This window comes from Papio anubis, chromosome 1 (assembly GCF_008728515.1).
Source record: "Papio anubis isolate 15944 chromosome 1, Panubis1.0, whole genome shotgun sequence".
Lineage (NCBI taxonomy): Eukaryota > Metazoa > Chordata > Mammalia > Primates > Cercopithecidae > Papio > Papio anubis.
Genome location: NC_044976.1, coordinates 195,565,458 through 195,637,546, shown reverse-complemented (window position 1 = coordinate 195,637,546; position 72,089 = coordinate 195,565,458). Strand labels below are relative to the sequence as shown.

Here is a 72,089-nt window from a genome sequence, read left to right as displayed (position 1 = left end):
TTCACTGTGCATGATAGATGACTGGCCTGGAATCCTTCCACACCACAAATTTGTTCCTCTGCACACCCAGGCAACCAAAAAGCCAAAAGAAATGGGGGATTGGGGAGGGGGCTCTCTAACTTCAGTTTCTCCCGGCTGCTGGCGCCCGCAGCCCCAGAAGCTCTTAGCCCCGCCCCCCATTGTCTTTGACTCTGCTCCGTCTTTGGCCTCCTTTGGCCCCCGCCTGGTCCTGGAAGCAGAGCTGCGAGTTTCCCTTTTCTCTCAATGTGCGCACTCGCAGCCCCGGTCCAAGCCCATCCTCTCCAGGCAGGGATTAGTGCAAGCGTCCGTTGGCTGGAACGAGCGAGGACAGCCTCTCTACCTCCCTGCCTCCCTACTTCCCTGCCTTCAGCACCGTCCCCCTGCGGCTCCCCTGACGCAGCCATCCACAGCACAGCTGCCAGAATCGCCTTTCCGTTCCACGGTTTTGATCATGTAACATCCCCACTTGGAAGACCAGAGTGAGTCCCAGGGGTCTCATATGTCAGATCTCAGTTTCTAACCATAAGCATCAAGGCCCTCCCCGATGGCCCCCCATCTTGCCCGCCCTGTCTCACCCGCCTTCTATCCAAAATCTTCCAGTGCAAAACTTCTGGTCAGATTATGCAGAACGTTACAGCCTCTCCCTCCCCTACCCCACCACTTCGTCATTCCACAAGTATTTATTGAGCATCTACAAGGTTCCAGGCACCAAACTACGGGCTGCAAATACAAAAACGAACAAAAGAAATCATCCTGCCCTTAAAGACTTTACAGTCAAGTGAGAACAGAAACAAGGGAATTTTCTGGTTCCAGTTTGTCACTGAAACAACATAGTTCACATCTAAATCTGAGCACAGTTATGTAAAATAAACTAATAAGCAGATCGTGCACAGACAAAAGACTGAAATGAAATGTACCAAAATAGTTATAGGATAACTGTTTCCTTCCTTCCTTTTTTTTGGGGGGGGGGATTGGGGAGGGGAATGGAATCTGGCTCTATCACCCAGGCTGGAGTACAATGGGTGATCTTGACTCACTGCAACCTCCGCCTCCCGGGCTCAAGTGATTCTCCTGCCTCAGCCTCCGAGTAGCTGGGATTACAGGCGCCCACCACCACGCCTGGCTAATTTTTGTATTTTCAGTACAGACGGGATTTTGCCATGTTGGCCAGGCTGGTCTCGAATTCCTGACCTTGGGTGATCCACCAGCCTCGGCCTCCCAAAGTGCTGAGATTACAGGCACTAACCACCATGTCTGGCCTGCTTCTTTACTTCTACTTTTAGGTAATTTCTAAAAATTTTGACCAGGCATTAATTTTTATGATTAAAAACAAACTGTTCTGTGTCATTTCTTATTTTTTCTGATTAAAAAAAAATGTCATTTTGTAAAGAAAAATTTGAAACTACAAAATATATTAATAAGAAAATAAATTCACAATCCCAATATAGTGCATAAAATATCAGCATTTTATTTGATTAGTACCTAAGCATTATCGTAACTTTTTATAAAATTGGGCTCATGTTATATACAATATGTCATAACATTTCTACTTAACGTATTACAAATGATTTTCCATGGCATTGAAGTGTTCTACAGCATCATTTTTCATATTTTCATAATATTAAACATGAAGGAGCTATAATTGGTTTAATCAATTCTTGTACATACATCATTGTGCATATCCCTAAAGTGGAAGAAAATTGTGGAGATTGAAGATAGGCTTTTGACTCATTCGGACCTGGATGCAAATCCTGTCTGTACCACTTGCTGGATGTAACTTTAACCACATTTACTAAATAAGGTGATAGTATTATCTTCCTTATGGAGTTATTGTGAGAGCAAAATTATATACATAAATTGTTTTGGTCATGCCTGGCACATAGCAATTGATAGCCTTGATTATTTTCTTAGAATACATTTCTAGAAGGAGAACTTTCGGGCGAAAGTGTTTAACCATTTTGAAATTTCTTGAGGTATACTGCACTATAGAAAGAGTGTATAAATTTTACTGAAAAGAGGGAGTCAGGAAGAAATTTTTTAAAAAATTAAACTTGTTTTGAGCCTTGTGTACCCAATGCAATAATGGGCTCATTCAGTAAAACAGACGTGAAACAGTACCCTCTCTAATCTACAATTGTTATAACCTGGCTGTTCACCAGCCTTCTCTCTACCGGCTGTAGTGCCCCCTGCTTCTAAAAGTGTCTTAGTCAGTTGAGTCTTCCCAGATTCTCTACAGCATACTCCAGGAAGACTCTCCTTAAGACCCTTCTCTACTGAAGACTTTGGGTGCTTCTTCACTTTGCACTGCTCGAGGCTTCCGCAATCTCTGTAACATGCTCATGCTAACTCCTTCATCAGACTGCAAACTCCTGAAGTCCAAGAACCAAGGCTATGTTATAAAAATGAAATTGCTTTTGAATCTTTGGCTAACCAATTGCTGTTTGGGTGGAATGAATTGTCCCCATATCAGAACTGTTCAGGATGATCTAAGACCTGGAAAAGTCGCACATACAGAATCTACTTTATAAGTGAGAAAATCCGGACTCTGGGAGCGGACATGCCCTTTCCAAGAGCACACATCAAACAATGGAGCCTTGTTCCTGCCTCTCCACCTTCCTGCTATCACCTCCAGCTGCCTCCCACCAGTTTTCATGTTTTATTGCTCAATCTAAGCCCTGTGTTATCCGCTACACTATCTCAATTTGAAAAATCTTGCCCTTGACTCTTGCTTTCGTGCAGCCTACTGCCCTACTGTCAGTCCAGATCATTTCTGCATTTGGACATCACACTCCCACCCACCACTCTTCCTTGAACTGGGGGAGGTAACAGAATCTGCGCCTACCCCGGCATTCCTGCACATCCTGAACATGAAAGCAGTTGTGAAACAGCGGAATCCTCCCCGATTTATTTCTTTTTACCTTACATCCCTTCCACTTTGATGTCAGTAGAATATTTGAAAGAAAAGAATCTAACATGACCTACTACCCTGGAATGCCAAGAAAAACAATTACCAGGGTGATGGAGCTCAGGGAGCAGCTGGTGGACATGAATGAATGGGGCAAAAATGGTTTGTTTTCTGAACTCGTTCCACCTCAGGGTTGACCAGCATGTCTTTTGCTGGAGGCCGCCCAGAGCTCCCCACTTACTGAACCTCAGTGACCCACAATCCATTCCTAAAAGGGAGAGCCTCCTTTCTTTCTCTCAGTTCCCTCAGGCTCTTAGCAGGACTCAGTGAGAGCCCCAGAAATTTCCCAGAAGTAAAGTGGATTTAAGAACACTTAAAATTATAAGGATGGGTGGTGGAGTCAGGTAGGAAGAAATGAGTAGAGTTGGAAGGAGGATCTGCCCTCTTCCTATGCCAGCTACAGAGTGATGCCAAATTGCCTTAGGAGGGTAGTGAAGGTCACATGGAGCTCAGTTCTATCCTGCCCAGACCCCCAGAGCCTGTGATGACCAACATCTCCCCAGTTGTAGTGATTATCACAACTGGGTCCTTTTGTACAGCAGGATGGTACATCAATGTGGGGGGTGAAGATCAATGTGGGCTTTGGAAAGGACTATATGGTGGTGCATCAGAATTTGACCCTTATTATGGCCAAGAAGGCCAATCTTAACGTGGCCCTTCCTCCCCTCCCTCTCTTCCTCTTGCAGCAGGCAGTGGTCACTGATACTTTCTGGTCTACAAGCTACTTTCTGCCACAGGGCATTTACACTTGCTGTTACCCCTGTCTATATGGCATACTGAACTTAGCACCACAAGTATGTACCAACCAACCTGCATAAAATATGATGGACCTGTTACTGGTATTACCTGTCCTGCCTGTGGGCATTACTACACACACACACACACACACACACACACACACACACACCCCTCACATCTCTGAGTGGATTTGCTATATCTTAGCATTACTAGCCCCTTATCTTCATTCAAGTCTCTGATTGGCTGACTCCTCCTCAGAAAAATCTTTCCTGGCTACTCTCTGAAATGGCAATCTCCCTCCCCCAGTCTATGCATCCTCTCTCTCCTTACCTCAAATCGTTTTCTTTATCATGTAATCTGCCTAAAGTAGAATTACTTACTTATGAGTTTGTTTTCTCTTCTATTCCTTCCCCAGATTCTAAACTCCATGAGAGCAGAAAATTATTTTACTCATTGACGAATCCTAAAGCCCAGAACAAAACCTGACTTACAGTAGGCACTGAACATGATATACATTTATAATCAGTCACTAAAAGAACTTCCAGGAGTGCTTTTGACTCATAAGGAAGAATTTTATGTAAACTGGGAGTGGTTTAATAGCTGAATCTGTCTCCCCTCTTCCCACTGAGTTCTTTGATTTTATTTTAATGGGTGAGAGTTTCAGTGCACTTGGTGCCTGAGTGGTTTCTACAGAGCTGGGGCACCCCCAAAAGCCAGGGCTCCTCCAGTATAAATGATGGAGGTGTTTCCAGAGGAAGTCGTCTGAGAGAGGAGCTCTTTGCAAATGACTGCTCAGGGACCCAGGATGTACACTGACACTGTGCCCCACCTCTGCACCCAAGTCAAAAGCATGTATTGAAGAGTGATATATCTTTTGTAAGTCAAACCCCAAATTCCGTTGTTTACAGAGGAAGTACTATTGCTGACAAGCATAAGCCATTTAGAAATATGACAGGAGTTATGAGCCCTGAAAGAAAGGACAGTCCTTGAACTGGAAGGTTTGACCATGAAATTTCATTCTCTTCGCTCATTTATGTATGCTGAAATGTTTCTTTTCAGCATTTGACTATAAAAAAGGCAAATGACTCAGAAGGGAGAGGAATGTATACAACAGCTAACTGTCCTTTGGTAGCCGCTGTGTGCTGTGAAAGATGAGGTTCTAGTCTTGGTGTGGTAATATCTCTTTGTGCCGCCAGGACGGTAATAAGTCCTTTCATACAATGTGGACATGCCTAGTGTTCACCAAGATTTCTGATTCTCTTCTCCTTCTGAGCACATATCCCTCAATGTAAGATGTATCCTTGTGAGTTGCTTTGGCCAGTGAAATGTGAGTGGAATGACGTTCGTCGATTCTGGTGGAGAATATTTTAGAGCCGGCACGAGTCTCCATGCTGTCTTTTCCTGTCACTATGAACCTGAAGCCTGATATTGAGGTGACAGTGGAGATACTGCAGTTTGGGCCTCAGAGTGTCTACCACCAACAGAGTCCTCCCTTCGAACTCCCCCTTCAACCTGAAGTGAGCCTTGTTTTATGCACTGGGATTTTGGGGTTGTTTGTTATAGCAGAAGCTCAGCCTGTCCTGACTATAGCATCCCTATAATAAATAAGGTTTTTTTCCCATACATTAAGTCTTGTGATGACCACTGCAACCCTGTGAATTTCATTGCACAGATGACGAAACTAAAGCTCAGATTCAAAACCTGATTCCAAAGCTGATTTAATGGATTCCAAAGTCGATTCCCTTCCCGCTATACTATGTTGTCTTCTACTCTGAAGAAGATTCAACTTTTATGTTTCTCTGGATCATTTGGGGCCCACAGTCCTTGTTCGGCAACTGTGGCTTATTAGGGTTTGAGTTGTTGTGGTCTACAGCCTCACTGGCCTTATGATTCAATGAAGTAATTGGAGAAATAAGCAAACACTTATTTTCACCCTAAAAAGCAAGTAAGAGAACAGGCACACCATGAACACGTGGAAGGGCAGAGCATGTGCATCTGCATGAGGTTGGGAGGGCATGAGAGAGCCTGGGGCTGGGCAGTGCAGTCCATGTCCAGGGAAGCCTGACAGTCAGCAAGGGGAATGTGAGGTTGGACTGGGTCCTGGAAGACTTGGGTTCCAGGCCTGGCTCGGCCAGCCTTGGTTGACTCACCTTTCTGGGCCCACCTCCCAGCTGTGGAATAAGCATTTTGGATTCCAATCCTGCCTGCACATTAGCATCACCTGGGGAGCTTTAAAAAGATAAATCTCCACCCAGCCTCAGAGATTCTGATTCAGCAGATCAAGGGTAGCACACAGGCCTCTGTAGTTTTAAACAACTTTTAAAAGGACACTGATGCACAGGCAGATTTGGGCGTCACCACACTAGACCATTCTAGACGCCCTTTCTGTTGTTTTGGTGCCTGACATGCACCCTTATGACATGTCTGTTTTTGCCAAAGGTGTTTTAGCTATCCCTGGAGTCCACCCAGACGTCTGGGGAAACTTGTCTAAGGCCTGTGCCAGAACTCCAGCAGCCACTCAAAGTCAGAGATTCCAGAGGGACCGTGGGATTCCATGGGGCTTCAAATCCACTTCCCAAGCTATGCCATTGTGAGGAAAGTGAGACAAAGTGTTAAGGGGCTGGGAAAATCAGTAAGCAAAAGGCTTCCCTGAGACAGCATCTAAACTTGCACAGAAGACAGCCCTTCTAGACCAGAGCAGTTTCATCACAAAGCAGGTCCTTGGACATTGCTCCCTCTCAAATCCCATCCATCAGGAAATGCTTTCCTGGCCTACACAGAACTAGCCAGCCTGCTGCAAAGCTTCTTCAGATTTTCCTCTCGATAGACCCCTGCCCCAGGACTTCTCTCCCCTTTAAATCTGGCATCCTGACACTGGCAGCATTAGCTGTGGGCTTGGTTGAAGAAGAAATTGCAGCAATGCCAGGGAATCAGCAGGAAGACCTCCAGCTTCCCCACAGCCTCTTGGCAGAACTCAGGGTGGCCTCTCAGCTGGTGTGCTGCAGCCAGGCTGCTGGGTACTTGCCTGGACCTAGTGCCAGGCCCCATAGCAGAGGGCAAGGTGTGTGGCTTCCTTGGTTCACAAGTACATTCCAGTTCCTAGGAATCTCATGGAATCATGCTGCAAATTAGCTGCCTCACAGCCTCTATCCAGCTAACTCCCCTCCTCTGCCAGTTCTAGCTCTAATTTTTTTGTCCATTCTCTCCCTCTGCCATCGTTCTACTTCAGGTCCTTTCTTCCTCTTGCTTGACTCTGATGTGACGGCATCCCAGATAATCTTCCCACCTCTACTCTCTCATCCTCCAACTTACAATATGCAGTTCTGCCAAGATGATCTCCCTAAGCCACAGCTCTCATTCTGCCACTACTAAATTAAAAAACAAACAAACAAAAAAACAAATTCCCAGTTGTCTCCATCATAATTCAGGTTTTCTGGAAATAGAGTTTGAGCAGGAGAATTGCATGCAGAAAGTTTCCTGGGGAATGCTCTTGGGAGGCAGACCTGTAAGGAAGTAAGGAAGACAGGAAGAAACTGGAAGAAGCTGGCCCACCGGTGGTGGTACCTGAGGCCTCTGCTGATTCTGTGGGAAGTTCTGGATTTGGGATGGCCCTGCAGAGTAGTCCCAAATTGAGCCAAGTTTCCAGACATCAGCCACTCACTGGTCACCGTCTACCCCACCCCACAAAGGGGGCATATTCTCAGGCAAGACTGCACCCTACAGCCGAAGGCAGTGCCTAGGGAGGAACACAGCTTAGAGATAGCAGCAGATGTTGCTCCCAGCAGCCAGGGCATGGCTCTGTGGACCCTGAGCAGGGCTCTAAGAAGGGGACCCCATTACCCACTTCTGTTTCCTCAGCTTGGCACACATGCCCACCTCCCACTCTGCTATAAAACCCACCCCTCCCTTTTTTTCTCTTTTGTCTTTCTTTTTTATTATGGTACAAATATATACAAGTTTGCCATCATAACCATTTCTACATGGACAGTTCTGTGGCATTAATTTACAATGTTGTGCATCTGTCATCGCTATCCATTTCCAAAACTTTTTCATCACCCCCCACAGAAACTCTGCAATCATTAAGCAGTGACTCCCACTCCCCACTTTCCCCAGCCCTGGTAACCTCTAATCTATTTTCTGCCTCTATGAATTTTCCTATTCTAGATATTTCATATATGTGGGATCATACAACATTTGTCCCTTTGTGACTGACTTCTTTCAGTGTGACTTTCAAGGTTCACCCATGTTGTGGCATGTGTCAGAACTTCACTCCTTTTGATAGCTGAACAATATTCCATTGTATGGATAAACCCTATTTTGTTTATCCATTTATTTGTTAATGGACATGTGGGCTGTTTTCACCTTTGTATCATAGTCGGTAATGGTGCAATAAACATTAGCATTCAAAATATCTGAGTTCCTGCTTTCAATTCTTTGGAATATACACCTAGAAGTAGAATTATCCACTCCTCTCTTGTAAACACCCAGGTTTCTGTTGAGCAAACCATTCACCAGCCCTGGACCAAGACTCATGATTCCCTGCCTCCAGAGACCAGTATATTCTGATCTTTCCACCCAGAACCCCCTTCTTCCCTTCTCTGCATCTCAAAATCTGCTCATTATAAAAAAAGAAATAGAAAAGATGAAGTAAAAAATGAAAATATACTTCAGCACTACCTCTAATTCCACACTGCTCCCAGAAGTAACCGCTGTTAGCAGTATGCATCCTTTATAGCTTCTTTCTATAAAGTTATATAAACCTTACAAATCACCTACGTGGGTATTTTTTGCATGAACAGAATCATACTTTATGCGTTGCCCTGAATCTTAGCATAGAATTACACATAGAATAAATGTTTGCTCTGTATAGGTTGATGAGTATCGAGTTTGTTAAACTTCTCAAAAGGCCCACCCACCTAATGCTGAGCATCAGGGCCAGGTCCGAGGTCAGCAGCTGGTTCGCCCGCTTCTTCTGTGACTGGGTGTGCGCTTTGGTGAGCTCCTTGGGTGCAGAGAAGAGGTGTGAACAAAGCGCTATTTGCCAGCCATGTGGAGGAGGTGGAGGTGGCACCTCCCCAGGGCACCAGAGTCCAATATGTATGTAGACACTCTTTCTGTCTCCAGCACCAGTGTTACACCATTTAGTTCTTTTTGGAGATGGAGAAAGGCCTCTTTGCATTCAGAATCTGTATTGAAGATTTGGGACAGCCCCAGGCCAGATCCCTAACCCTGGTCTGAGAGGTATCTTTCATCCCTCAACAGACATTTTCAGAATAGACTTAAGCACCAGACAGGGTACCAGGCCCTGGCCATGACCACTTCCAGAATAATCCCAGGAATGCAGCGGAGTGGCAAATGCAGGTACAGGAGTCCGCATCCCACTTGCCTCCTGGCTCCACCTGCCTCAGACAGACCCAGGAAAGAAAATGGTGGCTAAGATACCTGTGGCTGCTGCGATGGAGGCGCTCAAGGTGAGTGGAAAACTTTTCTACTCTTAAGTCCGGCCCTGTTCTATGCTGTAGGAAAATTTTCTATTTCCACCTCTGCCTTTTGTTCTCTCTTCTACCATTTGCCACAGCAGTGTTAGTGCCTGAACGATTACAGCCTCTTTCCCTCTCTCTGTGTGTGTGTGTGTGTGTGTGTGTGTATCCTCTCCATATGTTCTGTGTTATCACACCCATTGAAAGATGGAAAGACAAAGGCCCTGAACAATCATTGAGTAGAAAAGGACACTCCAAAAAATGTTTCTTTGTCTCCAGGAAGCCTGTGTCTAAGTCATGGACAATAGCTGGGTATTTTCCAGCTTTTAAAGCTCTTCGAGGAAATTGGAACATGACTGATCCCATCCTGGACCAAATTTCAAAAGAGAATTTTGCAGACAAATCAGCTTCCTAGTTGTGTCACCTGAATTACTACTAAACCACACTGTCTCCTTCCATTGACCGCATGGCCGCAAATAAGAGATTTTGCCCTCTCGTCATTACTGAAAAATTTTCAACTTTTCTTCCAATTCATTCCTCATATAGGACTTATTTATATTAGACATTTGACAATGGAATTTTTAAAGGAGAAGTACAAACCACTGTTAAAATGTATATGACATATTTATTGATTTTTGTTCAGTTGTTACTTTAACAAGTTTGCAACTTTTTTTTTTTCCTTTTTTCTTCTGTGAAGTGGCACTCTGAAAGCCAGCTGATAGGCTTCTGAGTCAGCGTTGCTGTTTCTAATTATTGAATATCTAGAAGCAGCTCCAGACAACTGCTCAGCATTACATTCCCACCAGCAAAACCTGAGAGACAGAATTCTTGGTTACAAAATGCTGGAGTTAAGGGTTGAAAGACAACTTCCATTATAACCTCCTGTTTTCACTCACTTAAAATTGCCCAAAAATTGTCCTCTTGCTCCAAATCATTTCATGCTCTGTTTCCACCCCAGGGATGAAATTGCTTGGAAAGTTTGAACAAAAGCGATTTAGCCAGTTTGGATTCAGGCAACTTGGAGAGAATATCCTTTTTCAACTGAAAAACAAAGAATATGTATCTCTGGCTATGGACAACCCCAAAGCAGCTGTCACCTTATAGCATCGGTTCTCTTGTGTGGGTGGTCAGCTTTATCCAAGAAAGGAAGTGTCTGTGGACGCAGTAGAAATCCAGAATCTCAAGGAAGAAACCAGAAGCAATGACGGTAAGGATTTGTACTTTCTGTTCTACGATTTGGTTGCCGATGGGGAAGGGGGGCAGGAAGAGAGGGACTTACATTACATTATCTGCAGAATAAAGACCATCCTCTTTTCCTGGTATTAACTGTTTTGTTTGCAATAGAATGCAGTGGTTAAAAGTATGGGATTTAAGTTAAGGCATTCCTGAGTTCGAGTTTGGATTCTGCCCATGACTAGCTATGTGACGCTGAATTAGTAATAAAACATCCCTAGGCGTTGATATCCTCTCCACTAAAATGGGGATCATGATAGTAGCCACTTCATAGAAGTGCACTGAGGATAAAATAAAGTAATGCATATGAAATGCTTGGCCCAGTGTGTGGAGTACCATGTGCAGGCAATGTAGGTTGCCTGGTAGTAGAGCAATGGTAGTAATAGAGAAATACACAGACATGGCTGCATGTTGAATCTGTCAGTTGTGTTGACATCTATGTTTTTGCCTTTCTGGATCCATTCCCAATTCTGGTGAGCACACCTCAATTTTCATTTTAGGAGACCACTCCTTCCCAGGTTCAGCCCATGTGATTCAGATGTTGCTGTCCCTCCCACCACTGTCATGGGTGTTTCTGGGACCTAATTCCAACCAAGTAGAGCTTGTGAATATCTGCTCCAGGATTTCTGCTGGAACGTGGGCAAAGAGAAGATCCCTCCTCCTTTGGCTAGGGTCACTGGCCCGCAAGGATGCCAACTTAGAGTTCCTGGAAGTCGCTTTTGGTCAAGCTTACCAAGAATGATTCTAACAGAGAGAAATACAGATCCCAGTGATAGCAAGAGTTCTGAAGGTATCATCCAAGTGCCTGGGCCCTCTGTACCTGGAGCTGGTCCTGTCCTAAGACTTTCAGTTTTGTGAGACATTTTACTTAAATCAGATTGAGTTGAATCTGTATTATTTCCATTAGTCCTCTTCAAAAAAGAAGCTCAAGGCTAAAAGCATCCAGCAGTGAGGCAGAACTCTTCATGATATGTTTGGAAAACATGTATTTTTTCTGCCTCTACTTTGCTGGCAGCTTTGGACAAGTCTCTTTGCCCTCTGGGTCTCTAGGACCTCTATAGTTAGATCAGGCAGAAGTAAGAAGTGGCCGCTGAAGTTGCAACATCCTGAGTATCTATGATTTGGAGGAAATAGAGTATAAGGGAATCACAGTCTATACTTAGGTTTTTGGCGACAGAGGAGAAATTAAGAGTTTGTGGCTAACGATCAGAGTCTGTCTCACTTTAGAGACTAGTTGTGACTTTCAGCTTTACTACTTGCTGTGTGACCATGGGCAAGTGACTCAGCCTCTCTGAGACTCCTCTTCAATTGTAATATAAAGATATTAATATTAGCTAGAGAAAGGAACTTTCTACTCTTCCTAATCTCACATACTCATTTTAGCCGAAGGATGAAGGGCTCCTGCTTTTCTACTGGACATAAAAGTATTTGAAGAAATCCTTCGGCTTTCCTGTCCACCCTATCACTTGCTTCTCCTCATAGGAGAGAGGTGACTAGTCCGATTGGTGAGATTAAGAAAAGCAGTCATTTTTTCAGCCATGTTTCTGCCTTGGGCAAGGTGGAGGAGTAAAAGCTTGACCTACTGCCTGGACCTGCATGTGTTGAAGTTCAGCGAGCCATGTGCTTCCAGGACCCATGGGATGAACCCCTGAACAGGGGCACTGTCACTGCAGGAGGTCCCCATTCTTCAGTTTCTCCACCTGGGAAAGCATGGGTAAGTCAGGTTGGCCCTGCACGGTGAACTTGGACATCTGTAATTCAGGAAGGGAAAAGGGTAGAAAGGCCTGTCATGTTCTCCATTCCAGATCGTTCTCTTACAAAGCAAATGCTTTGGTCCCCACATGGCTCTTTGAGTCTCTTGTTAGGTTAATGAGAAAATGATTCTGGGACCTTTGGACGAAGGAGGTTCCTCCAACAAGACTCCAAAATTGCAAACCATAAAGTGAGAAATGGATAGATTTGACCACATCAAAATTAAAGATTCTGCTAGAGTGAACAGATGGTATTAGCTTGGGAGAAACTACTTGTAATATTTCTGTTATAAAACAGCAGAAATTTCTCATAGTTCTGGAGACTGGGAAGTCCAAGATCCAAGGACTAGCAAGTCTGGTTTCTGATAAGGGCCCACTTCCTGGCTCATAGATGGCCAGCTTCTGATTGTGTCCTCCTGTGGTGGAAGGACCAAGGGATTTCTCTCAAGCCTCTTTTATAAGGGCATTAATCCCATTCTCTGCCCTCAAAATCACCTATCAAAAGCCCCACCTCCCCCATTGCCTCAGGGGTTAAGATTTCAACATTTGAATTGGGGGAGAGGGGCATAAACATTCAGTTCCTTGCAATATATAGTAAGCACTTGCCTCTTCTAGGCCAGGCCTAAATTGTAATTCTTTTAAGATAAGCAATAGAACAAACATAAGAAATCTGAATGGCTAATAAGGAAAGAGAGGAGCTCAACCTTTCTAGTAATAAGAGAAAGACAAATCAGAGAAAGACTTTGTATGAAGCACAATAACAAAATTAGAAATTTGAACTATGCCAAATGCTAAGAAGGATGTGTGGAAATGAGACCCTTATGCACTGGTGGGAGTATATAATGTATATACATTGGTGCAAAGGTTTGGAAAACAGTAGGAAAGTATAGTGAAACTGAGGATGTGGACACTCTACAATTAGGCAAGTCCTACTCCTGGGTTTATACGCCAGAGACACTCCTGTACAGGTAAGCAAGGAGACTTATGCAAGAATGCCTGTCATGGTAAAGAGCTGTCAGCCATCTACATGTTTATTGAAACACTGTGCCGCAATTAAAAGGAACCGGCCAGAGTTACACAGAGCATCGTTGATGGATGGCAAAGCAGAGTAATGAGAGAAATAAAGAAGAATGGATAAAATGAAACTGATACCAAAAAGTCATTCATGTACAGTTTTAAAACAACAAAATAATATCGTATAATTTCCATGGATGTCATGTGTAGAAATAAACCCGTGGAAGGTGGATTTTCAAGGACCTACTAGAAAAAAAAATAGGAACTTGGAATCTTTGGGGAAGATTTGGATCTGAGATAGCAGATGACAGGAGAAGAATGAACAAAAGAGGTAACTTGGGTGGTCTGTTTTGACATCAACTGAGATAGATAAACTCAATTCTGCTCACCTGGGATTCGAAACCATCTTTATAAATTATATCTTTTTTTTTTTTTTTTTTTTGAGACAGGGTCTCACTCTGTCACCCAGACTGGAGTGCAGTGGAGCAATCATGGCTCACTGCAGCCTTGACCTCCCAGGCTCAAGAGATCCTCCCACCTCAACCTCCCAAGTAGCTGGGAATCCAGGTGTGCACCACCTCACCTGGCTAATTTTGTTTCTTGTATTTTTTGTAGAGATGGGGTTTTGCTATCTTGCCCAAACTTATAAATCTATCCTTTAACAGAGCACTAAACCCATAGCAGGTGTTCAAGTCATAATTTAATAAATGTTTAATCTGTGTGTTTTATCCTTCAGATCCTGGGCTTTCTAAGGAATAGGATTTTGTCAGAGTTCTCTCTGAAACCATTGCCCAGAGCTTAGGGTAAGACCCTGCTTTCATGTAAGGTAATGGAGTAGAATGTCAATCCATCTCGAAAAGACATTATTGATTCAATGAGGTAGAAAGAACTTTAGAGATTACCTGGTTAGAATCTTTGATTTTACGGAAGAGAAAGCTGAAGGCCTGAGAGGTTTAGAGACATGCCCAGGTCAGACACTCACCTGCTGCATGATCAGACCCTCTAACTCCCTGTCCCCTGCTCCTTCCACCGGGCCACCTGCCATCAGCATTGCTCCTCCTAAGGGCGCTGCAACTTCAGCTTGCTGTGAATGCCCACATCTGGCTCTGCAAATTTGGGAAGGGCTGATCTGGCACTTTTGTACTCTGCATGACAACAGAAAATTTCCCTAAAACATCTTCCCATTAAAAGCTTACATTTAGCCAGTCTCAAACATCTCAAATTCTACCTCTGGGAAGGAGGTCTGACTGTCATGTTGCTGTGGAAACACTGTTGTTGTACGGAGTGCTCACCCACTTTGAAGAGCCAGTCTTGATGTGGCATTAGCCTTTGGCTTTGTATGTGATGCCGGTGAACGGGCATTTACAGATCTGTGTTCCCTTTAGCTAGTGGGGTGGCTGACAGATGAGGAGGAGGTTGTTCTTTCCCAGCCTGAACCCGACTCCTTTTCATGTATTCTCTATGGGATGCTCCAACCTTTCCCCGCTTGAGATTTCTCTTCTAAGCCCATTTCCCCAGAGTCTGAAGTAAACACTCCACTAAGTGAGTATCTGGCTAAGGTTACCCCTTCCTCTGAGTCTATTTGAGGTTCATTTTTCAAACTACTCTTTTTGTTTTCAATTTTTAAAATCCCTTCCCTCTCAGGCCTCCTGGAAGCTTTCTCGGGGATGTGATGCCCTGAGCAGACAGCAGAGGGCACCCATGCCTAACAATCTTCCCTCACAAAGTGTGCAGCCGGGAGGGGCAGATTGCAAGCATCCTTCGCAGCTGCCCAACGGGAGATGCCGCCCCTGGGGAGGCTGGACCTGGCCAATTCCTCTGTGGTCTGTGGTCTGTGGTGAGAGATGGCTGTGTGCGCCAGCACTGTCACGGGAGACATTTCCATGGAGTTTTCTGTAGAGGAGGGCGAAAGCTGCTCTTCCTGGCTGGGAAAGTTCGAGTCTCCAGTTCTCTTCGTAAACTAACAAACCTCTCATTCAGATCTGCCTTCCCTGCCTGCCTTCGGAGAAAAGAGGTTTGTGCTTTCCATTCCACTCCTCACTTAGCCCCTCCCAGTAACGCCTTAGTTAATCCTGTAGCTGCCGCCCCAAGCTTTCTCCTAGTGGAAAGGCACTGATTTATTGCCTGAAGCCTTGAGATCATTTAGCTCCAAGACCCAGTTCTTCCAGAGCCTGAGTCATTTTTTTTTTAAATTACAGAAGTGGTGGCAAATTTTCATTCACAGAGGGTAGATTTGGTTTTTAAAAATAATCAAATGCCATTCAGCTCCAAATCTCTTGAACGATGTAGGAGATAAAGCTGGGAATATGAATGTGCCAGCCTGGGGCCTGGTGTATGCTGGATTCCGGATTGATGGGCATGTTACATGAACCTGGACCAGGAGAGATGTTGTAGTTGTTGTTATTTAATGTCTTTACTATAGAATCATGAGATCATGTATCTTAGGTGGCCTTAAACCAGCTCTGAAGACAAATGTAAAAGGGAACTATCCAAGGAAAATATCACTGTAGTAAAACTGAAGGAGATGTTAGCTAAATGTTGGTTTGTTTGTCCAAGTTCCACATTTATTAAAAAACACCATCCCTTAGTATTTTATGTTTGTTCTTCATGTATACCAATCCCTCAACCTACAAATACTTAATGGGCACAGAATATAAAAAGTTCACTGAGAGCCAGGCGTGGTGGCTCACGCCTGTAATCCGAGCACTTTGGGAGACCGAGGCAGGAGTTCAAAGCCAGTCTGACCGACACGGTGAAATCCCATCTTTACTGAAAATACAAAAATTAGCCAGGCATGGTGGCACACACCTGTAATCCCAGCTACTCGGGAGGCTGAGGCAGGAGAATTGCTTGAACCCAGGAGGCGGAGGTAGCAGTGAGCCGAGATTGCATCACTGACCTCCAGCCTGGGCTGAGACGCCATCAAAAAAAAAAAAAAAAAAAAAAAGTCACGAGAATATAGGCCCAAAGGTCTTGGAGTTGAGTGGCACTGGCTCTGCATCTGCCGTGAGAGTAGCTGAGTCCCTCGTGCTGCCGCCATGTGTGTCCCAAGACAGGTCATTGAATCTCTAGAGTCTCAGTTCCTCATCTTTAACATGGAGACCTCAGCAGCTCCCCTGCCTAGTGAAACCCCATCTTTACTGAAAATACAAAAATTAGCCAGGCGTGGTGGCACACACCTGTAATCCCAGCTACTCAGGAAGCTGAGGCAGGAAAATTGTTTGAACCCAGGAGGTGAAGGTTGTAGTGAGCCGAGATCATGCCACTGCACTCCAGCCTGGGCTACACAGTAAGACTCCATCTCAAAAAAAAAAAAAAAAAAATCACTGAGGACATAGGCCCAGAGGTCTTGGAGTTGAGTGGCACTGGCTCTGCATCTGCTGTGAGAGTAGTTGAGTTCCTCATGCTACCACCATATGTGTCCTAAGACAAGTCATTGAATCTCTAGAGTCTCAGTTTCTTATCTTTAACATGGAGACCTCAACAGCTCCCCTGCCTTCTTCTCCAAGGCCAGATTACCACCACAGATCTTTGCGTGTGCTTTGTGAACTTCAAAGTGCTGTAGATGTATGATTGCTTAGGACCCCTTGATCTTTGTGCTTTCTGCTTTTCTCCATTGTAAGTTCCCTGAAGGCAAAGAACATGCCTCAAGTTCTTGGGCCATTGCCCACCGTGCCCAGGAAGAGTGACTTGGCAGGCAGTGGAGACCTCATACCTTCTCTTAACATCCCATCCAGGACTGGTTTCCTGGCTCAGGGCTCCACTGGGGAGGCTCCTGGGCTTACTGTGGGAACACACCACTTTCAGTGGGCTGCCATGTGCTGGGAATGAAACCAGAGGTGCCAATTACACTAACATGTGTTGAATGGCGGCTTTGGGCTGGGCACTCCATTCAGAGATGTTGTGTGTATGCAGTTGAATCAGACATGATCTCCTGCTCTCAAGGAGTTTACAAATAAAGTTGATAGCATATACAACCAGTCAATAATGCAACGTGCAGTGCTGAATGGGTTACTAATGGAGACACAGAATAATGATAATGTTACAAAGATGGAGAGATCAGGAAGAGCTTCACATAGATGTGGCCTTTGAACTGGTCTTAACGGATGAGTAGGACTTGGGTAGATACAGCTGGTGAAGGAGTCATGCCAGGCAGAGAGGAATGTCTGAGCAAAGACATAGACTGCAGGTCATTTGAGAAATAGCTAAATCAGCTGGAGGTGTGTGTGATGTACAGAAGGAGAGAGCTGGGAACTTTTTCTTTGGGGCCTAGCCATGGACAGCCTTGATTGCCCTGATAAAAAGCTGGGGCTTATCTCAGAGGCAGAACTAAATCATAACAACTGATATTGGACAGATGGGCTCAGACAAGCCATCTAGGCTATTCCGGGGCAGAAGTGAAAATGATGTTGCTAAGTCTGAGATACTGGTAACCAAAGAAGGCAAAGTCAAGCTGATGCATGCCTGGGGCCTGGGTTTTTACTAGTGCAACTGGTATTGCAAAGCCTCTACAGTCAATGAAATCAAACAGAAAAACTTTATTATTTTCCAGCCAGACTTCAAACCAACTCTGTGTCATTCCCACTCCTTGCCTATTAACAGTACTTCAGGCAAAGCCCAGAATATCTCACTTCAGTAGTTACAAAGTCTGGTCTAACCCAAACTTGGTGGTCAATTCTTCTCTCTGCCCCTACCTTCTTCCCCCTCCTTCTTTTTTTGGGTCTTCCTGCTCTCTCTACCAGGGAATTGGGCCCTGGAGGAAAGATGAGAAAAGAGAGAAGTGCTCTTAAGTGCGTGGCGCCGTTGATGCCTTCCATGTGGCAAGTACCAACAGGTGGCTCTTCTTAGTGCACATAGTGAGCTTTTGGGAGGCCCCATGGGGAACTCTGCACTGCGAAGTAACAAGTATGGGCAACGAATGCTCTGCTTGACCCCTTAGTTCCTGCCCACAGGAACTAAGTTCAACCCACAGCCTCCTACTGCAGGAGTCCCCTTGCCTTGAGAGGCCACTCTCTTGGCTTGGTACCTTCAGGATATTCTAAACACAACTTTTTTTCAGGGAATTCAGTTGGCCCACAGAAAATACCACACCCTGGACAAACGAAGTACAGGGAGGGGGGCGGTGGGATACAGTGTTCTCCCTTTCCTTCCCCACTTACACCCTCACAATGGGCCCCTGTCCTCAGAGGTCTCTATCAAGAAGAGACATCCATCTCAATGCTCAAGGTAGCTCAGGTCCCTCCCAGCTCTCCCTCCCCACCCTCTGTGGCAAGGTGGGGCAGTGAGTTTCTGCTGCTAGCAAGCATCAGCCAGAATGCCATGTGCCAGCCTCCCCATTGTGTAGGTGCCCATGCCCACTCAATGAGTTGCTCTTTTCTGCCCCCTTCATTTGCCACGGGAATGGGGATCCCTCCCTCTCGCTGTATACCCTGAAGGGATAGGGTAAAGCCATGACTCTACTCCCCAAACATTCCTTATTCTAAGGACTTCTATCCTTAAATTCCAATCTTCAGCTGAAGAATATCAGCTCAAGAAGAGGAATAAGTCACAGAACCAGCTCATCTACCTTCATAAGTCCTTAAGATATGAGGGGACCTCATGGCCCCACCTTGGGGCTTTAGCCAAAATACCAAAACAACAGGAAAGTACTGTTTGGTATTTTATTCCATTAGTGACACTTTATAGCAGAGTTTCACAATCTCAGTACTTTTGACATTTTGGGCCAGATGATTCTTTGCTGTGGGGCCATCCTGTGCATTATAGATGTTTAGCAGCATCCCCAGCCTCCATCCAACGGAACTCCCCTTGTCATGACCGTCAAAAGTGTCTTCAGATATTGCCAAATGTCCCTGGTGACACTGCTTTTCTTTTTTTTTTTTTGAGACCAAGTTTTACTCTTGTCACCCAGGCCGTAGTGCAATGGCGTGATCTCGGCTCACTGTAACCTCTGCCTCCCAGGTTCAACTGATTCTCCTGCCTCAGCCTCCCAAGTAGCTGGGATTACTGGCACCTGCCACCATGGTAGAGATGGGGTTTCACCATGTTGGCCAGGTTGGTCTCAAACTCCTGACCTCAGGTGATCCACCCACCTCTGCCTCCCAAAGTGCTGGGATTACAGGCATAAGCCATCGTGCCTGGCCTGAGACTGCTTAATAGACTAAAGGAAGTCATTGAAAGTTTTTGAACAAGAAAGCAGCATAAAATTATAAACAAGTATTTGGTTGATTTCACTAAACGTTAGGAAAAGAAATGGCCAAGGCCAAGAAATACTGTGCAAATGACATCTTTTTCACAGTCTTTAATAGTGTACAAAGTGCTGTCATTAAATTATCTCACTTGACTTTCACACCAACCATGTGGGGAAGGGCAGGCCCACACTGCATGGGTGAGTTGTCAGCATGGGGGATGGGGGCTAAGGTGTGGAGAGCTCTCAGGTTAGGTAGGGTGTGGAGAAGGAGTTAGGTGTAGGGTGGGGCTTTTCCGTGAAGTCTGGACTTTCTTTCCAGAGCAGGAATCCCGTAGAAGATATTTGGATGAATAATAATAATGGTTTACTAAAATTAATTGAGAGCTCACCACGTGCTGAACATAGCCCTGTGTATGGTTCATAGATTATCTCATCTGCTTCTCTCAACAGGCCCCTGTGGATAGGTACTATTATTTTTCACAGTTTACAAAGTAGAAAACTAAGGTCTAAAAGATTAAATCGCTTTCCCAGGGTTACTCAGTGATCAGATGGGATTTTAATTGAGGCCGGCTGGGCCGACTCTGAGCCTGTGTTTGTAACCATGGCCCCTTCCTGCATGCATTTCCTCCAATCTGACTCATAGGCAGGCTCCACAGTCACCAGCATCCTGCACTCGCTTGGTGCCTGCAGCTCACACCAGCTTTCCTGTTATCAGCATTGTTTATTAGGAAAATGGGGTGGTTCATTTCCATTTGCCTGCTGAAGATGTGACCTAGAATAAAAGTGTTAAACCAAAACTAGAAACTAGAAATCTTTGATCCCTCTTACAGTATAGTATATTGGATGATCCAAGCCAGGCTGTGGGATAGAATGTTCTGGCAATTTCCTTGAAACTCCAAGATTATGTTTTAATTGCAATCTCACTCTTCAGCAGAAAATAAATTAACATTTTTGCCCATCTTCCATGCCAGTCACAGCACTAAGAGCATTAGCTTATGGCATCCTCACAAGAATCCCATTTTACAGATTCGGTGATTGAGGCTCAGCGAGGTTTAAGTCCATCATGAATGACAAAGTCAGGACTCAGAATCCAAGTATGTCTTACGTATGTGCTCTTACACTAGGCTTTATGCATCTTTCATCTTGTTATCCTTATAAGGTGGGTATTATCATCTGACCTTTACAAATAGAGAAGGAAATAAGAGGCAGAGAAGGTAAGTAACTTTCCCTAAATCCAAGACTACTGCTGGCACAGCCAGGAGTCAGGCTCTGGCTGCCTAAGCCCAGAGTGACAGGCTTTTCACCCCGGAGCTGTGAGCTCAGGCTCTATGAGAACTTGTGAAAAACAAGGCTTCATCCCTCTGTTTTAAGTCAGACTACATAAGTACAGGGTGTGGGACACCAAAAACATTCGTCAGCCTTGACCGTGCTGTCCCCTCACACAGCTGATTCCACTTGTAGGTGAGGCATGTGGAATGAGGAAAGCTCTTGCTCTTCGGAGATGTGGGGCCCTGGAAACTTATCATGGCTTCTGTGGAGCCAGGCCTTCAGGAAGGTGAACCTCAATCCGGGTGGGGCTGAACATCCACTCAGTTGCTCTTGCTAGGGTATAAGGAGGACCTGCTCAGGAAGGAGGTGGCCTTTGAGACCCTGAATCTGATAGGACCAGCCCGTGCAACAAAGACAGCCCAGCTCCTGCAGAGCTTCTGTTCGGGCTCAGTGAGGCTCCCTAGCAGCAGTTCGGGAGACACCGCACCTGATGGATGTGCAGCACCCTGCTGGGCCCTGACCAGTCTGTTTTGCTGCAGGCAAAAGTTAGGGTTGGCTGGAAAAGGGATCAAAGATTGGAATGGGGCTGGAAGCGGTGGCTCATGCCTGTAATCTCAGCACTTTGGGAGGCCAACGCGGGTGGAGGACTTGAGGTCAGGAGTTTGAGACCAGCCTGGCCAGACATGGCGAAATCCTGTCTCTACTAGAAACAAAACACTTAGCCGGGCAGGGTGGCACACACCTGTAGTCCCAGCTACTTGGGAGGCTGCAGCAGGAGAATGGCTCAGACCTGGGAGGTAGAGGTTACAGTGAGCCAGGATTGCACCCTGCAGTCCAGCCTGGGTGACAGAGCAAAAGTCCGTCTCAAACAAACAAACAAACAAAAGAAAAGGAATGGGACTCAAGTGACCCCCGGTGGTTGGGGGGGCAGTGAATTTTCCTGGAAGGCCCTTGTTACCTTAAGGCAGTTGAATGTATCTGGTGAATTATGCTGGCAGAGGGAGGAGATCAAGCAGGCTACAATTAAATTTTAACACCCACTGCCAACTATTTTCATCATAGTTCACAGTAAATGCAGATACACAAGTTAAGGGAAAGAACAGCAGAATTAAGATTTACGTTCCATTGTTTAATGTCCAACGCTGACAGATCCCTAAATTTTTCTTAGTCATAAAGCAATGTTAGTTTTTTCACAGTTGTACTGAGGGATGTATTTGGACTGGAGAGTTAACCATGGGGGTTTTGAGGGGACAAGTTATTGATGGGGAATGAGACAAATGTCATCCACATTGTCTTTTAGGGGATTCTTTCTAGTTGTGTGGAACCCAATTCAACAACACAGATTACTTTGTGCTTTGTACACCAGGCCCTGGGTCAGGTTCTGGTGGTATGGAAAAGGTGAAGCAGGACTGCCATGTGCAGCTGTTCAGGCTGCACATTTACATTTACAACCCTAGGGGGTACCACGTAATTCATAGCATACATCGATTTGTGTATCTGTTAAGCCCTATTCCTGCAGATGGCAGGAATGTGAGTTAAAGACAGTGAGCTATATGGGCTATGTGTGGTGTCAGACACAGTCTGTACCTTCAAGGAGCTCATTGTCCAGCCAACGGTTGGGATTTTAAAACTATGTAAATCTGGACATCCTAGACTAGAAGGTGGGAGAGCTTTTCTCTTTCCCCTTTAAGAACAGGCTGCACAGGGTTAGATAAGATTGGAAAACAAACTTGGTGTACTCTAGTCTTTTGACTATTGTTGGTAGCTCATGATATAACAGACAAACCTATTCCTTTGTTACCACCTCCCACCAACTCCCAGAACCTCAGATCTTCCACCAACTCCCAGGACAAAGAACATCTCTCCTTTGGCCTTATACTAAATTGCCTCCATTTAGAATAAGTCTCTTTCTGTGCATTATTATTAGGAGAAAAACAAAAACAAACAAACAAAAAAACAAGTTAATTTTGAAAGACAGCATCTCTTCCCAGTCTCCCCAGAATGTGCCCCCGGGCAAAGCTTGCTGTGCAGCAAAGCCCAGCTTAGATTCAGGCATTATGCTCTGGGATTTATGGTCTCAGGACCCCAGCCTCTGATATCCCTTCTCCATGTCTGAGTCAACTTCCCTGTAGCACAATAACACACCCCATGCTCCGGCAGTGCCAATTTCACATATATCATTTTATTACTCATTTGTTTGCTTTCCAGGGCAAATGAAAAAATAATTTAAACCAATTGTATGTACAGAGGCTTGGTTAGTTTTCCCAAGAACTTCCAGTAAGTCCCACAGCCCTGTAGACAGCAAAGCATATTACCTTTAACATCTATACAAAAGTCCACCTATAAAAGTCTCATGTGTAGAAAGGTTTTCTTTATTATAAGCATCACATTTTGGGACAGGAAGGGGGTCAGGGTGGGAGGTGGAGGAAAGTGCAGGGTGGGGGTCCACACACACCTGCCCGGGGATCATCCTGGGTGGGGAGGCTGTGGCTGGTAGGGCTCAGGTGATCTGCAGCGGGGTCTCCAACATCTCCATGAGGAAGGTGTCAATGGGGGTGTCCCCGATGAGCTTGAAGAAGAAGAGGTGCTCCAGACATTTCAAGCCAATGGAGCGCAGAGCTGGGAGGCGCAGCAGCAGCTTGGCAAACCTGCAGGAAAGCCAAGAAGCATCAGGAACAGGGATGGGCATGCACTGCACACCTGCACCTGCTGGCGGGAGGCTGTCCACTTGGTCTTCTCTACCAATCTGTGATAAAAGAGCTGGAAGGGGAGACAAGGGAATCACAGAATCTCTAAGCCTAGAGAGCTTCAGAAACAGGCTAGAGGGCTCGTCAGCCTTAAAGGCAGAAGTTGTAGCACATGACCCTTCCAGAATCTTGAATTCTGTAGCCATGTCCCAGGACTGCCCTCGGCTCCCCTCACTCACGGTGGGGCAGAGGAAGAACTAGATGACTGTGTCCACTCACGTTGCCAGCCATACTGGCTCCTCACAGTCTCTGTCCCTCGGGTACCTACACAGATCTGCTAAGGCACCTAGAGCCGAGCGTGAGGCACTGAATGTGCTCAGTCCATGGCAGCTGCCACCATTAGATGAACATGTTTGAGAACCTTACTCTAGCCATCATGCCATCAATTTGTTTCAGTTTCCAGCCCCCACAAAAAGTCTTTTTAAGAATGGGGTCTCACCATGTTGCTCAGGCTGGACCTGAGTACCTAGGTTCAAGCAGTCCTCTCGCCTCAGCCTCCTAAGTAGGTGAGACTACCGGCACATGCCTTGGGGTCCACAGTCACCAAATTGTTGTTGCCAATTTGTAACCAATTGTTACCAATTTTTTTTTTTTTTTTTGAGACGGAGTTTCACTCTTGTTGCCCAGGCTGGAGTGCAACGGCCCAGTCTCAGCTCACTGCAACCTCTGCCTCCCAGGTTCAAGCAATTCTCCTGCCTCAGCCTCCCGAGTAGCTGCGAATACAGGCTCCCGCCACAATACCTGGCTAAATTTTTGTATTTTTAGTAGAGATGGGATTTTGCCATGTTGGCCAGGCTGGTCTCGAATTCCTGACCTCAGGTGATCCACGCACCTCAGCCTCCCAAAGTGCTGGGATTACAGGCGTGAGCCACTGTGCCCGGCCAATTGTTATCAATTTTTATGGTCAACTTCTTAGTCTGTACTTACCCTTAAATTAGGAAAAGAGGAGATAGAAAATCATAGTGTCTGCCCCCGAGGAGTCTATGGTCTGTTTGGGGAGAGGATACATGCACACATGCATACACACTGACCCACACATTATCACACATACTCGCACATGCTTCACACCCATGTGCCCGCACACACATCCTCACCACTCACACACATGCACACTCACACACTCTTACACTCTCACATTCCCTCACACACATGCATTCACACACACCCTCACACATACACATGCCCACTTATGTACACTTTCACATGACTTCACATGTGCATGCACACACACCTTCACACACTCTCATGCACACGCACCTTCACACACCCTCATGCACACGCACCTTCACACACTCTCATGTATATACACCTTCACACATACTTCATGTGTTTGTACACACATCCACACACTCATATGCTCTTGCACTATATTCATGCACATTACACACAATACACATACTTACACATGTGCACACACTTAATCTCACATATCTCATGCCTGTGGTCTCACATACGTACACATGCACACTCATACACACACATGGGCATGCATGCACTCACACATACACACATGCAAATACACTCCACACTCATACTCTAACATGTTCTTACAACATGCACACATGCACACACACACACCCTCACTCACTCATACACACCCTCACACACATTTTTCGATAACTGAAGACACTTGTTGTGAGGTTCACAAAAGGGAGAAAGAACAGTGTGTGAAGGAATTCATCTCCCATCTGCATGTCCTTTCGGGCACCTCTTTCTGTGACATTTTTCACTCTGTCTGTGACATTGTGCCCTCTGTGCACAATGCAATGCCAGCTCATTTTTAATGTTATTAATACTACTAGATATGAAGTCACTCTACTCACAACTTCCAATAAAAAACTCAAGGACCAAAATCACATTAGTCACTATGGCCCTAAGTCAGAGATTTCTGGTTCCAGATGAATCTTTACTGAGTGTCACAGCATCATTTCATGAAAAAGTTACAAATGAGAATTTCAATGTTCCTTGAAAATGCGTATATTTCTATACTCATGCCATATGACATTTTAAAGAAATGTAGCAATACAAGGAAAATAAAGTGGCACCATCCAAAAAAGTAGAAATTGCTTCCCTACATGGAAAAATTAAAGATCTATGCCAATGCCACACATTACTTCGATAGCCTTCAGTGGTAAAGCCCCTGAAAGCATTTGAGTGGCATCACCATTCAGGAAAGAGGTCGTTAGACAATAAGGAGTCTGAACTCCTGGCTGTGCCTCTGCCATTAAGCTTTATGGAAGTAGGCAAAGGAAACGGCTTCTCCATCAGTGCAAAGTTAGACTGGGATTAACTCTAAAATTTTTTTTTTAACTCTAAAAAGGCCAAGATTTTACAACATCCAAAATTCTAAGTATGCCATCGTACCGCCCTCTTTGTTGTGTGACCTGGATTTAGGAACGGAGATCAAATCTAATAGACGAATGTCCCAGCATTCCTTGCCCACAGGTTAGCAGCAAGGGGGATATATGCCTTTGAAGGTGCCTGCTGTGCGTGCAAGAGAGTGTGTGTGAGAGTTCTGTGACCTGACTTTTGAGCTCTGCTTTCTGATCAGAGCGAAAGCAGAACGTGGCCCCTGTGACATGCACTTCTGAGACATCTCCACAGCGTGGCAGCACTCTCCCACTGAGAAATCCGCCTCTACCTGGCTGCGCCAGGATCCCCTTCAACCAGGTTCTGCCGACCAGAGGTGACCAACCCTCAGCACACCCACATGCCTGGCCAACGACACCCCTGATATACTTGCTGAGCCAACTGTGAACACTTGATCAGGGCAGTCACCCTCAGTCCAAGCTGTGCTGGACAAACCCAGGAGACGATGCAATGGACCCATCCTCTGCTACCTCTCTGCAGTTCCAGGCTCTGCCCTAGTCCTGGCAACAAATGTTGGCCTCTCTCCCCAGTTTGTGGAGGCAGCCCAGCCCCCTACCAGCCGTCTTCCGGCAGAAGAGTCAAGTTCCAAACTTTTCAAAGTGATATGAATTAGAAACAACCCAAATGTCAATCACAGGGCAATGGCTAAATACATTAGGATATGTTCACACTGCAAAATATTACAAAACCCTTGAAAATGATAATTTGTAGTTGTCAATAATTGAATACAATTTCTAGAATGGCTAAGGGAAGAAAATAACACACAAAACTGTATAATTTCATATCTAGAAATGCATACAGGATGTATATAATACATAATAGATACATGAAGATACACACAAGATATAATAGATACATGAGGATACTGGAAAGAAATATACCAAAATATTTACAATAAGTTCTTATTATCTGCTTTTTTTTTTTTTTTTTTTTTTGATGGAGTTTCACTCTTGTCCTCCAGGCTGGAGTGCAATGGCACGATCTCGGCTCACCACAACTTCCGCCTCACCAGTTCAAGTGATTCTCCTGCCTCAACCTCCCAAGTAGCTGGGATTATAGGCGCATGCCACCACACCGGGCTAATTTTTGTATTATTAGTAGAGACGGGATTGCTACATGTTGGTCAGGCTGGTCTCGAACAACCAACCTCAGGTGATCCATCAGCCTCGGCCTACCAAAGTGCTGGGATTACAGGTGTGAGCCACTGCATATTTTTAAAAAATATTTTTCTAATGGTTTTTTTGTTTGTTTGTTTGTTTTTAACCAAAGCATGCATTGCTTTTATAATTAGGAAAAAAAGTGAGTTGGAGTTTTTTGTTGGTTTTTAAAGAAAAACAGCAAGTCATAGAGCCAATTTCAGGAAAATGATATGTATGACACGCATTATTTCTAATGCCCTGCACACAATATGTGCTCAAAAAACGGAAGATTTGATAGAAAGCATCCAGCTCAGGGCTTCAGTTAAGATGACTTGCTCAGGGCTCACACCTGACAGAGGCCAAGCTAATGCTGGCAGCCATGTCCTGACCCCTTGATCAGGGCTCTCTCAATCTCATCTATAGTGAACTGCTAGATTCACCAAAATCCAATCTTTTCTTCTCTTCCTTGGCATACAACAGGGTACATTCTCTAGCCTCCTTTGTGGCCAGCTGGGCCACGTGACTTAGAATCAGCCAATGAAAGTGAAGGAAAAGGTGAGGGTGCTCTAAGACCTAGGTCTGGCCCATATGGCCTTGCTTCTCTGCTCCTCCACCTCTTCCCGCTTCCATCATCTGGATGCAAAACACAGTATGGCTCTGGGTCATAGTGGAGACACAGGAAAAAAGGCGCCTTGGTCCCTGAGTGATGGCGTGCAAGACAACCAGCTCTCTGAACTGACTGCCCACCCAGATTTGAGAGCAAGCAATAGATGCTTGTGTTAAACTGGTGGCATCTGGTGGGTCTATTCAGCTTCATCTCACTAATAAACTAGGCCCTGCCTATTCATTGCACCAAAGGGCCAAAACCCACCTACTCGAATTCATCCACAGCCTCCAACACAAAACACAGCTCAGTCTCTTCTGGACAATTGCTAGATGTCGGCTTATGATCCAGGATAAACAGCTAAGTAGATATTAGACTTCACAGAGGAATAGAAATAATTAGTGAGCATTGGGAGCATGTAAAATTAATCCCTCAAACAAAATTAATGTCTTTAAGACAGTCTTTTCAGTTTCATTTCCAATTTCTATGAGATTTGAGGATCATATTTTCTCATTTTAACTGGCATTAGCAGAGAGGGAAAACTCTTTGGCTTAGCTGTACTTTGGAAAAAACTTTTGAGAATATCTTTTAATAACTCAGAAATACCTATACTGCTAGATGGCCTCAGAGATCTGCTAGACTGACATCCACCTTTCCAAATGAGGAGCCCAGACCCAGACCCAGCACCTTCCCAGATGCCACACACATGGCACCCTGGGGACCAGCAGCCATGCCTTCTGGCTACCAAAGCCTGTACTTCCTCCTGCATGGGGGTTTCTATGGGGGCAGACCAGAAAGCAATGCAGTCACACCTCAAACACAGGCTCTGTGAAATCACACGAACTGGGTTCACATCTCATCTCCACCATGTGCTAGCATTATGGTCTTCAGCAAGTTACTTAACATTTCTGAGGTTCTGTTTTTTGATAGAAATCGGAGATAATAATTCCCACATTTATTCATTTGTTTGCTATTCATCCTCCATTTAAAGATGTGTGCTATGTGTCAGGCACTGCTTTACCTGTGGAGGTTAGAGGAGTGAATGGTGAATAAGACAGATAAGGCCACTAGCACCATGGAATTAACATTTTTGTGGCTTTCAGCTTGTTATGAAGATTAAATAACATTTGAAAACACCTAAACAGTGCCTGCTGCACTTTAGGGGCTCAATAGTTGAAGAATGGGAGTAGTTGCTGTTGTTACTGCCATTCTGCCAGCGCTCTCTCACCTGCCTGGCTGTTCTGGATACTTTTGCTTGGTGTAGGCCTCGAGGGTGGCATAAACCTTCTCTCGCAGAGTCTCCACCTCAGAGGGGTTGGACAGGCCCTTGGCATCTAAGAGAGATGACTGAGTTAGCCTTTGATTACACACCCTCCAGCAGAGGCTGTCCCCATTCCCTCTGGCCACCCTCCCTAGAGTTACTAGAGACATCCTGGATAGGGACAAGTGTGAAATAAACAAAGCTGATCATTCGTGCCCCCTTGCTCTTCTTTCCGTGTCCAATTTACCCAAAAAACTCTTAGGGCAAAGATTTTAAACTCCATGAATAGGCAAATGTACCCACCACGGACTCTAAGGAGGAGAGCTTTATTTTATCCAGACTATTCTCGAAATATTACCTGCACACATTTACCGAGTGCCTACTATGTGCTAAGCATGGACTGAGTGATAAGATGGGGCACAAAAGCTGAATTGGCACATGCCCTGCATTGATGAACTAACTGCCTAATTCTGGAGATAAAGCCTCTGCATGAATGATTACGTAATTCTGAAGGTTCCTCTTTCTTGACCACCGCAGCGTTTGCTGGAGCTGATCGCCTCCTTCTTGAAAGACTATTTTCCCTCGAGCCTCCAGGACACCACCCTTCTGATTCTCTCCTTATCTCACTGCCTGCTCCTTCTCAGGTTCCTTTGCTGGCTCTTCCTTTTCTCCCTGACCTCTAAATGTTGGCATGCCCCAGGGCTCAGTCCCCAGCCGTCTTCTCTGCTCTGTCTTCCCAGATGATCTCACCCCAGTGTCATGGCCTTACACAGGCAGAGGCTGACAGCTCTCGGATGCACATGGCTTCTCCCATGAAGTCCAGGCTCATATGAGCAGTTGCTTCCTGGGAAGCCACTCTTGGATATCTACTACCCATCTCCTATTTTAATGTCCAAAGACAAGATCCTGATTCCTACCCACCCACTCTCAGAACTTGCTCCTCATGAAGTTTTCCCCATCTCAGTGAAGAGAACTTCATTTTTCCCATTGTTCAGGAAAACAAAACTTTAAAAAACAAAAAACAAAAAAACAGAGAGTCATATTTAACTCCTTTCTTTCTTTCTCATTCTACATTCAATCCATCGGCAAATCACAGTGGCTTTACCTAGAAATATATCTAGAATCTGACCGCTTTTTACCACCCCCTTCACTGCCACCCTGGGCCACCATCATCTTTCATCTTCCCCACTTGCCCCAGGCATGTGCCTGCCACACCCATTCAAAACATTTTTCAAGATGGCTCTAGCTGACACTGTGAGCTCTCCTGGATTCCTGGCTCTGCCGTCTCTGTCTCAGCTGAGCTGGAGGACCAACAACATGGGAGCACTGGAGGCTGACAGTGGAGAGGGGTGAACACACACATCCCCTGGGGTCCAAGGGTGGTTACCTGGGTTAAAGAGCACAATGGCTCGCAGGCACCCCAGCTCCGACTTGTCCATCTGCATGTCTTTCATTTTGGAAACCAGCTCAGTTAGAACTCTGTTAACAGGAAACAAGAGGGTAATGAGAAAACCATGAGTAACAGGCGAAGAGTCAATAAAATGAATTCAACCAAAATGTGTATATGCCCACCCTGTTGCCAGACAATGTACCAGTTACTAGGGGTACAGAAATGTAAAAGATGCAACCACTCATTGCAAGGAGATTACAGTTTAACTAAAGAAACAGACATAAAAACAAGCAGCAGCACGATGCCCAGGAATATAACTGCCATGAGCAAAGTCCAAGTGGGCTCCAAAGAGGAAGCAATGAATGCAGGGAAACAGAAAGGCATCATGGATGTCTTGGAAATTAAAAACGCAACAGGCAAAGCAAGGTAAGGGGATTGTAGGTCTAGAAAAACACAGCAGAGGGCAGCATTCAGTGAACTGGTAGAAAGGTCCGGGCACCACAAAGAGGGACGAGTCATTCCAAACACCATGTTGGGCTCTACATGGAACATGTGGGAAAGGGCAGGGAGGTAGTAGAGACAGCTCAGTGGATGTGCACATGACCAAAGAAGACCATTTACAATGGAGGTGGAAAGGGGCCACAGGGCCCTGGCATTGGACAGAGAGATTAATTTCAACTTAATTCTCCTCTTTACCAGTTCTCCATCCTCTCACTCTCAAGTCATCAACTACTCATTTTATTCAACTCCTTGTCAGATGGCTTAATTTTCTTTTAGTATCATTTAAGGCACAGAACTTCTGTCAGGGTGTCCCTGCCTGACCAAGATGGATTTGCTCCTGCTGCAGGCCTCCTTCTGAGATCATCCAGAGCCCAGCATAAACAGTCCATCTTGCCTGGCTTCTTGAGGACAGATCCTGATCCCTTTCCCATCCTTGGCCCCTAGGATAAACAGTTCACCCTCTCCACCCACAACTTACTAGCTGATGTCAAGATCTGATCTCTCCCTGGGAAACCCATTGGGAGAACAGATTCTCCTATCTGCCTGGCAACTGTGCTGGCCTCTGACTGGCTCCATCTTATTTTGATCTCAACCTTTCTTTTATTCTCTCCCTCATTCCCCAGGTTTATAGTTTCATGTGCCTAGTGGTCTCTGCATGGTCATGTGCAGCTAACTGGTCTGCCCATCCTTCCTCCCAGCACTACCCAGAGGTTCATACCCACATGAGAATTCATGTATACACACATGTGTACACACACACACATAATACACACAAATACTGGAAGCAGAAGAGAGACACCTGTCAAAGATGGAGCCAACCCCAGCACTATGGGCACTGCTCCGGTGGACATGTAAACCCGTGGCCAGAAGGATGCCGTCCTGCACGGAAACTGAGCGGTGGGAGAAAGAGGCAATCAGCAATTCATTCCACCCTGCAAGGATAAAGAGGAGGTCTTGAGGGAAAACAGACCACATTCTTTCTGTCTTTATAATCACCCAAGGCACGTACTATTATTCCACATAACACAAGCAGAATTGACAATCTAGGGAGGTTAAGAATTAGTTCAAGATGACACAGCTAATTAGTGAAGAAACAAAGGATAAGACTGGGGTCTCCTGACACGGCTCTGCACATCCCCCACTCTCTCTCAGATGCAACTCAGAATGACAGCTTGAGGACAATGATTCTATTTTTTTTAATCAGTCAACAAATGTGGATTGAACATTTAGCAGATAATGGTCACTATGTTAGCTTCTGTGGTGGATAAAGCTAATATACCTTGCAGTTTCTGCCCCCAGGACCTGACAACCTAGTTTTGTTTCTTTGGCATTGTCTAGTAACACCCAACACAGTCTGTAGCTTTCAGCTGACACTCAGTGAGTGTTCATTATCTAACAGGGATGAATGAGTGGACTGGTTCCCAATGCTCAGCCAATCTTCATGAAATTTCCCTGCTGGCTCAGTGACAAATAGGAGATATGGCATATGTCAATGGCCTGCAAGTGTCCCAGAAATAGGAGGCAAGAGAAAATACAGTACATTGAGTCTTAAAATAGGAAGATCGTGGAACCCATCTAGTATAAGCTTGAGCAGACATCTTTGGCTTCTTTATCTCACCTATGAAATGGGAATATCTCTATTTGCCAATTTCATTACAATAATGAGGCACTGCTTCAAATTATCCTCAATAAAAATGATTTAATAGTCTTTTAAAAATGTATGCAAATTATAAAGCCATGGTAAAATTTGCATGGGAAGAGAGTCCCACTCCCTCATTAACAATGCTTCATTTGGGAATGAACAACCCTGCATAGGGTTATTTCATCATCAACATGGTGCATAGCTCGGACATGTTGCAGCTCCATCAGGTTACTTTTTTTTAGGATCCCGGGAGCAATTTCAAAACTGTCCCAGGGAAAAAGGCAGCCAATATGCTTTACCTGCCCGAAGCAAAATGACCTGGTCCTCCAAGGTGAGGTCAGAGAAGTGGGGAATACGCTTGGCCCATTCAACGAGGGTGAAAAGCTGCTTGTCAGCAGCATGACATATGTTGGTAACAGGGTCATTTGTCTGAAAGAGGAACAAAGTACTGTGAGGGACAGGTCCCAGGACTCAAACACACCCCTTTCTCCCATTTCCAGTCCTACCCAAGAAATGGAGCACACATGTGTGTCTAAGAGCACATACCGAGTTCTCCATGTTCATGTCACCATAGGATTCTGTCTTTGGTTCAACAGCAAGTTCAGCTTCTAGAATCCTCTCCACAGGCATGTCTTCATGACCACTACTGGCACATTCTGCCTCACTCTCGGCTCGCTCCCGGCTCCTCTGTCTTTCTTCTTGCACAGCTGACATGCAGCAGGACATGCAGAGGTTACCATAATGCCCAGGACCACAGTGGGAAAGTTTGTTACCCACCTAAGCCTCAATTTACTCATCTATGAAAGGGGATCCTGAATTGGGGATATTGTAATGTTGACAGATGAAACAAGGAAAGCAAAGCTGTTTGCTTACACCTATGCAGAATGAGGGATTCTTTAGTGCATATTCTTTCCAATGCATTATGGTGATCACACTAAGAAGTATGCATTTTAAGCTTTAATAAACTCTAATTATATCCTCTCTTTTAATGGGCCACCCTCTCCTTGCTATCCTTGCAGATCCCCACATTCTTGCTCTACCTGCTGCCTCTATAAAATTGTGAGCATGAAATAGTTAAGTAGCAAGCACATTACTTTAAAAACTCCCTCTGTCAGATCCTATGCATCATCCTTGGCATTCACGTCCCATTAGGTCTGCCCCTAGTGCACCAGCTTGAACACAACATCACCTGATCCGACTTGTCAGGGAAGATTTTCAGGGAGCCAGCTGTGGGTATTTAGTAAGTGAAGGGGTGGAGGGATGTCACCTAGATGACATTTCAGAATCAGTGGCTGATTTTGGAGGTGGGGGAGGGTACATAGGCAAAGGTGTAGGCTGGAATTATCTCAGCCTCTCCAAAGCTTAGGGTTTTCATCAAGGTTCAGGGCAACTCTCAGAATCCTCCATGTCTATACATTAGGATGGAAAGCAGACTGCTGCCCCCTCCAATTCTATGCTCTTCATCAGGAGAAAAGTCTCTGTTGGGTTAGTTTCCATCATCTAGACGGCTGTAGTTTCCATCTTATTCACAGCAGCAATAAACAGAATTCAATATTAGAACACATTTTTTACATCCCAAGAGTCAGGAAAATTATCCTTTAAGCAGGTGACTAGCTTGAAACTCCATGACAGCTACTCCACTAGCAGCTCCTATTTCTGTTTCTCTCCCTTCCTCCCCACAGTCCACTTGCAAGAGTGCCTCCTACTCTCTGAGGAGATAACAAGCCCCAGAGGCTGCAGAATGGACTGGAACCGCGATGCTGAACATCTCGTTTGTCATGCAAGCCATATCAGTCTTTCAGGATAGGTCAGAGAAGGGTATGACTGCAAAAACACAACTTATACTCCCAAGCTTAGTGGAGCTACGCCACAAAGCTTCAAGACAAGAATGGTACTGTGTGGTTGCGAGAGAGGCAAAGAGGGTAGAAAGAAGAAAAGGAACAAGGGAAAGAGACAACAAAACGGTGAGAAAAAGAGGAAACAGAAGGGAGAGAGAACAGAGAGGAGAAAATAGGGAAAAGAAGGGCAAAAAAACATGTGCCTTAAAGTCAAAGAAACCTTTTTCACATATAACTCTACCCCTTTCCTGCTAAGTGGCATTGGCCATATGACTGAGCCTGGTAAGCCCCAATTCCCTTATCTGTGAAGCAGGGATTAACTGAGATGGTTAAGGCTGGCACTTAGTTAAGGTTGGTACTCTTCGGTAGTTAACTGAAATAATATCATAGGGATGGATGAAGCAATTATAAAAACTCAATACAAATAGTTATTTCCTCTTTGCCTTTGTGTCTTTTTACCCCCTTGGGCTCATCTCTCCATCTCCCTTTTTGGCCTCTTTCCCTCTCTCCTGTTGTTCTTCCTCTTTCTGTCTCATCCTTACTTGCTGCTCACTCTGTCAGCCTTCATTCACTGGCAATATGTAGAAACTATAATATGTATTTTTTATTATATTTGGATTTACTGGGAAATGTTGAATGCTTCTTGTATTAATTTTTTAAAGGTAGGTTATGAGCTTCTATTTGTCTTGACTTTAAAAGATGAGGGAAAGCAAACTAAGTTAAGTTTCATTCGTGGTCCTCAGTCAATGTCTTCTACAGATTTGTAACACTCGAGGAAAATAACCTTCAAGCTTCAAAGAAAATATCCTTGGTGTCAGGGCATTTGATTCTAATTCTAGTTTTGCCATTAACTGAGCAAACCCTTTGCTGTTCACTTTTCCTCTTTGTGCTTTAAATCTTCCTGTCATAAATGAGGAGTCATATATTGTTATTGGGGTGTAGCTTCTACATGTCAGACATTCTGAGCTACTATTACGACACACATCAGGGTACATCCATCCAGGGAACCCTGGATGATCAAAAATAGAACCAAACTCCTGCCTTAGGAAAGGATTTTAACCATTCATCCAACATGTGTTTATTTTGCACTCATTACAATAGCCAACATTTATGAAGCTCTTTCTCTGTGTCAGGAATTGTGCTCAACATTTTAAATAGATTAAATTTCATTTAATCCTCACAATAACCCTCTGACATATTACGAGCCACAGAGAAACTGGTAACATATCTGAGGGCATGTGGTAGGCCATGGTGGAACCAGCACATACACCCACAATGGCTCCTCCTGGGCCCATCTCTAACCTCTCAATACTGCCACCAAAGTACTGGGCTAGGTCTAGTAATAAAGACCACACAGGGCTCACAAGGATGCCAATGCTGCCCACGAACAGCCTCAAAGGTAATCCATTCTCCAGTCTTAAAACTACATGTATATGATGAGAAATCATGGAAATAGACATTCCAGAATTCCTGAGGTGGCCCACGAATCAGAGGGTCCCAGTCCTACACAGGGTCTGCCATGTGCTTGCTGTGTGAGCTTGTGCGGGTCCCTAGGCTCTCCGAACCTCTGATTTGTCCTTCAGGAAATGGACGTGTTACATTAGAGAATAGAAAATGTCCAGTCTGGCTTTAACATTATGTATCCTAAAAGGGCAATAGGTCCTGGCCCCTGGTCCCAGGCAGGTAAACTCTGTGCCCACCCCAATTCCGTCTCTTTATCTGTGTGATTTCCATGGTCTCTCTGTTATCTGCTCCAGGCTGTTATTATCCTTGTCCTCAAGAAAGTGTCCAAACAGAACCCCAAATTCTATAAATCAAGACCAGAAATGATGGCGGTGAAGGACAGGCTATCCAGTAGCCTTTGGAATGTGGCCCCTTATATAGCAAGAGGAGGAACTAATTCACCTCTTTGCCTTCTCTTTGTCAGGGTAAATGGTGCCAATCTCTTTAGAAAGTTCCCTAACAGCTCATTTCCCTCTCCTAATTTTTACTACTCAGCTTTTCACTATTCTTTGTTTCTCCACAGTCTTTTAAAAAATGCAGAAGCAAAAACTGGGTCCAATTTTCTATTAAAGTACCCAAGCCATACAAGAAGGAGTGCCCAGTCTCTTACAGTTCACATGTCCCTGTTTTCCTTCCTTTTTAAAAAACAGTTAACAAACCACATTTCCCAACATTTCACCTAGTGACCACTCGGTCCCTAACTGAGCTGGAGATATTCAGCCTGCGTTTCCAGAAATGGATTAGACTAACTCTAGAGAAATAGAAATGATGGTTTCTCTGACTGAGACCATTCACTTTCTTTTAATTCAATATCATGTGCTTGATGAAAACTTATTTTTCCAAGTCAACTGGAAACTTATCTCAAGTGTTTTAGGAGGAAAAAATGACCCTGCAGCCACTGGGCTCTTGTTAATGGGAGAAATACTTGTAGTCATTAGTTTCATTTTGATAATCATGGTGGGGGAAGCTCCAAGAAGTATCAATTCTATCTTGGTGGAAAAAAGATGTTCTTCACCGGCAGGTATTTCATATCGTATGTTCCAATCTGTAACATCATTGATCCCACTGCCACAGCAAGTATGATGTAAGCACACAGTAGGCACTCAGCTAATACTCAATGAATAAATGAATGAGTCATTTTTAGGAGCTCCTGCACTTCTAAAACTTCTGATTTCAGCATTCAGTTTAAACTGTTCATTCAACAATTTATTAAATGGCTACAGTGTATTAATTACTGGTGATAAAGCAGCGGGGGAGAAAAAATCAGACAAAGCCCCCACCTTCATGGATACAGACAGTAAACAAGATAAGTACAAGTGTTAGTGATAAGTGCTGTGTAAAAGAGACAAGGAAGGGTTGGCGGTGGCTGGTGCAATTTTAGATGGTATAGCCAGGCAAGGCTTTACCAAGAAAGTGAGAATTGAGTAAAGATCCAAAGGATGAGAAGAAGTGAGCCATGCAGATACTTGAAAAAAAAAAATCATTCTAGGCAGACAGCAAGTGCAAAGGCCCTGAGGTGGGCACATCTCTGGAATATTTGAGGACCACCAAAAAGACCAGGATAGCTGAGGCTGGGAGACAACAAGACATCCAGACCATGTACAACCTTAAGTCGTGACAGAGATTTTTGCCTTTTTGTCTGGGTGAGAAGGAAAGACACTGGAGGATTTTGGTGAAGGAATACCTTGACCCAATCTACTTGTTCAAAGCCTCGCTCTGGTTACTGTGCTAAGAAGAGACTGTAGAAGGTGGAAAGAGGGAGATGTCTTAGGATGCTATGTAGATCACTGCAAAAGATATGGGTAGCTTGGATTGAGGGTTTAGTGGTAAAAGTAGTGAGACATGGAAAGATTCTGGACATATTTTGAGGAAGAGACAAGATTTCCTCACCCACTACATGTGGTGTGTGAAAAAAAGAGGGGAGTCCATGGTTTTTGTTCTGAGCAACTGGAAAATAAGTGGCCATTTCCTGAAAGGGGAAGACTGTGAGGAACAGGCTGGGGTGTGAGGCAGATTATCAGGAGCTGAGATTTGGGTCTCTCACTTTTGAGGTTGCCGTTAGATGTCACGGCGAGGGCTGTCCTCAGTTCCTTCACAACCTGGTAGGGAAGGAGACACAGACTAGCACCGATCTGAGAGTCAGAGACCTGGGGTCAATTCGTTGCCTGCCTTTGGCACCTCAGAAAACTCCGTTCACCTCTCTGAGCCTGTTTTCTCATCTGGCGGATGGTTACAGTTGATTAGGTCACCCTGTAAGGCCACCTCTAGCATTTTGACATGTTAAGATTCCAATAATTTGTTTGCTTGTGGGTGACATTCATTTTAGCAGGACACAAAGAACCCCTCTTCACTGACCCTTTCAGTAAGATGCCATCTCCTCACAGAAAAGAAGTTCCTCCAGAATGAGCAGCATGCTGGGCCTGACTGACTGAACTCCTTGTTCTTATTTCCTAAAGAGAGGCGGGACCTTCTTACGCTAAAATCTATTAAATTCACCACTATCCCCATGTCCCTGCTTGAGCTCGCTAGTTAATTAACTGCCCACTTCAATTTATCTGTGCTACTTAATGGAAACACTTTTCCATCTACTAATGGAACAGAAAGCACCTTCTGAGGTTTTTTCTCTGATACTAGAATACCCAGCTAAACCACACTAAAAATTAAAAGATGTGATGTTTTCAACACACAACGGTGGTCTCTCTGAATGGGAAGGCCAGGCCTCTCAAACCTGTGTAATGCCAGTAATGCCAAAAGATGATGGAATATACCAATATCAAAGAATTGATAGAAGACCCGGGTAAAAAAAGCTCCGTGAGTGAAATCAAACCTGCCGTTTTCCCTAGAGAGAGACCTAGGATTAAGGGAGAAAAGTCACCTCCACCCTGAAGGTCAGTCTGACGATCCATCGGTAGAACAGAGCATGAGGACCCTGAAACCTTGGCTCTGAGACTTGCTGCCTGGTTATTGGAAGATAAAAGGAGATGGTCCAGTTTGGGGATCACCATCTGGGCTCCAGAAGAGGATGGATAAAGTGGAGGAGGAAGACGCCTCTTGCCCTCTCTTCTCTGGAGAGACACATCTCCCAGGACAAGGCACATTCAATTGCAATACACGAGAAGTCATGGTACCCAAAGTTATCCTAACCCCCAATCAGACTTCTCTTGAGAGCCCTGTGGGGAAGAAGTTTGAAGGGGAAATTAGGATGACTTTGGGCACCATGACTTCTCGTGTATTACGGTTGAATGTCCCCTTGCCCTAGGAAATGCCCCTCTCCAGAGACGAGTATTAGAATTGAATGTGTCTCACCTTCCCTCTTCATGCCCATGACAAGGCACTTCTGATAGCGACAGTACTGGCAGCGGTTGCGCTGGCGCTTGTCAATGAGGCAGTCTTTATTATCCCGACACGTGTAGATGAGATCCTTCCTTATCGTCCTCTTGAAGAACCCTTTGCAGCCTTCACAACTGTACACCCCATAGTGCTTTCCTGGTTACAAGAAAAGAACATTCCATAGATTGTTCTTGTGTTTATTTGGATCTTTCATTCAAAAGAACCTCTTGGTTCTTCCCCAGAGAAACAGGCACATCACTTGGGCACTGGGACAGAAAGCAAATAATAACTAGCAGAGAATGCAGGCTTAATCACAGGAACTAAACTCAGACAGAGCAAATACACCTTTCCTTGTCTCTTTCCTCTGCATTGCTAATTCCAGATAGAATTATTAGAAAATTCCTAAAGCTAAGGCTTTCTTTACATTTATTTTATGAAGGTAACTCTTGGGTTTAGTTAAGCAAATGTTCTGCTTCCATTTGAAATATTAGTGTAAATAATAAATAAAAATATATATGCTTGTCACATATTACCTAGCAGGAAAAGAATCCCAGCTTAACTAATATTTCCTATAATTGAGACCCAAGTTCTTAGGAAACTCATTTAAATTTATTATCCTTTACCATAAACTATGAACAGAATTCTGAGTTATGAATTTTTAAGTGCTATTGCCTGTTGAGGAAATTAATTGCTATTTGATCTTTATTTCATCATGTGACAACCAAGCTATGACATAAAGATCTGATAGAAGCTGATTTTGCAGCCAGGCATGGTGGCTCATGCCTGTAATCCCAGCACTTTGGGAGGCCGAGACGGGCAGATCACTTGAGGTCAGGAGTTTTGAGACCAGCCTGGCTAACATGGTAAAACCTCGTCTCTATCCAAAAAAAAAATATTTTTTATATGTGTGTGTGTGTGTATGTATGTGTGTATATACGTATATATACACATATATATATATACACACATATATATATACACACACACATACACACACATATATATATACACACAAAAATTAGCCTGGCATGGTGGCGCATGCCTGTGGTCTCAGCTACTCCAGAGGCTGAGGTATGAGAATCACTTCAACCCGGGAGGCAGAGGTTACAGTGAGCCAAGATCATGCCCCTGCACTCCAGCCTGAGTGACAGCGCGAGACCCTGTCTCCAAAAAAAAAAAAAAAAAAAGATGATTTTGCTTAATCCAGACTAATTTGTTGCGTATTTTACTGCCCTTATTACCCACTCCACACATGCGGTTTTCAATTACCCCAAGCAGGGACAGCTAATTTGTGTCAGGAGGGCCACCAAGCCCATCCTCACACAGGCATCATGAATCAATCACAATCCTTTTTCTAGGTAAAAGTCTTCTCAATACTATGCACCAGGCATTATGCTTGATTGATTGAAATTACGGAACTTCAAAAATATAAGGAAACAAATCATTCAAAACATATTTATGTCTGATTCTTGAATGTAATGTGATGTCACTGAGCTGCAGAAGTGACATGACTTTCTAATTCTGTTTTACTTAGGTTTCCAGCACCTCAGGAGCTTACAGTTCAGAGGAAGCCACTCTAAGATGAAATGATGGTTAGAGATAGCCTGCCTGAAGAAAAGCCAATCTGTGCCTCATTAGTTGACCATACTACAGGCTGGCTTTTCACAATGCTGAACTCACAGCAATGATAAATACGGGATTTTATCTTGGGCCCAGAAAACCCAGTGCTCTCAGCTCTGAAATATTTGTCTTAGAGAAATATGGGACCAATTTTTCAACTGTGTGACATAGTCACTCCCATGGCTTTTCAATATTTAAATGAACCTCATAGACTTTCAACTAGAATAAGCATAGCAGAGTAAATACTCTGTTGGACTGTGGCTGGTATGCTGTTATGGCAATGGCCAAGTCTGCATGATTTGGGAAGTATTTTCTGAGAGCAAGAAAACATCAGTCATTCAGCTAGGTAAGTTCTAGGTGCCTGGAACTTCCAACGGAGTGACATTCTGTAGTGACTTTGGTGACATTAAAAGGATAAGGAAATATTCAGTTAGCCATCATGGACAGCTATAGAAAAGAAAATAACCTCCTCCTCTTATTATTCTTCAAATAATCAAATCAGAGATTCAGATGTGTTCAAAATTGGTGGGGAGGGAAATATGGAGCAGGAAGAATGGAGAGGAAAGAAGCAAGGAAAGAAATAACTGAGAAAAGGAGAAGAGAATCAAAGATAAGTTGGTGAAAACACATTTATTCCTGCCTATAAAAACATATTGAAAACCTAGAATGTTATAGCAGGAGATATGCTAAAATATTAAAGGGTTTATCTTTCTTGGGGACATTATGGGTAATTTTTTTACTTTTTCTTTAGAGTTTTCTAGTTTGTTCAAATCCTCTACATTAGGACATTATTTTTACAATTGCTTATTTGGGAGGGATTTTTCTGAATACTTTTTTTTTTTTTTTTTTTTTCAGACGAGGTCTCATTCTGTGGCCCAGGCTGGAGTAGCGTGATCACGGCTCACTGCAGGCTTGACTTCCCAGGCTCAAGCCATCCTCCCACCTCAGCCTCCCAAGTAGCTGGGACTACACCAAAGCACTGGGATTATAGGTGTGAGCCGCCACACCCGGCAGAAATACTTGATAATCACAACAGCTTCTGTCGCGCAGATACATGTGTAATAGTGTGACTCTAGAGAAGCGTTTCTGAAATGCTTCCTGTCAATCTCATCCTCAAAAACTAAAGCCATACTTTAAATTCATCAGAACGGCAACCTATGAACCCAGTGACAGAAATGTACAGGCGGGTCCCCAGTTAGCCCATCCTAAAGGGCCATTTTCCTTTCATTGGGTACAAAGTATCCAGGCAGGCAGTGAGCAACCCCTTTTCTGTGGCACTTTTCGGGGGCTGTCTGCTTCTGCATGTACCTGAGGATCTGTCTCCACAGATGGCACAGATGTGTTTAACCAGAGATCCGGGGCTGGTGGATGGGTAGTTCATGTTTCCAATCCCGGGAAGCCCTGGTAAGGGCTTGATGTCCTCTGAACTGCTGACGCTGTTGACCACATTTAGCTGCAAGAGAAAAAAATACTGTAAAGCACAGAGCCAGAGTAAACTCAATCCCCAAGGCCTAAGGCAACGAGGGCACACTCAAGAAAAAACAAGTTCTATTTCAAGAAACAGTTTCCAAGTACAGAGTATTTGAAACTGGCTATCTGTGAGATGAACTTAAGGGAGGGGTAAAAGTGCCATAGGAGGAACAAAATTATTTCTAGAAGCCAAAACCTAAACCAAAAATCACAACACATCTCCATTAGAGTCTCTCTGCTTTCATTCATTTTACTTATATGTTTTATTTGAGCTACAAATCCATGCCAAATTACACACCCAGGACAATGTCAACTGTGTATTTTTAAATTTTTATCAACTATTGACTGCCTATTCAGCCATGCTGCAAGAGGAGCTATGGCCCTCAGGCTAAAGACTCACACTCTAAGAGAGCCAAGCAAAAGAACGCAAATTCATTCATTAGTCAATCAACAGACATTCCCTGGGCACTCAGCATGCCAGACACTGTGCCAGGCTCTGGAGTACAAAGGCAAAGAAAAATACACACCCAGAAGGAGTTCACAGTAAAATGAAAAAGGACATGTGTAGTGGTCATCTCTGCAAGCACACTGAAGATGCTAACTCAAATACATCCCTTATTTTAAGTGAATATCAGTTCCCCACCACCATCCCTGTAGCTCCCAGTGTTCTTGGGAAGATTCCTAAGAAACTGCAGCTAAGTGTCTTGTATTCACCAAAGAAAGCAAGTTGAATAAATTTGAGCCAGTCATCCCATCAGTGATAGAAACCCAGAAGGTATATCTCTCATTCCTCAAAAATGTACAATGTTATCAAGGAGTCAGAACATGCACCAAAAAAATAAGAACACTTACAAGCAAGTCCAAATGAAGGTGGCGCAGGATATGCATGTGTGTAAGTGTCCAATAGAGGTAAACGTTTAGGGGTTAGGAACCACTGACTTTCCATAGTTTGTCTGAATTTTGAATCATATTGCCTAACCAGAGTGACAATAATTCTCAAACTGAATCAAAGTACGATTTTCCTCTCTATTCAAGGCCTTTGGGACAGAAAAAAGGTTCAATAAAACAGAAACTACAATAGAGCCTAAGCTAGGTTCCTTCTAAATTCACTAGCTTTTTCAATTCACCAAGCAAATATTTAGTGAGCGCAGGAGGCAAACAGAGGCTCTCAGTTAACGTTATGAGGGATACAAAAAATAAAAGACACAGCCTTTGGTGCTTTGTTTTAAAATCAACATCACTATTAATTTTTTAAACTTAATTTGCACAATAAATGACAACACATAAGTGATAGAAGAATTCTCTCTCTTCTTGCACCGCCCCTTTTTTTATACAAGGCTATGAGAAGATATGTGGAGCTTGTAACCAGCATTTTGCTTTGTTTTCATGTAGCACACTTGTTTTCAATCCTGGGGGCTTTGGGAAAAAAAGTGGAGGTTCTCAATCCTGGGGGCTTTGAAAAAAACATGGACCCCATGTCTTGAGATTCTGATTCCATGAGTCTGAGAGGTAGGGCCTTGCCTCTGGCATTTCTTTCTTTCTTTTCTTTTCTTTTTTTTTTTTTTCTTTTTCCTTTTTTTGAGACGGAGTTTCACTCTGTTGCCCAGGCTGGAGTGCAGTGGCGCCATCTCGGCTCACTGCAAACTCCACCTCCCTGGTTCAAGCAATTCCTCTGCCTCAGCCTCCCAAGTAGCTGGGATTACAGGTGCGTGCCACCACACTTGGCTAATTTTTTTTGTATTTTTAGTAGAGACAGGGTTTCACCATGTTGGCCAGACTGGTCTCGAACTCCTGACCTCAGGCAATCTGCCCGCCTTGGCCTCCCAAATTGCTGGGATTACAGGGGAGAGCCACCACACCTGGCCGGCTCTGGCATTTCTTAATTTCACCAGATGACATTAATGTGCATCCAGGGTTAAGAATCACTGCTGTAGCATGACTTCTAGGCAATAACTTTCCTCAAGTGCCTCAAAGAAACAGAGATTAGCACTTGGATCTGACTCATGAAATGGAAGAACTTTAGGTCAGATGAGCCCACAGAGGGAGCCCTCTAGCTGACCATGGCTCTGTCCCCAAGTCCTCAGATGGACAAGAAAAGTCATGGGAATAAGGAAGATCTATCACCTGAGGCTCAAGGGGACCTCACCCTTCCTTCTCCTCCTACCCCCAACTCCAGCAGGGCCAGTTCCATAACCATCAGCCTACAGCAACCACAGAGCGTAATGATTGCCATTGCTACCATCAGTGGAAAGCTTGCTCACTGCTGATTATGTTAATCCTCACAACAACCCTAAGAGGTCTTCCTATTTACAGATAAGCACATGAGCCTTAAAGTGGGTTTATTCATTTGTTTATTCAGGAACAATATGGAGATCCAAAACGGAGTGAGATGCAGGCACTGCCTCAAGGAACTGGCCATTAATGAGATTAAAAGTCAGTTTGGATCATTTAGGAAGGAACGATCACACGCTGTTGAGATCAGGGAAGGCTTTATGAAGGAAGTGGCATTTGAGCTGGGATGTGACAGCCTTCAAGAATGGATAGGATTTGGATGGGCTAGTGATGGGCAGAAGGCTTTGAGAGCAGCGGCCTAGAGGGAATCCCAGGTGTTTGTGGAGCAAACATGTCCAGTGGATGGATGGGAGATAATGCTGAGAAGTGGGCTGTGACAGAGCCTAGAAGCTGAATTGTCTGGCTAGGAGAATGGATTTAGTTTGGGGAGCAATAAGCAGCCACTAGAGGGTTGGAGCAGAGAAATAATTACATGAAACTATCTCAATAATATAGTAAAAGAGGTAGAGCATGAGGAAAGATTGAAGGAGACATCCGAGGCTATTGCACCTGCCCAGATACCAGGTTAGGTACCTTACCAGGTCTGACTGCTTGGAGCCAGAACCCCAGGATCCTGGATCCTAGATCATCATTCCCCATTCACCACATTGTCTGCCTTGGGTGACAGGCAATCCTCAATCCTCACCTTCCCTAGCAGCTTCCTTCCCCACCTCCTTGGCCAGGAGCCCCTGAAGGAGCAGACTTGCTTTGGGGCACTTTCTCCCCAGTCTGAGCCAGCAGTCCCTCTCCAACACTCCTCTTCTTCATGAGTGGATAGTGGCAGGAGGGGCAGTGAGACAGGTGGGTTGATATTTTCTCTGCCCATCTCTCTGGCTGGCTTGGGGTTTGTTTTGGGCTCAGAGCAATGGCAGATGAGATCAAAGGCAGCCATCAGAGCATAAACCCATTAGCTGCCTGGTCCCCAAGTCCCCCAATCCCGGCTGTCTTGTTCCATTAGAAACAGTCTATTGAAATAAGCACTTTAGAGCTGGGATTCACCAGGCAACTCCTATCTGCTCCTGCACGCAAGCCGGCTGCTCCCTGAGAACAGAAAAGAAACATACTTGTCTGCCGGATTGTCTTCCCTTTTGCAGACTCAGCCAGGAACCAATTCATTCTGCATGCTTCTGGAGCCATCCTTGAACATTGAGTCCTGCATTTCTGAGCTGTGTTCAGCCCAAATCCTTCCACCAAAGGTTAGGCTGCAGGCAGGCGCTCCTGTTACAGGGAGCAGAACCCTTATAGTCACACAGCCTTAATTTAGTTAGGGCCTTCATCATGAGGAGTAATAAGCCTGAACCTCCAACATGGGTTTGGTCTAAACCTGCCACTTCCTAATCAGGTCACTTCACTTAGCAAAGACTCTATTTCCCCATTTCTAGGTAAGTGTGTGTGTCGCTGGGGGGCTTCAAGTCTTTTGTCCCTGGCTCAACCAGATCTGTTTTTATCTTATGTGTATATTGGGCTTCCAAATATGCTTTCATCCGAAGAAGACTTGATGACTTAATTTTTTTAAATCATCAGATGAGATGAACTTTAAGGTCTATTCCAGCTCTAACATTTGCAATTTTTATTTATTTTCTATAAAAATGCAAACAGACTTAAGAGGATAATAATTCAGTTATCAATGAATACCTAAGCAGAAATTAGCAGTGATAGAGCCCAGGTCAGGCTGCAGAGTTCAGGAAGGGAGAAAAAGACAGGAGTATCGCAAAGATCTGTGAGGCCCGTTCTGGAGTCCAGCCAGCAGACATCATGCTGACAAAGATGCAGTATCAAACACATACACACACGCACGCAAACACACTCAGAAAAATGTTTCCTATATCACATTATCTAAAAAGTACATCAATATCTTCCCAATTATATATTGATGTCTTTAGAAATTGCTTCACTCCACTTAGATGCTCCCCAGGGCAGGGATTGAATCTCATACACATTTTTGGTATCTCCAATGCCCAGTACTGGGCCTGCTTCAATAAATGCTTGTTGAAATGAACTTCTCTAGAACCTTTCAGAAACACCGGACACCTGAATGACCTAAGTATATAATACTATCACCTGGGAATAATCCTAATAATACCAACTTACGGCTATAGAGCACTGCACATGTGGAGAAGTGATTTTTAAATCCACATCTTCTTTGACAGGCCTAAAAAGATCCCTGTAGGGTAATCAGGGCAAGTATTTGTCACTCCACGATAAAGAAAAGGAAACTGAAACAGAAACAAGTTAAAGTGGTTTGCAAAAGATTACACAATTTCTGCCTTCATCGTACCAGTTCCGATCTCTTTACTCCTTAAGCTCAAAAATCCAACAACTGCAAAAAGAGAAGCACAAACAACGAAATGACAGAGCACAGAGTAGGACACTGGCCCTGCCTTCTGCTCCCACCCCTAGACAGTTCCTCCTCCCTGCACCCCCAAATCATACTTACGCGAGACCCAGGTCACAGAACAAACATGCTTCCATCATGAATCCCTCTCAGACCAGTCCTGGGTGAGGAAGGCAGGATGCATAGGAATAATCTACCCAGACAATCCAGAGTCCAGCTCACTGTAGCTAACACCAAGGCCTTTTGTCCAGTGTCATCTCGTTAACTGGGCAAAGCTTTGCTGCAGTGTGGTTCCAGAGTCCAAGCCCAGAACACTGCTCAGGGTCTCAGGCTGCTGAGATTCCCCGGCACTTGGCAAGCTTAATATAGCTCCCCACAGCCAAACTTGGCCTTGGCCTCTGCACACAGCCCAGTTGGCCAGGACCAAAGCTTCCATCTGACCTTTCAACCCCAATCCCTCTGTACAGACATATGGTCCAGGAATAGCAGCCCTGCTACTCACACAGCTCTGAAGATGAATTGACTGGCCAGGTTTGGCTCAATCAAACTTGAGTGTGGTGGCTAAAAGTGGCCTCAGAGGGATGGTGCCTTGCCCAGTTCCTACCCACAGGATCTGTCTACCACCTCACCCTATTTTATTTCTTTTTAGATATTATGATTTTTATTTGAAACTATCTTGTTTATTCCTTAGGATTTTGTGTGTCCTGCCTGCTATTTTGTAATTGCCATGAGAGTAAAGACCTTGGCCACTTTATTCCATGCTTATCCCTAAAACCTAGGACAATATCAATTAGTACCTGATGCACACAGTAGGTCCACATAAATAGTTATTGGGATGAATGTCAATGCCCTTTGCAAAACTGTACTTTCATCCCAAAACTTCAATGTACTTTCTGTCTCTAACTACCAGATTTTACTCGCCTTCCTGGACTCTGTTCACAGGAAAGAAAGGGAATAAACAAACCTCATACATTATGAAGCATAGGGTATCAATGGCCCTGCTGATTACAGTGGCTATGGGTGGTATAAATACATGTAAACCCCCACTGCTTCTTCATCCCCACTCCTCCGAGCAGTTTTATACTCTCACTGGGGTCAAGGAATATATATTGAGCAGTTTATAGGTCCTTCTCTTTGCTCCCTTCAGGTCTGCCCCTGCGTCTATGACAGCACACAGGCAGCACCGAAGTGCAATGGATCTGCATAATGTGGCCACCTCTCCCACAAGATTCCCCGGGAGCACTGATTATCCATCTTTTAATCCTTGGCAGCCAACAGGAAGATCTTGGGGTCACTGTGCAAGTCAGCATATATCACAGCATTAGGAAAATGCAGGATCGTGAACACAGGGTTGCAGGCCAGGGGACAGGTTCTCATTTTGGCTCTGTTTTTGACTGGCTGTGTGAGGCCGGACAAGTCACTTGGGCTCCCCAAGTCTTGCTACTTCATTTGTGGAATAAAGGGTTTGGACAGAATGAGTGATCCTCATTTGAGCAGGGGTGGGGCAGTTAGGATCCCTGTGGGGCTTTTGTTACCTGCACAAGGGCCAAAATATGGGATGAGGGAGAAATGTGTACTCTGAAAAATGTCCTAAAGGTGAGAACCATAAGATTAGAAACTGGGGTGAAGATGACTGGCCAAATTAGACCCAAGAACGTAGTTTATTTGGCCTGAAGAATGCATTAAAAGTCTGTGAATCTGAACAGCTTTGAGGGAGCAGGGCAGTTCTCCACAGTCCACACCCGCCCCATTGACTTACACACCCCTCATTCACTCACCTCCTGTGTTACCTGACTGGCCCCAGCTCCTGGAATCCCTACACTAGCTTATCTCTAAGGCAGTTTCCTAATTATCTCATCCATGGAGCAATACATTTTTGAAGTCCTTACTGGCTCTATGCTATAACTCCACAAGAATTTGCTTTCAGACGCCTAGAATATGAGGTGTCTCAGAGGAGACTCCAGGCGTGGTTACTGAAGTTCTCTCTGGAGTAGCAGAAAATGCTGACATAAAAGGAGCCCTGCCTCCTCTTCAAAACCATATTCAAAGGAGGCTTTGGGACTGCGTTAGTCAGTGATCTCCAAAGAAACAGAATCTATAGGAGGCGTGTGTGTGTGTGTGTGTGTGTGTGTGTGTATGTATTTTAAATTTCATTATAAGCAATTGTCTCACATGATTTTGGAGGCTGATAAGTCCCAAGATCCACAGGGTGAGTCAGCAAACTGGAGACCCAAAAAAGCTCATGGCACACTCCAAAGGCCAGCAGGCTGGAGACCCAGGAAGAGCAAATGCTTCAGTTCAAGTTCAGAGACAGGAAAAAAATGATGTCACAGTTCAAAGGTCATAGGCAGGAAAGTTCTCTCTTACTCAGAGGAGGGTGAGCTTTTTTGTTCTATTCAGATCTTCAACTAATTGGATGATGCCCACTCACATTAGAGAAGGCAAACTCCTTTACTCAGTCTACCTATTTAAATGTTCATCTCATCCAAAAGCACCCTCTCAGAAACACCCAGAACAATGTTTAACCAAATATGAGGGCATCCTATGGCACAGTCAAGTTGACACGTAAAGGACCTGCCAGTTCTGCCTCTAGGTGTGCTGGTAGTTGGGGCAGCAGGAACCCTGGCTATTATACAGGGAGAGAAGAAGGTATGGCAGATGGGATTATTGTTCTTAATACTTCACTCCTTTTCATTCTTCATATTCTTTGCATCGTGTCTCTGCAGTACCTCCCAGTAGCATAGACACAGCCTTCTTCCTTGTCCCATCAATGTTGGAATCTGTCATATTTTGTTTTGCTTGGTTTTGTTCTTTTGAAATGGAGTCTCACTCTGTTGCCCAGGCTGAAGTGCAGTGGTGCAGTGGCACGATCTCGGCTCACTGCAACCTCCGCCTCCCAGGTTCAAGCTATTCCCCTGCCTCAGCCTCCCGAGTAGCTGGGATTACAGGCGTCTGCCACCATGCCCGGCTAATTTTTTGTATTTTTAGAAGAGACACGGTTTCACTTTATTAGCCAGGATGGTCTTGACCTCCTGACCTCGTGATCCACCCACCTCGGCCTCTCAAAGTGCTGGAATTACAGGCATGAGCCACCGCCCCTGGCCTGAATCAGTCATTTGGTTTTCTTACGCTGATGGAATATCAGTGGGCATGATTTGAGCAGAGACTTCACTGTGCTTTCTGGGTTGGGTTTGGACTTTCACATTTCTATGACACACCATGAGAAAAGCATGCCCCAGGTAGCTGCTGCTCCTACTGAAACCTGAGTGGGCTATAGCTGAGCCCACTCACTCACCATCTGAAGCAGAGCCATCTGTCCTAGTCTAAGGTAGACATATGAGTGAGAAGATAAGTGTCTGGGAATTTTTTGTTATGCAGCATTATTGCAGCAAGAGCCAACCATTACAAGAGGTGAAGGATGATGACCTTAGTGTGGTATTGCTAGAAGGAAGTAAAGACATCTGGTCATCCTATAGGCTCTGCAGAGTAGCAACCTACCATGTACCATGCAAATACCTCTTCTCCTCCATCATAGCAGAAGGTACTCGAAATTAAGGTAAAGTTTCCTTCCCGACTTCCCATAGTATCAGAGACAGCATGTAATGCAGTCTGCCTTGTTCTCAATTTATCCATTGCCATACCTGTCTATTTCTCCTCTCTGTTGTAAGCTCCTGAAAAGCAATGGCCATATCCTGATCATTTCTGCATTGCCTTTAACAAGAGCACATGGCACTTCAGTGACTCAATAAGTGCTCATGATTGAATTGAGAAGAATGAAAGAGGTCCACTCTGCTGATGACACAAACAACCCTGAGAGATGTTGAAATCACAGCCAGGGCTGAACTACTAAAACCACAAGGCAGGTTCCCTTTTGGTCACAGTCCCCTGGACCATGAGGAGTTGTCAGTTCTTCAGGACCGCTCAGCCTGAGGACACATGCAATGAAGGCCCTGCCTGAAGGACGTCTGCAGAGACCATCCAACCCCTTCGCCAAGCACACATTATGCACCTGCTGAGTGCTGGTTCTGCTCCAGGAGCAGCCTGGGTGAGACCATGTAAGATGGCTGGAAAGGCCTTGGAGAGGAAGAACACCTACCTGAGAGCTGGGTGGGGCAACCAGGTTGATTCCTGGAGGTGCTGCCAGTGCTCCTGAGGGTGGGCCCATGGCAGAGGTGATGACTCGATACGGAGAGCCCAGGGCATTGAGGGGGGTCCCCACTGCACTCAGAGTCCGTGGGGCACTCACTGGGGTGTCCGTGTAGCTGGGGTGGCTGTCCATTGGCTTCCCTGTGGACAAGGCTGCTGATGGGCTCATGGATGTAGAGCCAGTGTGGCCAGGGGAGCCTGCAAGGAGAAGAAGAATATAGGTGGTGGGAGGTTGGGGGGCAACGAAATGGGCCCTGGGGGACAGAAGCTCAGCCCCACCTTTCTTTCCTGTATCTTGCCCCTCTTTTTAGCCACACCTACACATCTGTGAGCCCTAGGTGCTCTCACCTACACTACCCTGGTGGTATAAAGACAAGCGAGGGACACAGCGGGGAGAGGGCCTGGCCTAGGACAGAAATAAGCATGGATGTTCTCTGGGGCCCAGCTTGGAATCCACTCTGGGTGATGCTGGATCCACAGCCAGTGCAACAAGGGGCACAGTCCACAAGCTCCTGGCCTGAGTGACTGTGGCCTGGGCCAGCCAGCCAGGGAAGGTGAGTCTATACCAAACCTCAGATGGGGAGAGTGAGTAGGTTCCCAGGCTGCTCCAGAATTCCCTGCCTAGAACTCATATTGCTCTGAGAATCGGGGCAGGGCTGAGATCCATTCATGTATATGCAACAAACATTTATTAGGGTGCCAGGTGCTAGGGATTCAGAGTTGAAGAGCACACAGTCGTTGACGTCAGGGGTCACATTGCATAATAATGACGGGGAAGGCAGTGGCTGTCGTCATACTCCTAGTTTCCTATATCTATTGAAGCTTTATGTACATGATGTTCTTGTCCTGTCCTTCTCTATAGCACAGGGTTAATTAGCACTCAGGGGAGAAGACTTGGAATGGCTAGGCATGGCTTTATGGCCACAGAGGCCCAGGAAACACAGGAAGGCAAGTGCAGACCGGACTGCTGAGACCATTTCTGCCTCCAAGAATAGAATGCTGCAACCAAAAGTGTCTGTAGAACAGGGTCTGGGTGAGGAGATCATCAGTGCCACTTTCTTCCAATAAACTGAACCCACATTCCCCTGTAGTCAGTAGCAAACTCGAGATGAAACAGGAGAGTGCCCTCCTGTCATCTTGGGAGCCCCGCATGGAACATTCTCTCCAGAAGAGAGGAGCTATAAACTTTAGGATCTGTGGCAGCAAAGCAGAGACTAGAAAACACCATGGGGAAGCCCACCGTGGATCACATCATTAGATCCCTGTGCAGCTAGCATGCAAGAACAGATGCGAGAGGAAGCCATGTGCACAGTAGCAGCACGCGGCACATCCATGGCACCCACGCTGTCCACATGGACAGAAAGGGAGAGGATTAAGTACTCAGTAAGCACGGCCTGCTAGAGAAGCTACCCCATTCTCAGATGGCTGCTGTGAGTCAGACACCTTGCCAAGCAGATGTGATAAGGAGTGGAGGAAGTTATATGCCTAACTTTATGTGGCTCACTATTCATTCAACAAATACTTCTTGAGTGCCTACTATGTGCAAGGCATTGTCCTAAGCCTTTGGGCAACATCAGTGGGTGCTAAGTGTAGTGTTAGGAGTAGGATGCTGGGAGAAACTGGCTTCCTTCAAATTCTGGAGGACAACAGGGAGTGTCAGAAATATAACTGTGAAACCATTCTTAAACATAAATATCCCACTGGAAAAAATGTCAACCTGCAGTTTCTCTTGGAGCTTCTGCTAGCTTAGTTAAGGGCTACTTGTAGAAGGAAGTCACTCCAAGGAAGCTGTGACCCTCGTTCTACCTATGAAGCTTTGGTCTATCAGGGACGATTGCCTCATAAACAGGTAAGTTCCAACACCCCATGTCCTAAGTACCACAATCAAGGAGGAAATACATGCTGCAGGCCCGCGGGGGAGTGGCAAAGTGGTTAAAATGAATAACTCACATATTTATTATTTGTCCTCAATAGCATCAGGCAATTTCCATAATGTTATCCTGACAATAAGCCTATGAAGATCATTTCAGCCTTTTGCAGATGAGAAAACTTAGGCTCCATCTAACCCCATACCATTCCCCGTTCCAGGGTGACTTACCTCTGCCTCCACTGTCTAGAAGCTCTTATTCAACCTTCAAGTCTAACTCAAGTGCCACCTCCTCCAGGAAGCTTTTCCTAGTGTTCCTGGTCTGGTTTGCTGCCCTTTTCTGTTTCCTAAAACTGTCTGTCCTTACTCGTATCTTAGCATTTGTTATACTGTATCGCCATATTTGCTTATTCCCCTGTCTTTCCCACTAAACAAAAAGGAAAAAACCATGTCCAGTTTTGTTTCTCCATCTCTATCAGATTACCTGGCACTGCCCAGGTAGTTAGTTGCAAAGCCTCGATTCAAATTGCCAATCTGAAACCCACACTCTCCTCTGTGTTTATTGTCAAGGACAGCAAAGATGATTGGAGAGCCATCTGCACCAAGAGTACAAGATGACTCAATTATGAAGTGATCTCAAGCTGAAAGTTCATCTGAAGGAGAGAAAAGAGGGCAGCACTCAAGAACTCAAAGCCAAGAAAACCAAGAGACTCTTTTCAGATGGCCACTCATTGGAAAGAGCAGTTTTAGACTCTTCTGAGGCCCTGGGGGCTGTGACATTTAACGAGCCAATGTATACCTTGAGTCTGTTACTAAGATAAAGTGTGACAGGAGAGTTAGGAGCCAGCCCTGACTCAATGGGTGAGGAGCCATGAACTCCACTGGGAAGACAGCTGTCCTTCCCCCATGACCAAGCTATCTGAAGGAAATTGACTTTCCCTTCTTGCTTAGGCTTGCCAAAAACAGACCAGACCACCCTGCAACTTTCCTTTTTATTCTGCTTTAAACAGATCTGAGAGAGACTGCGCCTTCTATTTCTTTATCCCCAGGGTCAAGAACCAAAGCCTGACATCAGGCCTAGACTGAGGGGACAGGCAAGAGCAAGAGTTTGCTTCACACTCATCAATTCAAGAGTTCCAGGGTGTGGTCCCTCTGCCACCAGTGACAAAGGACATTTTAAGTGGTATGTCAGCAAACTTAAAAGAAAATTAATAGTTTTAGATTTATGTTTTCTGTTTCCTGTTGTTTATCGGGAGGGACTGAGCTCTCGTTTTTTGTTATAAAATTATCTTCCTAAAGATAGCTATTTAAGCTTTCTTAAAAACAGTAAATTGAATTGATTTAAGAAAAAGTCTAAGTACAGAGGATATATAAAATATCATGAAAATAGTATGCAAAGGAATGATGTTTAAGAAACATCAACCTGCACAAAAATATACAAATATGGACTTTGAAGAACTCATGAGTTGTTTCAAAAATAAAATGAGATAATGATGTGAAAGTGATTTGAAACTTAAAGTACATTTTTGTTGTTATCATTATTAAAAAGAAGTAAGGCAACTTGACTACTCGGCACAGTGGTGAGAATAGTACATCGTTGAGATACAATGAAATAATGAGTTAAAGTTTGGCTATCAATGGCCTTTAAAATGTGATTTATTTCTGTTGAGTCAATGACCCAGAAGAGGTGGGCTATTTTATAACTACATTTTAAAAAGTAAAATAGAATTTTAAAAGGCAAATACATCTTAGACAAATGCATTTTAGTTCTTTGCCTCTCACAATGGCCCAGTAGTTCTTAGAAATAAATAGCTTTGCTTTTAGACAAGTTGGAAAACAATAACTTTTATGACAAAAGTGTTTCTCAATGGAAAATTCATCTATTCTCTCAAATAGACACTAATGCATACCTGTCTGTGATGTCTTTGTCAGCCTCTCTCATTCCTTTTTTTTTCCCCCACAGCCCCATGGAAACTATAGCTAATACCAATAGGCACCACAAGTTTTCCAGATACCTGATTATATCTTATTTCTTTTCCTTCCCCACCGAGAGCCTTCTGGTTAAGCTATGAACTAGGCAGAAAACTGACAGGTTTCCCTTCAGCACCAGCTGCAAGTAGGCAGGCTCCTGTTTGAAGGATGAGTGGTATTTATTGCAAATTGATCGAGGGTAGACTCTGTCTAGCCCTCAGCCTAGGATAAGTCTAGTCCAAATCTGAAGTCAAGGTTTTCCCTAATGCTCTCTTTTGGTCCTTGCAATGATTTAAATGCATGTGTCCTTCCAAACTTTGTGTTGGAATTTAAACCATAAGAGAGTAGTAACAGGTGGGGCCTTTTGGAGGTAAGTAGGCCATGAGGGCTCCACCCTCACAAATGGGATTAATGCCCTTATAAGACAGGACTTCAGTGAACTGCCTGGCCCCTTCATCTCTTCTGCATCAGAGGATGCACCATTTGTCCATTTTTCCATCCCTTCCATCATGTGAGGCACCATCTTTGGAAGCAGAGAGTGGCCCTCACCAGACACGAACCCACTCGCATCTTGATCCTGAACTTCCAAGTCTCCAGAACTGTGAGCAATAAATTCCTATTATTTATAAATTACCTAGTCTGAGGTATCTTCAACAGCACAAATGGCCTGATTCAGTCTCTCAGCCCAATTCACTCTGTGACGTGACCGCTGGCCCTGGCATCCCATCAACCTTGCTCCCTGCCTTCCCCTGTGCCCTCTTGATCTTCCAGCCACCTATACCAGATGCCTGGAAAATGCACCAAGTCTGTAGGCTGCAGAGTTCATTCTCTTTGCTCAGGCAATGATTTTATTTACAAAATAATTTATCTAATGAAAAAGCACTAGTGGAGTTCCTCAAAAGGTTTTCTTCTCTCCTGGTAACATACCCAAGAATAGCATTGCATCCTCCTGGGTCTCATTTCCCCCAGTAAGGAGCTGGCACTCAGTGACCTGTAAGATCCGTTCCAGCACTAATGTTTCATGAGCATTGGGTAGGACCTGGCTCATTGGCACTGAAAAGAAAGAAGTGCAGGTGTTGGTGGTCTGGAATGGTCTGAGCCTGGACCAGGTGCTGAGGGGTACCTGTCACCATCAACTGGACCATGTTAGGCCTTCAAACCATTTGGCATTCCAATTAAAGGTGCTAAGAATGTCACCAGGAGCCGAAACTGAGAAGGGAATCTGTAGAGTGCATAACTCTACAATGACTCCAAAAGTCCCTGTGTTCATTGATGGCAATATGGTTTCAGGGATGCAGGACTAAGGAGGAGACAAGAGCTCGGAAGTCAAAGAGTTCTAGGTTGAGGTTCTGCCACTTTCCAGCTATGTAAATTTGAGCAAGGAACATGACCTCTATAAACTGCAGTTTCCTCATTCATAAATTGAGACAAATAGGCCTAACTCAGAGGACTGCTGAGAGCTCCTGAGATTATGAAGTCATTAATTTTTTGTTAATTAATGTATATAACTAGGTATAAAGTTTATCAACAGAAATTATTTGCATAAGAAAGCAATGTCCCTGATGTTTACCAGAACCCCAATCTCTAAACAATGAATTGCATTGCGTGTGTGTGTGTGTCTGTGTGTGTGTGTGTGTGTGTGTGTGAGAGAGAGAGAGAGAGAGAGAGACTTACTGAGAAAGGGGACACAAAAGCCAGGGTACTTAGAACTACAGAATTCTTACCAAGGTAAGGAAGTTGCTTAGCAACCTCATCCTCAGCCAATAAAAGCAAAATGTCAAGCATGCAGTTTTTCTGACTGGCCAGACAAGGTAGCAAATGTCTTGGTGTTTCCACCCCTTTGCTGCTGTGCCAGGAAGGGTAGAGAGTTTGCTCTCCCATTAGCAACCCTCTTCAGGTTAGAATGGAAACTTGTAATGAATCATTGATAATGGCTAATGCCCACCCATGGGGAAAGGGACAGAGCTAAAGACTTGGCATTTTTCAGAGTCAGGAGTCTCCATATGAAGTCACAGGAGCACCATGGGGCCCTGTCCCACTCTGATCTCTCCCACGGTGGAAGTGTCACACACCAAAGCCTGCCTCTGTTCCTCCAAGGGAGGGATATGGTGTGAAAGCCCAGCAATCACAGGATTCTCAGACACGTGGCTTAGTTTTCTTTGTCTGTAGCAAATTTACTCATATATCCTTTCCCGGCTCGACTCTTAACACAGACATGCTGCTGAGCAAGGTCAGCAGGAGATTGCCAGGCACAGGCACTTCAACCAACAACTGACTGTCACCGCCTCTGTTGTGTAACAATAACAATAACTAATATTTACTGAGCAACTGCCACAAGCCAGACATGGTTCTAAACACTTTATACATGTTGAGCATCTCTAACCTAGAAATCCCAAATCCAAAATGCTTCAAAATCCAAAACTTTTTCAGCACTGACATGACTCTCAAAAGAAACGTTCATGGGAGTATTTGGGATTTTTGGATTAGGAAGTGCAAAACCAGTAAGTATATAATGTAAATATCCCAAAATCAAAAATATTCAAAATCTGAAATATTTTGATTCACAAGCATTTCCAATAAGGGATACTCAGCTTGGAGTGGCTAATATTTATTAGGCACCTACTATGTGCCATTCACCCTTCCAAGGGTATGGCATGCATCATCTTGTTTAATATTCTCAAGGGCCCTTGGAAATAAGGTACTATTAGTATCCTCATCCCCATTTTACTGACAGGAAAGTGGAGCCACAGGGAGATTAAGCAAACTGCCAAGACCTCCTAGCTGGTAAAAAGCAGGGCCAGGATCCAAATCCAGGCAGTCTCGTGCCGGGGCTGCTGTGCTGAACTCCTGCACTGTGCTTGCCACTTGCCAGGGTAGAAGAGAGATAGTGGAAGGTAAGCCCAGATAAGCCCAAAATGGGTGGACTATGTGTAAGAACAATTAAGATACTCAATTCTTACCCTATGCTCTTTACAACTTACTTATGGATCATAATGCATTCTTTTCCTTTAGAACACACATAATTGCAGCAAATGAACAAAATGACTAGGAGTAGGGGGCAGGGGACTGGGCCCCCAAAGGTGCTAATAAAACAAGGATTAAAATATTTTTCCAGGTGCACCTCAACTTACTTTAATATGTGGAACCCGATTTTGCATTCTGGAGTAGAGGTTGGCAAACTTTTTCTTTCAAGGGTCAGACAGTAAGCATTTCAGTCTTGCTGGCTGTACCGTCTCTGTGACAACTACTCACAATATCCTTTGTAGTGTGAAAGCAGCCACAGTCAATGGGTAAGCTAATGCACACAGATATGGCTGCATTCCAATAAGCTTGCAGACCTCTAGGGGATCATTCTGGAGAAGTTCTATTACCATTACCGTTTCTGATTGCTCTTCAGTTAGTAGTGATCCCCAACACCTTAGCACCACACTGCTCTTCCTCCAGCTTCCCTGTCACCAAGCTGGATTGACTGTCAAAGCTACACAGAGGGGCCAGCAGATCATCGAGTTCAACCCCTCAGTTACAAGCAAGGACACTGGGGAAAGCAGGTACGGCTTGCCCAGGACCTGTGGCTGTTTGTGGTTCCCCTGAGTCCCCTTGGAGCCACCTGGGGTGGCAGGAAGGGGAGTAGAGGGGGCTGAGCCACAGTGAGTCCTCCTCCCACCCTTTGGTAAAATAGCTCAATGCTACCAACCACAAGGGTTACCCTTCCACAGTGTGAGGGTTAAATAAAATCAAGCCTGGAAAATTCTAAACACATAATAAAAGTTAGTTCCCTTTTCTACAGAAAATCTGGAGACTATGGCACTAAATTTAGCTAGAATTTGGTATGTACCTTTTTCTTAGAGGAGATTCGCCTGTTCTTAAAGTGTCAGATGGCACACTATGAGATGCTGACAGAGTAAATAAGACATGGATTCTGCCTTGGAGGGAGCACCATTTTCAGAAAATTATGTTTTCACAAATCATCCCAGGGCAGGCACTCATGAGGTCAGACAGAAATGGAGCCATGACCTGGGACTTCCAACTCCTATCATTTTCAGGAGACCATCGCCCCAGGCGGTGACTTTGAGAAGTCCTGACCCCCCCATTTCCTCAAATGCAAATGGAACAACCTGGAGTTCCTTGCCCTCTTTTATCAGCTACTGTAACCAGATGGGGGCAGAAGTGGGGGACAGCAAGAGTTTCAAGGTTAAAGGTCAATCCCAAACTCCTGTTGGGATTTCAGAATTAACATCCAAACTTGAAAAGTGGAGAGGCCTGTTATCATCTTTAATTCAAAAAGCATTTAAAAGATGTCAGAGGAATGGGAAACAAAGTGCTTAATGAGTATTTTGAAGTGTTTCTTCTAGGCTGGTTGCCTGGGTTTCATTTCTGTGACTCAACATCTCCTTTGTTCCTCCTTTTCATTTTATTGGTCACTAGTGTCATGGGGAAGCAGCCTTCTGGAGGGTTCAGGGCTCACAGTATCTGTGTTTGCACAGCCCCAGCGATGCGGAGAGCAGAGGTTGGAGAGGAGGGGAAGAACATTCTAGACTGATGGAGAATGCCAGTCAGTCAGTCAGCCAGCACACCTGGCTAACCATCTGCTTGTACATGGGTTGTGTAAGACACCAAGAGCGTGAAGCCCATTCCCTGCCCTGGCAGAATGTATAAACTAGTGACAAGCTCTGATGCCTTCAAAACATTTGGAGATTAATTATTTCTGCAAATTTTTCTTAGGGCTGAGTTTAAGTGAATGGATTCAAAGAATTCAGGGATTTAAAACCTGAGAACAGGTAATGTTCTGCATATTACCCAGTGGTAACATGGGACTAGGAATATAGTTTGCTGTATTTTAAGATGACTGCCATCTTTAGAAGACAATCTATAGAGATTGCCTCGTTCAGATAGAGAGAGCCTATCTGAACAAGAAATCCAGAGAGAGAAATGGACAGAAGTCATGGACTCAAGAGCTGGGTGTGCACATAATTGATGTTCAAGGACTTTAGGAACGAGGGGAGAACTGGGGGCACCCTTACTGGCATCTGCTTCAAACACTCATTGACATCTGCCTTCATGGACTAACTGGTACACGGTGTACCAGTATAAGGAATTGGCTTAAAGGGACAGCCAGCCGGTCCTCGTTAGCAGGATCCCCTGGAGCCTCTCATTTGTTAGGGATGGCATAATATCCATCTGTACCAGCAAGGTCTATAATTTGGTGCTGGCTGGGAAAGGTGGTGTGCAAGCAAAATGTCATTAATTATATGCAGAAATGTTCACAGAAATTCTGCTAGACTAGACTCAAATTCTAGGTCTATAACAATTTGCAGCAAGCCCTCAAAAGGGCCACTTTATCATTCTGAACCTCAGTTTCCTAATCTGTCTAATGGGAATAATTTCTGCCTTACAGACTACACTGTCAGTTTGAAGTTTGAATGAAATAGACGGTGGCCTCCAGGAGGAGGCCCCTCTATCTATAGTGCTGAGATTGACTCAGCTCTGACTGAGTACCCTTAATTCAAGCATCTAAAATCTGAAATGCTTCACAATCCAGAACTTTTCGAATACCAGGATGATGCTCAAAGGAAATGCTCGTTGGAGCATTTTGGATTTCAGATTTCTGGATTATAGATGCTCAATTGGGGAAGTATAATGCAAACATTCCAAAATAAAAAGAAATTCCCAAATCCAAAACACTTCCGGTGTTAAGCGTTTTGGAGGTAGGATACTTAACTTGTATCAACTCATGTCATAACTACAGTACCACTTTAAGGTTGGTAGTTTTATTTTCCCCATTATATGGGGATTAAGCACAGGGCTTGGCACAGAATAGGCACTCAACGAATATGTTTTGACTGATAACCCAGTGATTGGTATGGAAACAGATAGCACATATTTATAAAGAGTTTGGGGAATGTAAGACATTATGTAGCAGATGGAATAACCTTGAGCCCAGGAGCCAGAAGACCGACCTGCTGTTTCTGCCTGTGTGCCCTTGGGCAAGTCTCTCAACCTCTCTTCTATAAAACGAGGTGGTTCTTCAAGTTCTAAAAGTCTGGTTTCTAAACAAAAGCAACCAACATGGTCATATTAATTTACAACATAATTAATTGAGACTGGTGACTAGATTGGTCACAGTATAAGCTAGTTTGTGTTTGTTCATTCACAAAATAATAATAATAAATGTTTGTTGAGCAAATAAGATGGTAGAAGTGTTGAGCCTATTTAAGATATGTACGTTTTCAAGCAATTTAAAAAGCATGGTAGGAGCATATTAGCATATTAACGGGGTGTTAATTACAAAAGAATCTTTTAAAGCAGGTTTTCTAAAATCCCCACTGAGTAACCATTAGCTTGTGGTACTTGAAACACAAACTATTCACATGTGTTACTTAGAAGTAATAAAATTGTAATTTAAAAGTAATCTGCCAACTTGTCACGAATTTAGACTGATTTTTCTCTCAATTGATCCAAATGAGTGAGGTTTTGCTATAATTATATATAATGCTGGTAATAATGAGGCTGATTATCAATCTTTCCCTGCTTTTCACTACCTCCATCATTACAGATTTTAGGGGAGGGAGGCGGGCGTGAAGGGAGGTGGGAGGAGTGGGAGGGAGGGGAAGAGGGGGGTGGAGGAGAGGGAGAGAGGCAGGGATGCCACTCTCTCCTTCCCCCTTCCTTCAAGTACTAGAAGCAACCCCAGGTCCCACCCTGAGCAGCTCATCAGCCCTTCTCTGGGGGCTGCATGAATCCAGGTGCAACTGCCCTGTGTGGCTTCCAAAGGCTAGCCAGCTGGTCCGAACTGGGGTTGCATGAAGCATGCAGCAGCGTCAACCCATCCGCTAATGCATACTTTCATTCTCACATTCCCACTGAGAGGCTGAGAGGGCTGAGCCTCCAGGGGCAGAAGGAGGGCCTCTTCTACACGCTCTCCACTCCCCCACATGTTCCTTGATTTTCCCCACTGAGGAAGCCAGAAAGGGCTTTTGTAGCAGAGAAGGTGTCCTTCTCATCAGAAGAAAGTTTCCCTCCACTCCCCATTCACTGGAAATTTAATGTCTAACATCTTGTTTTCTACATCTGTTAAAATGTAAAGCTTTGCACCAGTGAAACAGGTATAAAATACCTTCCCATTCCATCTCAGGGTATTGTGCAGCCTACATGTTTATGTGAAAGTCCCTTTGAAAATGCTCATAATAATTCAAATATAAGAAATGCATATTAGCTAATCCCTGGTGTCTAAGTGGCTCTTTTGTGGAAAGAGGAGGGAGAAGAAGATTAGGCTGGGCTGGGAGCCCTGGGGACGGGAACACAAACTGGGAGTTGAATTGTGAGGAGCTGGAGTCAAACTGTGGAGTGTTCTAGTGAGAAAGGCCCAGGGTCAAAATCCTGGGAGAGGCCAAGGATTGAATTGGGAAGGGGTGGGAAGGGCTGTGCTGGGTAACTGCTATAAGAATTTACAGAGTAGTACAATATAGTACATGGTAGGGCTGGGATTAAAATCTGGATCTGCTGCTTTTCCTCATATTCGAATGCCACTTGTATCATTTAGCAACCAAGTTCCCTTTGGCAAGTTATTAATTTCTCTGTCCCCCAGTTTTTGCATCTGTATAATGGGGATAATAAAACTACCAACCTTAAAGTGGTGTTGTAGTTATGAAATGAGTTGATACAGGTTAAGTATCTCTTATCCAAAATGCTTAACACCAGAAGTGTTTTGGATTTAGGATTTTTTTTTTATTTTGGAATGTTTGCATTATACTTAGCAATTGAGCATCTATAATCAAGAAATCTGAAACCCAAAATGCTCCAATGAGCGTTTCCTTTGAGCATCATCTTGGCATTCAAAAAGTTCTGGATTTTGAAGCATTTCAGATTTTAGATGCTTGGATTAGGGATACTCAACCTGTATTTTCACTTTCTTCTGAGGATCACTGAGCCAGGACTGAGTCAATCTCATGAGAGCCATCGAAACCCATGCATTCTAGAAAATTCACTTCATTCCCTGGGCCTTTGTGTCTTCTACTTTTAAAAAGAGGAGAAAACACCAGCTTCCTCTGGGAGCCCCTGGCACACCCGCCATCCAATGCTGGTGGCTAAGTTCTCTGCAGACCTAGAAGCTTCATAATGAGGGGAAGGAAGAGGTGGGGCATTTAGATTACTCTTTGCACAATTTCTTCCCCCAGTTGCTATTCAGCTCTCTATATCTTGGTGAGATTGTAAATGTTTTAGAAAATAGTTTATACTAAATATGTTCCTTCCTAAATCTCATAAACAGTTACTCCTTTCCACATAAACCTTAACCACTTATGCCCATGATAGGTTCCAATTAGCCACCCACATATCTGTGGAGGGGAAAAATATGTTCTAGCATACACACACACATGCACACACACACATACAAGCACGTCCAGCTCAGTCCCTTCTCTATGGCTATTTTCAGGTGAAAAAGCAATTATTCTACATGAATGGCCAGGGTCATCTGGACAGGTCTTTTGTAAATCAGTATGTCCCCAAGAGAAGCCACCAATTAATTCTGCAGAGATCACTGTTGCTCTTCAGTGTCTCTTAACCTACCGTGCAGCTTATTCCTCAATGGCCAGCCCATTGGGTCTGCAACAACCAGCCAGTGCTGAGGCTGCATTTCTGAGGTCGGATTGGGGCACCAGGAGCTCCCTGCGGGTGTGCTGCTGCCCCTGGCTTTGCAGAACAAATGTGTCACTCACAGAAGCTGTGAGAGGCAGCTCAGCAGTGTGAACTCTGGAAGCTAGTCTGCCTGGGTTCAAATCCCTGGCTGTGTCATTTTCTAGCTATGAGACCTTAAGCAAGTTATTTCACTTCTCAAAGCCTCTGTTTCTTCATCTCTAAAAGGAGTATGAGAACAATGGTAACAGTACCCACTCCTAGGGTTGTTCTGAGGATTACATGCGCCGAGGCTGGTAAAGTGCTTACAATGGTAGTGAGCATTAGTGTTACAGTGTGTTTGTTAAATGAAATGAGAGAAGTCCTCTCTCTCCCTGATCTCCTTCTCACCCTGAGGATTACTGCACAATTGGATGGGGGGATTACAGGCTTTGTTTTGCCATCTTCTAAGAGGCAGCAACTGTCTCATCCCAGAAAAACAAACCTATTACTGAGCAGCTGGCAAACCCTGGACTTGGCAGAGAAGGAGAAGAGAAGGGTTCTCTCATCATCACATGGTAGGGCCCAAAGCTGGGGGATTGGGCACCTTTGTGGAGCCACTGTCACCCAGGTAGCCACCACACTTTGGCCAGTCTGAGCAATCTCTTGTTCACTGATCGGATGATGCTCTGACATCTGGTAAGCGTGGTCCAAGCCACAAATCTCTGGTGTTATTTCCAAAAGGTGACTTTCCTTCCTGGAGATTCTTATACAAATCATGGGGACCCTCTGTAATTCCACGTGCTCATATGTAAAAGGGCAGGCAGTTATACACCAAATATTTTAATAAGTGCAGTGCAACTTGCTGCATTGGGGCAGGGGAAGTTAGAGGCCGAAGGTGACGTCCACTCTGATGCTGCAATTTCCCCTATGCCTGCTGGTGAGTCCTCCTGTATCCCTCTCCCTCATCACAGAAAGTTCTCAAACAGACCTCCCTGCAGTTGGGGGTGGAGTCCTTTGGCTCAGCATTTAGGCCTCCTCTTAAACTGGTGCATGCCAACAAAATGGAAAACGTCAACAGAACTAAACAAAATAATTGTTCTCCTCCCTCAAGAATGACAAGGAAAAGTGGCGTTAGAGGAGACATGTAGACAACCTACATGACCCTTTCCCCTCAAGTTCCCTATGCTGTACTGAACTATTTCCTTCCATAACTGAACCACTGTGTTTCCTTCTATCTGAAATCTAATTACACTGAATACCAGAGCCCCCACAATTATGAAAATCTATGCCAGCAAAATGTGAGGGTCTTTGTGGATTTAATTTTATTTTCCCAGATTCCACATTTATTATTTTACAATAATGTCTGATTTTTAACTATTTTGTGTGTTAGTCCCTGAGCAAGATAGAGGGGAAGAAAATACTGTATTAGGTAGCAAATATATGGACAACACTGTAGCAGCTGTGTTTCACATGCTAGCTCATTTAATTTTCACAATACTCTAAGGATGAGATTATAAATCCCATTTTAGAGAGAAAGGTGCTAAGGCTCAGAGAGGTTCACTAGCTTGCCTAAGGTCACACAGCTAGTAAGTGAAAAACTGGGAACCAAACTCAGTACACTACCTCTTCCCGTCCCCTCCTCCTCGTGCTCTTTTCACTATATTAAAGCAATAATATAAATTTGAGTAAGGGGGTTTTCTGGAAATGTTCTGCAGCTCAGCCCCATGTAAACTTGGACTTGTCTCTGCCTTCCTTTGAGCCTCATTTTACACATCTATAAAATGAGAACCTAAGATGCTGTTTCAGGTCCTTAGGATGCTAACATTCCAAGATGCCAGCCCCCATGAAATTTTAACTAGATCTTCTTTCTCTGGCTCTTACTTTAGTTCTCTCCCTAAATATTTCTAGCTTCAACTCTTTTATTCACCCAACTGTCTACAAGGGTCTCTTTGGCATTAATGAAGACATAGTCTCACAGACCTTGGGGGGGCCCACGAATCTGGCTGAAAATGAGCATGCACCTCTCACAAATGAACTAAGATGTAAAGGAAAAAGCAATTCTCAGCTCTGAATGGGACTGAGGTGGGAATTGAGGAGGCTTTTCACATCTGGAGCCCAAACATAGACTAGAGATCAAATGCCCAGGACACAGCATTAGCCACTGCTCTCCCTCTGTCATCAGACTGGCCCAAAGAACTTGAACATCACCTCGGGAGCACTTCCATGGCCCTCACCTCAAGTCCAAGTACAACCTACCCAGGCGTTTGCTATTACACACACCATGCAGTATTATAAAGTGTCTGTGTAACAAGCCTGCCCCAGTCCCAAAGGGCAGAGACTGTGTCTCATTCACATTTGTGTTCCCAGTGCCCAACACCATGCCTGCTTCATAAAAACTACCCTGAATGAATGTGCAAACTCCCAGGTCTAACACCTGGTGACAGAGATTGCTTCTACCTTGCAGTGTTTTACCATGCCTCCCAGAGGGTTCTGCCCAGCTGAGTTAGGCAAGCTTTACTCCCAAGGCTTCCGATGAATTGGTCCACGGAGGAAGTCTGGAGAGCAGGAACTTTTCAATTCTCAAGACCTTATAAGAATTTCTGCTTTGTCTCGCCTGCCAGAATCTTCCTTTGGCTCCCAGCAACATAAGCTACATGCCTCCAACTGACAAGCAGGAGGCCAGTTGGTCAGCTGTTGCTTCCATTTACTCAGAGTTGGGCGGCTGTACTGTTTCTGTCACTGAATCAAGGGATCCTTGGGACGGATGTGCTAGGGCGTTAAGGCAGCCTGAGGACCTAGTCTCCGGAAGCTTCTGTGAAGTGTGACTGGGCTGCCCTGCCTGGCACGGTGACTTGATTCTTCAGTTTGCCAATTCTCTAAGAGCCCCAACCCCCCATCCCCAGATCTCTACCCCCAGAGTGGAAGTGATTGCAGCAACCCTTGCAATAGAATTGGGGGCAGCAGCAGGGGAGGAGAGAAGAGGCTATTAGCAAATCAAAAGGAAAGAAAACAGGGAAAGGAAAACACAGTAGCAAATTAAAACACTATGTTTTCTTTTTAAAAATCCAATTACAGGGAAATCTGCTTTTGGGTAAAACAATCATGCCCTTGTTGCAAAGTATCCCAGGAACCCTCAAGATAGGCAAAACCTTTTTAATCACATTTTTTTCTCATTACAAGTTGGCTAATAGGAACATCATAGTAATTCCCCGTTAACTCTTCCACTTTTCACACCCACACAAACACACTGGGTTATAACAATGCTCTTATTCTATCTTTGTCTCAGACACATTCTCGAGCATGTTGGTTTACTCTCTCCTTAGAATATCCCCATATCCTCATTCTGACATGCAAATGTATCCTCACCTACCGACCATTCTCGCCTCCTCTCCTCTCTCATGCACGCGTGCACACACACGCACAAAAACGCTATATACACACTATATATGCATATAAACATATATGTTCTCCTTTTAATTCAATACTAATCCAGTCATTCGTATTTCCCAATTTCTTCTCAGTCTCTCATACAAGTCCAAGCAGTGAAGCCCAAGGGAGATACTTACCTCCATAGCCTGCGGGAAACTTCATGAAGTGAGAATAATTTCCATACATGTTTACTCTTCAGTTCATGTTCCTCTCCTGTGCGGCTTCTAAATAGTACAGCCTCTCCCGGCTCCCAGGCACAGCCTGGCTTTCTTCAACTTGGGTTAACAAGAGTGGTCATCGCTTCCTAGCAGCCCGGGGAGCACAGGCTGGGCCAGCCCTCTGGGATTAGTCAGGAATCTGCCTCTAGATCGGAGAGTCCACATAGTGCGTTTGAGACGGCTGTGGCGGCAGCAGCTGGTGCCTGTCAGTAATCACGCATAATGCTGCCGCCGCCGCCGCCGCCGCCACCGCTACTCTTGCCACCGCCGTCGCTGCTGCTTGAGATCCTGTTGCTAGTTTGATTAACTCAGGGTTGGGCTGCTGCGTGCGACTTTTCCAGCTCCCGGCGCGTCCCCAGAGGTCCCTGCCGGGTGGCACGATCTATTATCTAGGAAGCCAATCGATGTATGACCGCCCGGTGTAGGTCAGGAGAGAGGGGGCAGACGGCAGGGGATGGAAGACTCTTTAGGTGCCTGTTCCTTGACTTGCATCCACAAAAATCAATGGGGTTTTATTAAAATGTATTTTCTCATTCGAGCTTCTATCTGTCCAATGTACTTGGTATTTGATCTGTGAAAGGAGGAGGGGGTAGGGTTCAATTGAGAACAGGGCCCTTTCAGAAGCCCAAGGTTAGAAAAGCGTGATACTCAATCTCCAGCTAGGGAAAGCTAAAATAGAGCAGCCCTTAAGTTTAGGTGGGCCTCTCCTGCTTGGGTGGCCTGAAGCATTTATCTGTGCTCTAACAACGGGAGGTTGACAAGTGCAGCTGGAGCCAGAGCTCACTCAGGTGGAAAACTTACAGGTAGGGAGGAGGGGTTGGCTTGATGTGAAGGTCTTTCTCTGCATTATTTTATATACCATTGTTATCCTGCCACCTGTTCAAAACACCACGGGGTCCTCACTGACCCAGAGCCTGTCTTGTGTGGAACTGACCCGAGATTAAAGAATCTAAGCATCTCGTTGACGTTTGGGTCTGTCATCGAGCTTTCGTGACAAGTCACCGCTCAGCCTATACTTGAACACCTCCAATAATGGGGAGCTCACCACTTTCTCATTCCATCTCTAGACAGTTTTCACCACAAGAAAGTTTCTTATAGAGATCAAACCTGCTCTTTTTCCCTACAGCTTCTGCCCACAGGTGCTAGACTGCTCCCAGGGGCCACACAAGAGAAGCCTGAAAGATGAAAAAAGTCTTTCGCAGTGGGATCCTCTGCAAATCCTGAGATTGATCTGCTGTGCCCATAATCCCCCTTTCCCTCAGCATCTCTGGCTCTTTCAGTAATTCTGTGTATCAGCAAGTGTTCATGTCTATTACCAACCTATCCCTTTTCTAATAATGTACTTCAATTTACATAGATACCCTCACCGTGAGGAAGGGGGTTGGCCAGACTTGGATGCGATCCTCTGGATAAGGTCCAAACCTTTTCCTCATGGTATATGTGTTGGCAGTGTGATGGGATGCTGTCAACATACTCACTGGAGGTCTGTTTCATGGGCTGAGCTCTGATGGGCTGGAGAAAAGATAAGAGATTTTCTCCTGATGCAGCACAAGACATAGAGAGCCAGAGAGGTAAGTCAACTCAGAGTCCCACAGAAAAAAAACAAGATTCAAATGCTAGGAGAAGCCAAAACAAAAATGTAGAATAAAAGGCCAGAGGCAGGAACAAAGTCACGATGACAAAGAAGGAGGTCAAAATGGGGAATCAGAGCAAAAGCATGTCAGAAAGGAGGAAGAAAGATCCAGGCCATCACTGTAAAGAGCTTTGGAGAGCCCAGAGCTGCCTTGACTGTTGCTGGGATGAGAGTCCAGTGGACATGAGTAATGTAGAATACAGGAGGACCATTTGCTCACTTGCATTAGCTGGGCAGCTCTGCATGTTAATTCATGTAGAACCAACTTCATAAAAATCTCCCCCACCCCTACCTCCCCCAAGTTGTGTTCTCTTATATACATTCTTCATCCCATCCTCTGGCAATTGGTTTTGGGACCTACATGAAATGCTTCCTATATTCCTCTGAAGTTAAAACTTTTTGGCTTCCTTCATCATCCCAAATCTTTTGGGATCCTGCTTCTGTTGTACAAAGTATTTCTTATTCATACCCCTATTGCATGACTTCTGAAAATCTGATGGACTGCTTTTTCATATTTTATTCAACTCATTGATAAAAATGTTGACATGGACATAGCAAAGACAACATGTTATATCACTAAAAAGTCCATTCATTAGTGCCTTAGACACTTTGCTCTGCTACTCACTAGCTATACGGCCTTGAAAGGCTATATGTATAGTAAAAGCACCAACTCACAAGCCAACCTTGCTGGGTAAAAATCCCTGTTCCAGTGCTTACAGTCTCATAATACTGGCAAATGACTAAATCTCCCTGAGCTTCAGTTACCTTATAGGGCTCCATGAGGATTAAATGAGTCAATACATGTTAAGCACTTGAAATATGCCAGATAAATACTAAATGCTCGATACATGTAATCTAATTTGATGCAAATGATGGGGAGGAGAAGGAGGTCAAGGAGGAAGAGGATGTAACCCTAAGCCACTCACTTTGTGGCTCCTGTCCTTTTTCTCATTTGTAAAATGATGAAGCAGAGCTACCTGGGTTCCAATATCACCTTCAACTTTAAAACTGAACGCAGACTAATCCGTCACCCATTCCATAATTGTCCATTTTCTCCATAGTGGTATCTGAAGCAAGTGTCTTGTAATCTACAGTTTTCTATTGTATGCATGTCAGAAAAGGAAATGAGTTACTTAAACTGGTTTTTTGGTGAACCTGTGTTTGCAAGGGTTTTTCCAAGTACTCAAGTATTCAAAAACCATTCTTTAAAAATCACAGTCTACAGACTTGTCCAAGGTCATTGTCAAGATGATCTGTTGGTTAATCCACCAACAGATAGACTCTTTCTTCACCTTTTTCTAAGTTCAGTACATTGTCTATTTCTTTTCCTCACAGAAGAAAAACCAAATCCTAACCTGGCCTGGAAAAGGCTCACCGTTTGTGGGGTGTCTCAGCCTATCATGTGAGCCCTATGTAGAGGAAAGTGCTTTGGGGCAGTAATCACAAGGCCTGGGATACATACTCTCTGGGAAAAACATCCATGCTGCCAGCCTTACTAAGGTTTCTGGTTTTAGTTTTGGTTTTGTGAATGATATGTGACGAGAGTTGGGCACGTGCTCATTTTTACACTGCAAAGTTCTATACAATGGCTTTGTAAAACAAATGCAAATAATTATTATTTTCCTGATTTTCTTTGTTCCCTTTCTCTGAGAGTTCCTTCATATCTGGCTGTTTTGCCCACTGTAGGGGTACGGTGTGTTCATTCCAACTTCTAGTTTGATATAGTTTGGATGTTTTTCCCATCCAAATCTCATGTTGAAATGTGATCCCTAATGTTGGAATGTAGCCTAGTGGGAGGTATTAGATCATGGGGTGGATCCCTCATGAATGTCTTAGTGCCATCCTTTTGGTGATGAGTGAGTTCTTGCTCAGTTAGCTCACAGGAGATCTGGTTGTTGAAGAGTTTGGGACCTCCCCCTCCACTCTCTTGACCGCTCTCTCACCATGTGACACACGGGCTCTCCCTTTGCCTTCCACCATCACTTAAGCAAGTCACTTTGTGGCTCCTGTCCTTTTTCTCATTTGTAAAATGATGGAGCAGAGCTACATGGGTTCCAATATCACCTTCAGCTTTAAAACTGAATGCAGACTGATCCATCACCCATTCCATAATCGTCCATTTTCTCCATAGTGGTATCTGAAGCAAGTGTCTTATAATCTACAATTGAAAAGCCTCCTGGGCTTCACCAGGAGCTGAACAGACACTGACCCCATGCTTTTTTTAACACCTTGCAGAACTGTGAGCCAATTAAACCTTTTCTCTCATAAATTACCCAGCCTCAGGTATTTCTTTATGACAACACTAAAAGGACTAACACATAGTTCATTGTTCATGCCCGTTTACCTATTCTCATCTCTAAAATTCTTACCTATCATTCAAGTTCCAGCCCAGTTCCCACCATGACCACACTTATCCAAAACGATGTCTCCCTAACCTAGTCTGACAAAACTTATTGTCCAGTGTGTTCAGGTGACACTTAGTGTGTACGGCCTTGTGGCATCCCCAGTGAAATGGCAAGGAATGGTTATTTATCTTTTGTTTGAATATGTCTTATCTTCATAACATTAACCCTTCAAATATAGTGATAATGTATTACGTGTCTTTGTTTTCTCATCTAAGTGCTAAAACACACAGTAGGTGCTCAACAAATATTTTTATATCAAAAATGCTTTACATAATTAAATATGTCAAAAACAATATACCAAAGAGTACCCCAGTATGCTTTTCTTATGATACCTTCCATGTGGCTTAATATCCCATAACAAACCATAAGCTCTGCTATAAGATCAAGAAATATGAATGTGCTTTTTTCTTTTTAACCCACTTTTTTTTTCTTGGCACCATTGTGTCTTCCTTAAGACCATTATTGATATAACAACGTTATCCTAAGTGGTTGGTATTTCTAACCTAAGCCCTTCCCAAACAACTCCACTGACTTCGGTCACTACAGTGTCTCCAGCTGTTACTGAATTCTCATTAGGATGTCAAGTGAAAGACCAAATGCTCAATGTCTATAGTAGGAATTAGCTAATTCATTCACAGGAATTCTTGGCCTACTTCTTGTCAAGGCTAATTATCTAGTCCTCTTAAATAATATGTTCTACTTTTACTAAAGCCACTAGTGCCTTTGAGTAAGCGAAAAGAGCTTGGATTTTGACTAGTATGTGTGACTGTTTGACACAAATTCGGCCAATAATATCTTATATTCACCCTGGTAATCAAAGTATATAGCTTTACATCTGCTCTTGTTTTTTCTTTTGTCCTATGGTGATATAAAATAGTATTTTGCAGCAAATATAAATGAAAAACCAAACTCATCCATTTGACAATGACCAATAAACATTAGCTGTAGAATTTAGATGCAAATATCTCCATACTAATATTATGTATTAATATTTTTATATTTTTGTAATACCTTACCTACATAATAGTACATTAAGTTTCAGTATGCTATCCCCAATCCTGGACTTAA

The 72,089-nt window shown here is 44.4% G+C and overlaps 1 protein-coding gene across 2 annotated transcripts; it reads right to left on the bottom strand.

Moving 5' to 3' along the window:
- Positions 1-23,012: 23,012 nt before the first annotated feature.
- RXRG (retinoid X receptor gamma) lies at positions 23,013-67,541 on the bottom strand. 2 transcript variants are annotated; one of them, XM_003893488.5, is made up of 10 exons: positions 66,903-67,541; positions 50,836-51,083; positions 41,912-42,056; positions 38,960-39,139; positions 32,859-33,019; positions 32,612-32,741; positions 31,470-31,602; positions 30,167-30,258; positions 28,747-28,852; positions 23,013-23,306 (listed from the first exon to the last, which is right to left on the bottom strand). In XM_003893488.5, exons 1-10 carry the CDS (start codon positions 66,949-66,951, stop codon positions 23,159-23,161), a joined length of 1,392 nt encoding a protein of 463 aa, XP_003893537.1. In that variant the 5' UTR covers positions 66,952-67,541; the 3' UTR covers positions 23,013-23,158. The 2 variants fall into 2 exon arrangements, with proteins under 2 accessions (XP_003893537.1, XP_009191132.1); XM_009192868.4 differs by lacking the exons at positions 50,836-51,083; positions 66,903-67,541 and adding an exon at positions 46,842-47,116.
- Positions 67,542-72,089: the final 4,548 nt, after the last annotated feature.

Excerpts from the sequence above, each read along its gene's own strand:
- RXRG (XM_003893488.5), bottom strand. The coding sequence starts at position 66,951 with ATGTATGGAAATTATTCTCACTTCATGAAGTTTCCCGCAGGCTATGGA. Across the intron at positions 31,603-32,611 it reads GGTCATTTTGCTTCGGGCAG|GGTGGAATGAATTGCTGATT; the intron begins GTAAAGCATATT and ends TTATCCTTGCAG. Across the intron at positions 30,259-31,469 it reads GTTGGCTCCATCTTTGACAG|AGTTCTAACTGAGCTGGTTT; the intron begins GTGTCTCTCTTC and ends TCCTGTTAACAG.